The 72,089-nt window shown below is 37.3% G+C and overlaps 1 long non-coding RNA gene across 1 annotated transcript; it reads left to right on the forward strand.

The window, feature by feature from the left end:
• The first annotated feature begins 23,744 nt into the window (after positions 1 to 23,744).
• LOC119544437 lies at positions 23,745 to 32,947 on the forward strand. The gene is made up of 3 exons (XR_005218838.1): positions 23,745 to 24,268; positions 25,160 to 25,276; positions 32,627 to 32,947. It is a non-coding gene; the product is annotated as an uncharacterized LOC119544437 (long non-coding RNA).
• Positions 32,948 to 72,089: the final 39,142 nt, after the last annotated feature.

Consider the following 72,089-nt stretch of genomic DNA (forward strand, 5'->3'; position numbering starts at 1 on the left):
CTTAAAAGATTCCTGGAAAGAAACTAAGGATTGAAGAGAATGCTAATAATTCAAGCCAAAGAAGTTTTAACAAACATAAAAAAATCCTTTGCATAATTGGTGAATGATAAGGAGAGTATCGTTCTTCATTTGTTATATTATGGAGTAGTGTTCTTCATTCTCAACAATTCATTTCTCCGTCACATTAAAAAATCTTCCCCCACCCCCTGAACTTCAGTATGAAGTGGGGAGGAACAGATAGTCTGCCTTTGTGGCCCGGGACAGTGAGGTTGTGTCCCCTGAGCCTGGGAACCTGAGAAGCTCTGTGATCAGGATGGGGCAGTTGCACTAGGGATCCCAGAAACTGACCCCGGGAGAACCCATGTATTGAGAGGCCTCTTGGGGGGCCAACAAGGACTGATATTAACTAGGGATTGGATGGATGCTCATCCCTGCCAACCCCTCCTTCCTGCCTCAGTACTTTATAACTCTCCTCCCCCTTTAGAAACAGCTGAGGGATGAAGGGAGAGAAACCTTGGATTGACTGAGAGTAAACTTCAGCTACCCTGTGGAATAGGGGGCTTACACGAGTAGGTACAGTCATTTCTAGAAAAATAGGCATTTTTACACATCTGAGTCTGTGACCTGAAAATCATACCAACTCTATTATGCACAAAGCAGTTTCAGTTCCTCTTCATCTCTCTGTTTCTAGAGGAGTGGTTCCCAAACTTGTCTGCACATTGTTATCACCTGAGGAGCTTAAAAAAGTATTAATGTCTGTGTCCACCCCCATAGGTTGAGATTTTAATTGATCTGGAATGTGACCTGGGCTTTGGAATTTTTAAAAGATCCCCAGGTGATCCTAATATACAGATGAGTATGGGAACCACTGTTCTAGAACATTTCTAGTGGTCTATCAATACGTAAATAAAATGACTCATTTCTGTGACTTTTCAAACAAGACCATCTACTCCTGATAAGGACTCTTGAACAGCAAAATTCCAACTACATTTTTGAAATTATAACTTACTTTCCTATTATGTGACAATTATGGTCCTCAAACAAACAAAAGCCAAAAACAACCCTGTAGAAACAATTTTTTCTACATAGTCTTATAATCAATAGCTGTATGCAAAGTACAGTCTCGTTCCCACCTAAATTGCATTAAATATAATTGTTTTGTGAATTATATATACATAGATGAAAGTGTGAATGTATGTGTGTGTGTACATAAATAGTTATTGGGCAGAGAAATATTAAAATATCTTTCGTTCACCTTGGTCCACATCATTTTCTGAGGCAGGGTGGCCTTTCCCAGTATTCTCTGTAAGTAGAATCTAAGCAAAGTAATGATGAAAAAAATCTCTTCCATGTCCAGACTAAACCCTTGTATTATTTTTAAGGTTATATCCACATCCAAGCAAGAAACTCTCCTTTCCCTTACCACTCACCCAATCCAATTAATTCTGCTTCTTGAATGGTCCTTGAAACCTCCTGCTTCTTCCCACTGCTCTAATTCAGACTCGACTCTCTTACCTCTACTACATTAGTTTCCTGTTTTCCCTGCACTCACCTGACCTGTTCTCTTCTAATCCTTTCTTCACAAAACCGCTAGAGTGATCGTCCTAATATATCAATGTGATCATTCCACTGGCTGATAATGCAGATTTCCATAGCTTTCCAGATGAAATCTAAACTACTTAACCTGCTGTGCCAGTTTGAATGTATTGTGTCCCCCAAATGCCATTATCTTTGTGGTCTTGTGGGACAGACGTTTTGGTGCTGGTTAGATTTGCTTGGAATGTGCCCCACCCAGCTGTGGGTGGTGACTTTGGTGGGATACTCCCATGGAGGTGTGATCCCACCCATTCAGGGTGGGCCTTGATCAGTGGCGCCATATAAAATATGCTGACTCAAGAGACTGAACGGAGTGCAGCTGTGAGTGATGTTTTGAAGAAGAGCAAGCTTGCTAGAGAGGAATGTCCTGGGAGAAAGCCATTTTGAAACCAGAACTTTGAGCAGACGCCAGCCACGTGCCTTCCCAGCTAACAGAGGTTTTCCGGACGCCATCGGCCATCCTCCAGTGAAGGTACCCGATTACTGATGTGTTACTTTGGATACTTTATGGCCTTAAGACTGTAACTGTGTAGTGAAATAAACCCTCATTTTATAAAAGCTTATCCATCTCTGGTGTTTTGCATTCTGCAGCATTAGCAAACTAAAACACCTGCTCTAGGAAAAGTTCCTTCATATTCTAACCACTGTTTCTGTGGCCAAACTCCAGTCATTCACCCAATCCCTACCTAAGATGCAGCCATAGAACTTGAAGGTTTTCAGAAGCACCAAGCCAAGTGGGTAAGTTTGGCTTACTCTTATGCAAGGAGACTTAATTTAGGAATATGTTTGTGATTCTCACATTCCAGATTGCTGAACGCATCATAGCACCTGGAGCTTCTTCTATCATAACACAAAGCATTCTCCAATCTAGTCTTTGTTCATTTGCCTGCATTCCCCACAGAAATGTAAGCTCCATGAGGGCAGGGACTTGTCATCATTGTTCAACATTATTCTCTAGCACCCAGCACATGAATGGCATGTAGAGGATTCAGGATAAATATTACTGTATGAATGAAGGAATGACATAGAGGCCTTTGCCCCTTTTCCAACTCTTTATGACTGACTCCCAGCTCCTCTTGAACTAGAAAGCTCTCTGATTAAAAGCGGATGAGTCATAAAACATGGCTCCAGAAGCAACCATGTGAGAAAACAGATGCACATATGCTCTTCAGCTGAACTTATTGACACCACCAATTTGGAGTTCACGATCAAATGCCAAGTCTGTTGTCATAATCTGCTTAAAGTTCTGGGGAAGAACATTTATACTCTTTCATTTCTGGAATTAGTCAAGACCATATTATGTAGCGTGAATGATGAGCTACATATTGATGAACCTTTTTTTTGGTTAGTTTAGTTCATATTTATGGGTTTACATTTCTGTATTCTCTACATTTGTCTGCCCAGGATATTTCACTGGGCTACAACTATAAATTATTTATTCTTCATTCATTGCCAGGACTTGGTTGATCACAAGAGCAATTTTTTTTGGTTCAAAAATTACCAAGCACAAAGCAAAATGTGCCTAAAGTACTGTACTTTTCTGTAACATTTTAATCTAAATGTAGAATGTGATAGGAGAATAAATTTCAAAAGCTTTTTTTTTTGAGATTTTTTTTTTTAATAAACCATTTAGGTCCATAAATTTTATCTCTGATTGCATTTATGAACATAAATATGCATTCATATTTTAAAATTTTGACAGTGGACTTTATACAAATACACCTGAATAGTACTTAGCACTACAAACATGGAGCCCACATCATATACAGCAGCTAATAAACTGCAAAATAAACATAGTTGGCAAGAGAAAAAAGGAAAGCAAACAGGCTTCTCCAGTTTCTTTTTTCCTTTTTTTAAAATAAATCTGTTTGCTATTTTTGAAATCTCATCAACTTCCCCCAGTTTCTTGATGAATCTTTAATGGCATCAGCAATACAGTCTAAGCAGCAATGAAGAAAAGTGGATTTTGTAAACTAGAAAACACTTTTCTATTCTTTAAACTTTTATCTTTTGGTATTTACATTTGACGTGATGTTGACATGAAAAAGTAGTAACATATGGAGTGGCAGTTGTAAGATACTTATATATTAAGGCGAGTCTCTAAAAGTGAATAATCCGGTACTCAGGCAAGATGGTAGCATAGAGAGGAGTGGAAGCTAAGTAGTCCCCCTGGAACAACTACAAAAAAACAGAAACAACTAGTAAATAATCCAGAATAACTGAGGGGGGACAAACGAGACCATCCACTCATCATACACCAACCTGAATTGGGAGGAATGCCCAAGAACACAGCATAAAATCTGTAAGTAAAACCTGCGGAACCAAGTCATGAGACCCCCTCCCCCATAGCCCGAGCTGCAAAGCCTCGTGGTGCCAGAGAGAAGCTCTCTCCCAACAAGCGAATATAGCTCAGCTGAGCTCCAACTGGGGTTTTAAGTAGCGAGTGTGAACTGCTCACTACAGGTCCGCAGCCCCAAAAAACAGACAGAGGCTTTGGGTGACGACTGACCTGGGAGAGCTGGAGGGTCGCCTTGGACTGGGTCTGAAGGGGACTATCTGTTTCTTTTTTGGCTCAGTGGAGAAAACCCCAGTCATTTTCAGTTTCCAGGGCTGTGACTCTGGGAAGGGTGGAGACAGCACAAGCAGAGAGAGAGACCATTGAAATGCTAATGACCTCCACCTGGGGGGTCTGTCTTCTCTAAGAGGAAAGGGGTGGGGCCCTTTCCATTCAGAACCAGACCCCAGAGCCTGGGGGAACACGGCCATACCTCCTCACACCAGTCAAGAATTATAGGCTAACAGGCGTCACCTGCTGGGCAGAAAAGCACAGTGACCCGAGGCATCAAAGGCTGGAGCAATTTTCTAAGACACACCCACAGGGAAACCAGATACTGAATATTTCTTCCCTCTGGGACCTGAGCCTGTTCTGGTCTGGGAAAACCTGATTTGGATAACCAAGGAAACCATGCCTAGACAACAGAAAATTACAACCTACACTAAGAAAAACAAAGTTATGGCCCAGTCAAAGGAACAAACGTACACTTCAACTGAGATACAGGAATTTAAACAACTAATGCTAAATCAATTCAAAAAGTTTAGAGAAGATATTGCAAAAGAGATAGAGGCTGTAAAGGAAACACTGGACATATATAAGGCAGAAATCAAAAGTTCAAAAAAACAACTAGTAGAATCTATGGAAATGAAAGGCACAACACAAGAGATGAAAGACACAATGGAAACATACAACAGCAGATCTCAAGGGGCAGAAGAAAACACTCAGGAACTGGAGAACAAAACACCTGAAAGCCTACACGCAAAGGAGCAGATGGAGAAAAGAATGAAAAAATATGAGCAACGTCTCCGGGAACTCAAGGATGAAACAAAGTACAATAATGTACGTATCATTGGTGTCCCAGAAGGAGAAGAGAAGGGAAAGGGGGCAGAAGCAATAACAGAGGAAATAATTAATGAAAATTTCCCATGTCTTATGAAAGACATAAAATTACAGATCCAAGAAGTGCAGCGTACTCCAAACAGAAGAGATATGAAGAGGCCTACGCCAAGACACTTAATAATCAGATTATCAAATGTCAAAGACAAAGAGAGAATCCTGAAAGCAGCAAGAGAAAAGCGATCCATTACATACAAAGGAAGCTTAATAAGACTATGTGCGGATCTCTCAGCAGAAACCATGGAGGCAAGAAGGAAGTGGTGTGATATATTTAAGATACTGAAAGAGAAAAACCACCAACCAAGAATCCTGTATCCAGCAAAGCTGTCCTTCAAATATGAGGGAGAGCTCAAAATATTTTCTGACAAACAGACAATGAGAGACTTTGAACAAGACACCTGTCCTACAGGAAATACTAAAGGGAGCACTACAGGGTGATAGTAGACAGGAGTGCGTGGTTTGGAACACAATTTGGGGAGATGGTAGGACAACAATGTAAGTACACTGAACAAAGGTAACTATGAATACGGTTGAGAGAGGAAGATGGGGAGCATGTGAGACACCACAAGAAAGGAGGAAAGATAACGACTGGGACTGTGTAACTTGGTGAAATCTAGAGTATTCAACAATTGTGATAAAATGTACAAATATGTTCTTTTACGAGGGAGAACAAGCAAATGTCAACCTTGCAAGGTGTTAAAAATGGGGAGGCATTGGGGGAGGGATGCAATCAGCATAAACTAGAGACTGTAACTAACAGAATCATTGTATTATGCTTCCTTTAATGTAACAAAGGTGATATACCAAGGTGAATGCAGATAAGAGGGGGGGATAGGGGAGGCATGTTAGACACTTGACATTGGTGGTATTGTCTGATTCTTTATTCTACTTTGATTTAAGGTTATTTTTCCTTTTGCTGCTTCCTAGCTGTCATTTTTTTTCCTCTTTCTTTTGCCTTTCTACCTTCTTTGACTCTCCCTCCTGCCTTGTGGAAGAAATGTAGATGCTCTTATATAGATAGTGGTGAAGGTGGTGAACACATAAATGTATGACTATGCAGAAAACCATCGATTATTTACTTGAGATGGAATGTATAGTGAGTGAACAAAACCATATTAAAAAAAAATGGGTTGATGACAAAACCTCGAGGGCAATATACTGAGTGAAATAAGCCAGACACATTAGGACAATTATTTCAGGGTCTCACTGATAGGAACTAATTATAATTAGTTTCATAGACATGAAATATAAGGTACCAAGATATAGGACGAGGCTTAAGAATGGGGAGTGGTTGCTTAGTATGAGCAGAATGTTCAATTAGGATGAACTTAAATGTTTGGAAATGAACAGGGGTGTTGGTAGCAAGATGTGAGAATAACTAACGGTGCCGAATGGTGTGTGAATGAGGTGGAAAGGGGAAGCTCAGAGTCATATATGTCACCAGAAGGAAAGTTGGAGGTCAAAAGATGGGAATGTATAAAACTGAATCCTATGGTGGGCAATGTCCATGATCAACTGTACAAATACTAGAAATCGCTTCCATGAACCATAACAAATGTACGACAATACAATTAGAAGTTAATAATAGAGGGGCATATAGGGAAGAACTATATACCTATTACAAACTATATACTACAGTGAGTAGTATTTCAACATTTTCTCATAAACACTAACAAATGTACTGTATCAATACTAGGAGTCAACAATTGAGGGGGGTTGGTTAGGGATAGGGGAGGATTAGAGTTTCCTTTTCTTTTTTTCTTTTTTCATCTTTCACTTTATTTCTTGTCTGGAGTAATGAAAAGTTTCTAAAAATTGAACAAAAATTAAGTGTGATGGATGCACAGCTGTATGAGGGTACCCAGGGGCAAGTGATTGTACACGTTGGATCTTTGGATAATTGTATGGTATCTGAACAATGTCAATAAAAATGAAAGAAAAAAAAAGAGAAAAAAAAAGAAAAAAAATCAGAATGGGTTGATTTACAATAAAATAGTCAACTTAAAATCAGCCCTTTTATTTAGAACCAAGGAAGCCAACAGTTCCCGTTTAAAGAGCAGAATTGGTTAATTGATATTTTGCCTATATTTGATGGCACAGAAATATAAAAGTCACACAACTTCCATTGAGAGCCTCCTCTCCCTCCAGAATAGAGTTCATATAATTGCTTCTTAGGCTTTTTAAAATCATATTATATTTTGAAATATATCTGCAACTGCTGTGATAATGAGAACACTTTTAAAACAATTCTTATGGAAAACAAAATATCTTAAAATAATTTTGTGGTATGTTAGACTGCTTATGGAAACTTAGCAAAGGTGAAAAGTAATGTACAAGAATTATAGTCCCTTGTTTATAGCAACCACCCAAATAAAATATTTTCCCTACTTAAAAAAAAAAAAAAAAAAGTGAATAATCTAGTCACCATTAATCTTTTAAAGGGAATCACATGTTTTCTGGACCCCCAAATCCTAATTCTTGGTTCAGAACACACTATCATCATTGGGTTAATCATGGTCCTCTTTTATTTATTTATTTTAATAATCTGAAGATAGCCATGAGCTTACAACCTAACTGGATAGTTACATGTGTTTTAAATTCCCTATGTCCTTTATCCCCACCCATTTTTTTTCTCCCTTAGAGGTAAACACAATCCCAAATTTTGTATTTATTATTCTTTTTTAAAATAGTTTTATCACATACACATAAACACAAAGACATGCTTATACCTAAACAATACTGTGTTTGGTTTCATTTGTTTAGTTTTGCTTGTTTAGTTGTGCTTGTTTAGTTTTGCTTTATTCACTGAAAATTTAAACCGAGTTTCATCCATGTTTTTGTATCTGTAATTTATTTACTGCTTTATAATAAATGGTGAAAATTTATCACAACTTACTTATCCATTCTCTGTCAATGGACATTTGAGATTTTCAAATCTTTTGCTATTCGGAACTGTGATGCGGGTTGTGTCTTACTTGTGTCCCTGGTACACATATGAAAATATTTACCTTACATATATACCTTAGAAGGCAATTGCTAGGCCATAAGATATGCAAATGTTCAACTCTACAAGACTTAAAACTTTACTCATTATTTTTAAAAAACTGATTGAGACAACTTAAACTTTCTCATACTTGCTATTGTCAGTCTCCATAATTTTTGCCAGAAATTTTGAAAAATGCTATTGCACAGTGATCTGATATCAATTTTCCAGATTTTGCATGAGATCTATCAACTTCATTTGTTTATTGGCCAGGTGCATTTTCTTTTGTATACCTATTCATGTCTTTTGCCAATTTTTCTCTTGGGTTTTGATTTTTTCTTATTAATCTGTATGAGTTTTTATATATTTTTAATAATAATCACCTTTAGTTATATGTGTTACAAGTACCTTCTCCCAGTTTGTGGCTTGTCTTGTCATTTTCTTTGAGGTATCTTTTAATTTTTAATATGGTCAATTTTATCTACATCTTTATGAATTAAGTCATTTTACATACACATGCACACACATGAAAAGATGGTATTTGGCATTTATATACGTGTGTGTATATATATATTTATATATGGCATATATACATATAAATACACATGTATATGTATGTATTTTTCCAAATATAGTTTCATAATTTCAAATCCCATGATGCCCAAAACAAGTTATTTTGGGGATGGAGGATACCACAGTATGTATACTATGGTATATATATGTATACTATGCCAGCTATTTTTTGAATTGAGAATTGTTAAAAGAAAAATTGCATCTTAGCATTAAATAAATATTGCACTCCACATTTATTTCCTTTTTACATGCAAAGCTCCAAATTTAAAGAACCATCTGATAATCTGATATTTTCTTATTTACCCAAGGCCAACAAATTATACATATGCTCATCCTTTCTTGACATGTACTATCTCTTGATCCTTATTTTACATATATTTATAGGCAGATAACTAATGATGAATTCAAAATGTAAGAAAATGCTATTTGGCCCTCTTTTGTATCTCATGAGTCATAAAATAAAGCCATAGGAGTCACTGCATAAATACATGCCATGACATAAAATCATAGCATTGCTCAGTGGTGCCAGGCACTATTCTAAGCTCCTCCTAGGGATCAGTGCATATAGTTCTCCCAATATCCCTATGAAGTAGGCACCGCTATTCCCATTTTACACATGATAAAATTGGGTCAGAGGTCAGGCAACTTGTTTCAGTTCTTCTAGAAAAAAGTGGAGCTAGAATCTGAACTCAAGCTGTCCAGGCATGCTTGAAAAGAAAAGGTGGTGCTATTCAAAATACGTGAGACAGCTGGTGTAAATTGGCACAGTATCGGGCAAACCATGATGTGTGGCCTCCTAGCCATGCAACATACAGAAAGTAAAAATCTCTCAAGGATTTTTAACACTTTGAAAATAGTAGACCTAATCTGTACCTTGTGGGTCTTCACATGTTTTAATATTTGGAAATTTACAGTTATTTCCTTTCCATTTAGCCTTGCACGGTCATTCACTCATTTAGGCATTGGCAAAGGGTAAGACTCAGGACCTGGAGCATTGCCAATGTGGACCTTAAAAATCCTTGCTCCGTAGCCTCTTTGTGAGTCAGTCAGAGAACTGTCTGTTTTAAATCTGTGTGTGTCAAAGAATTTGGTTGTCACAGTGTCCTCTCTTTTAGGTAGAAACAAATGCTACATATCCAAACCTTCACTGGGTATAAGATAAAGGAAAGAATTATGCCACTATTTTTGTGTAAAGATAAATCACTGTAAGGTTTCTCTTTCCTTGTCTACCTTACATATTTGGGTTCATTTTGGTCAGAGCTTTGAAACCAGAATTATTTTAAAATCAAGTAAAAGAGGGGAATCAACGGAGTCTTCTGGGGTGGGAGAGTCTATCTCCACTTGCAGCAAAATGTCCTTTTCAGAGACATTTGCTCATCAAACTGTCAGCAGCAGCTAAAACTTCCCCTCATCATTCAGTGTCGGCAATGGTTGCCACATGCTATTGTTTGTGGGTGAAGAATCACAACTGTGGATAGTAAAGACAAAGAATAGTGTTGCATGAAAGTAACACATTCTTACTGGGATCGGTCCTGATTCCAGTGCTATTCATTTAGAAAGAAACGATAAAAATTAAGAAGGAAAAAATTAAAATGTTTCTTTCCATGTATTTAATAGATTTCTTGATTTTTCTTTTTGATTAACTGCTTTTATTCATTCAGTAGTATTAACCTCATTGGGTAAAGCATCTGCACGTATTAGAAAAATCTGAACATTGCATTGTAATGACATATATGAATGACTCTGAGGCATTCCTTTATTGAGTTGATGCAGAAGCCAGTACATTTGGTTTAACATTTAACTTCATTTTCCTTAGCCTTTTATAGAAATAGAAAATCTTAAATCAAGCCACATTTAATAACCCCCTTGTATCTCAGGTTCTTAGACATAACAGGTGTTTACTAAGTGTTGAAGGAACAAGAGTCATTGATTATTTTTATTCTCTAAAGTGATCCTTATTTTATAACATTTTTCTAAACATTGGCATGTTTGAAATTCAAACAGGAAAAGAATGTGGCTGCTTGGCTGTAGAAAGATTTAGGTAGAGTTTATCTTAAAGCAACTTTTTACCTAATGATTGAGGTTTACTAACAGATAATCTATTTAATCTGTTATCAATAACATTAAAATAAATAATTTGGGAAGCAGAACCACTACCCCTGTGTCTTCATTTCCAATGGAGCCTTGAGTATCCAGGATGGTATTCCAAAACTTTCATGAAGATTATGAATTAAAATTCTATTTGATTATTCACTGAGTTTTCCAAGAAATTTTGTAGCAATCCCTTTTATTTTGTGTGTAATTCAATTGAAATTCCATTTAATTTAGGTATACTTTGGAATTTTAAGAGCTGTACAAGTCAGGTAAAAAGCCACATTTATTAAACCCAGGAGATCACTACAATACTCAGACATAGAATTAATTTCTCAAAACACAGAAAAAAAGAGATAGAACTCCCTTTAGCTTATGTCAGCTATCAAAAAACAGGGATATATTGTTCTCCACTAAGTTGCTTCACTGCTAGCAGGTTTCAGTTAACATTATTATGATAGTGAATGACCCCAAGGAGGGCTCCTGGTTCAGTTAAATCTCCTTCCTAATAACCTACAGCTGTGCCAACACCATCAGCTGTGGGAGTTTCCAAAAGGCACGTCAAAAGTATTGGTATGTCACTCCATATGGTTCTTATGGGTTTCCTTTGACGACTTATAATATTCCATCGGTCCAGCTGTCAACGGCTGCTTCCTCAGCCAGATAGATGACTTGAAAAGCTACTCACCGTCTTTAATTGCTTTTCATGGATGCTAGTGAAAAGGTGGAGCTCTTTGTTTGCAGGGGATAACAAATGAAGAGGAGTTCATTTTAAATTAAAGCAGCCGAGGTTCTGAATAGGGCAATCCCCCCAAACTGCGGTAAACTTTTGTTTCTGTAGGGTCCACATGGTTGTTGGAGGAGAAGTTTTATTGCTTAAATTGCATGAAAATGTAATCACACAATTGAAAAGGAGGCCCCAAATGCACACTGGGCACAAGCTGAAGGAGTGATCTTATTTTGTTGGCTTGGAATGGAGGTATTTAAAATTGAAGCTTGTTTCCTGAGGAAAGGCAATGAACATAAAGAGGTAACAGCAGTTTTACTGTAAAACTTTAATTTGGGAAGAATTAGTGGGGTCATTTTATGTTCTTTATTTAAGCAAATAAAGGCAATACTGAAAAATAGAAGAATACATGCAAAACAATATACAAACTAAATAGAGTTTAAGGGGATAAAGGAGTAACTATGGAAAGCCTAATCCTGTGAAGAAGATAAAGTTTTATTTTTCTAATATTTTATATTGTTGCTAAATCTTAATTTAAAAACGGTCTTATAGAGCCTTAACAATTTATTGCCTAAATTGTCATAGGAGAATAATGTGTTGATAGATATACGTTACCCCATCATTGAATTTTCGACATTTGCCTTTGCTTTTCTTAATTAGAAAATCGTTTTGTTTTAAGACGCTCAGGAGAAAGGAGAGTTTCTAGGGAAGATAGTTTAGCTCAGATTGCTTAGTATCTTTAGCCTGCCCTTATACTATTGAATTTCTCCATGCTTCTGTTTACTTGCTTTTATAGAGGGCAGAAAAATACAAAACTAATTCCAGAATATGAGGAAGGTCTTTATACATATTTATAAAAATGTATCCAGTAGTTCTAAGGTCTGTGCAAGTAATGCTAAAACAAAAATGAATAATAATGATTATTCCTATTTCATTAGGAATTAGTGTCTGTGAAATATGTCTAAAGCTTTAAAATCAATTAAAGTGTATTTTTATAGAATCTTAAAGCTGAAGACTAAGAAACATTAGTAGAACCTCATTTACTAAAAATTAATGGGCCCTGATGCAGTTGGAATTCCACAAAGAGAGGTATCAGTGTATAATCTTCAGCTCTTTAATTATAGCCACTTTGTTTTAATGTTCTCTCACTTTTCTGAGGGTTGGTTCAGTTACAGTGTGATCCCCATATATTACTTCAACTTAGCACTTTGTCTTTCCTTATATTTTTCATGTCTTCATTACAGATAAGAGGTAATACATAATTTTCTGAGAAACTTTTCTATTGTATCTTAAAAATAGATCTCAATATTGGTTTGTCATTTTTTTTTTTAATATGTTATGTAATTGTTCTTAAAATGCAGCCTTTAAGCTGGGGAGTTTGTGGGAAGGAGATGCTTTTTGCACTTACTAAACTGTTTTCCACAATGTGTTGACTTATGTCAAATAAATCTTAGAAAGCAGGGTGTAAGAACTGCCAGAATCAAGATGGAAGAGTAAACATCTGAAATTTGATAATCAAGGGAGTTTACTGACAATCAGGTACTTAAGTGTAAAATATAGAGATGATATATGTGATAAAGTAATCCCTTCCTTCAATTCTTTAAGCAGAATTTTATTGTCAAGCTTTTTCTGTAGTTTTCTTTCATAAAATATTGAAAAGGAAGAGAGAAAGAAGGATAGGAAGGACAAAACACAAGATGAAACTCAGAAAAAATCTAGAACAATCACGTGTTATTTTTTGATACATAGTAGTATTGGGTCTTTTTTATCTGCAGTTGGAAAAAAATCATGGCAGAATTGAGACCACCCTCTCACACTCAGATGTACACTAACATTTGCTAATGGAAGCTGTGCAGTCAAGAAGCACCTCACTATTTAAATACACTGATAGTGGGTTTGGTTATAAAAATGAGGCCTTCTGGGAAAACCAAGCATGGTGTGATGAGACAATAAAAAGTAAACAGGAATTTGGGGAGTTCAGGGCAGCAGGAAATCTAGTCATTGATGAAAGGACTAAAGACATTTAAAGAAAAGGGCTGATATTTTAACTTCAGATACCTGTTGAGTTCTGGGCTGATGTGCATCTTCCTTCACTGTCGCAGACCTCCTATGAAGGGACCTCCTATGAAGGCTGCTCTACAAGTTCTCTTGTAGAGTAGTAATTTGGGGGAGTAAAGAGCTTAGGATGTTGGCAAGAGTGATGTATGGCAAGGGCTGTCAGGGAGAATAAAGACGTAGCAGGAGTACATTTTAGAGAAGGAGCTGCCAGGTCAATGGCTCAGGAATGAACTGAGACCAGCTCCCCAGAAAGATATTAAGGAAGATGCCTGTTGGAGATTGCCCCTGGGGGCTGCAATAGTAGTTGGGATAAAAGATGACACCTGGGTCCCCTACCTGCACAAAGTCTTTATCTTGTTTGGCATATTATAATGCCTCTATTTGGGCAAAAGGGTGGGAGGTGGGGGACACAGTACTGAAGAAAAAAGTGCTAAGCAATGTCTTGGTTTACTGGGGCTGTTGTAACAAAGTACCACAAACTGGATGACTTAAAATAGCAGCAATTTATTGTCTCAGTTTTGGAGGATAGAAGTCCAAAATCAAGGTGTCAGCAGAGCCATGCTTCCTCTGAAGCCTGCAGGGTTCTGATGATGGCATGACTCAGTCTGTATGGCTGTCACAGGGCCCTCTTTGTGTCCAGTTCTCCTCTTCTTATAAGGATTCCAGTGAATATATTGGATTAGGACACACCTAATCTAGTTTGACCTCATCTTCAACATCTTCAAAGATCCTATTTCCAAATAGGATCACATTCACGGGACAGGGAGTTATCACTTAAACATATCTTTTTGGAGGACACAATTCAATCTATAATAGGCATATAATAGAAATGGAATAAAGTTGTTTGTTGTGAGTGGAAAGAAAACGTAAGAGGCAAACTTGAGGGGAGATGGATAAGGATAAAATAAGTAAATATAACCATTCCATGAACATATTTTTTTAGTTTTCAATTTTTCTTGAAAGCAACATAGTAATTGTATTAGGAGGACATAAAAATGGACATATTTTAAGCTAATGATTACAGATATATGAAGAGATAAAGAGTTTTGAAGAAAACAGGCTTTTTAAAAGTCTAAACTGTGACATAAGGAAATCTCATAGCTCACTCAGCTAGAAGGGAGATAATAGAGTGTCCAGGCATTTCTTAATTGGAAATTTCTTTTTCTCAGCCCAAAAAGAAACTTTCCATCTGTTCTAGCATCTGCTTACTGTAGTTCAAGAATTTTCCCAATTTAACAAGTAGGTGTGACAATCGTGACAACTGGAAATTTTTATAAGAACAAAGGACACACAAAAAAGAGGTAATGTGGTCAGAAATTGGTTTTATATGCACACAAAATTATCTATACATGAAATTAGAATAATTAATCACAGTAATTTTGTACTTCTTTTTGAAAAAAAGAAGCTTTGAATTGATGCAGTATTGGCATAGTCTTATTTTTTTCTAATCCATTTATCATAAGAAGAGCAGAAAAAAGTTTGCCTATTCGAAGGTCATAGTAGGGTTTAGGAAATGTGACTTCTAGCTATGTTTGTAGGGTTAAACCCCTTGTGTGGCTTAGGGAAATCTGCCTTGTTTCTCTTTGACTCAGTTTGTTCACTGGTAAAATGGAATTTTAAATTCTTACCTACATCAAACACCCCGGAAGGCTGCGGAAGAAAACACACTAGAAACACAGTCTATGAATGCATATGAAGACCATTATCTTTTGAGACTTCCACCATCTCTTATGCTTACTTTGGTAGCTCTGGGCTCTTATTATTTATAATTTCTTGCTATTTTCATTGGGGAAAAAAACAACAGCATGATTTTTTTAAAATTGAGAGATTATGAATATGAGTTAAGTATGTAAACTTTCCTTTCCATCTTTAAAAATCTTTTTAACTGTTTATTTATTAAAATATTTTTGGTTTTGGTTTGTCTTTCTAGTTATACAATGTCTCCAGTGTTTTATCATGCTGAAAAGTGTCAGGGACCCAGGGAAGCAAAAAATTAAAAAAAAAATTCTGCCATCATTCTTTCATATTTAGAAATTGAGAAAATCAAAAATATCTGTCATGTGCCCAAAGCAAATGCTTCCTGCCTTTCTGACACTAACATATCTTCTAATTCTACTTTTATGTGAAGTGATTTTTTTTGTAGACTCACAGTACCCATTGTCTCCATTTAGTCATCAGGGGTGGCTCAGGGCACCCTGAGGGTTCTGTTACTGGACCTGTACTGGAAAAGAACCAGTCAATTAGTCTTCAGACCATGACAAGAACTCATGAGTCTGTAAATTTCTTGGTCTCTGATCACTCAGAGTTATTCTACATAAAAAAGGTCTTCTTTTGATTTAACTGGAATTCTGTGAGTTTTGGGAATGAGAAGAGATATGGTAAAGGCTGAGATATCATGGCATTCTGTTGCCAACTTGCCTAATGGCATATAGATTCAATGATAATTAGGAGTTAGTATTACCTTTAATTATTAGGTTGAAGTGCAAGTGCTCTTTTACATGCTCCTGAAGAAGCAAAAAAGTAGGAGATCCTTTTAGGTTCTAAGTGCTGTCCATATTTTGTTGACTTGCTAGAATATTAGTATTTGCTATTCTCTCTCTTTACATGTATATGTGTAAAATATTAAGGATATTAATGGAGTCAAAAGTGGAGAAAGAAAAATCACATGTGTTATCAGTAAAGAGATGAGCAGATGCTTAATTGCTATTTAATTAGAAAAACACAAATTAAGACTGCAATGAGATGAGATGCCATTTTTACACACAATAGACTGGCAAAAATTAAGCAGTCTAACAATACCAAGTGTTGGTTAAGATGCAGATCAACTGGATTTCTTATACTTTGCTGGTAGAAACATAAATGGGTTCAACTACTTTAGAAAATAACATGGCATTGTAAATTAGAACATTTGTATACTTGTTGACTCAGTAATTCTACCACATAAGTATATACTGTCATGTGTACCAGAAAGCATGTACACATTGTTCATCATAACCTCATACTGGAAACAACCCAGTTGCAGTTCTTCAGTGAATCAATGATAGTGTGTCATGAACCAAAGATAATGACTCTGTGCAAGATAAAAGACTAAATAAAATAATAGGCAACAAGAGCATTAACAAAGCCCCTAACACATAAAATGTGTGTAATAATTTGTTGAATAGATGAATGACAACAATCATTCATTTCTGGATATTATATGACTCTTTAGGTATTGATGAATGTTTAAGCAATCTTTCCTGGCTAACTAGTGTTAACAAACACTCCATTTGCAATTATCTTCTCATCACTTAATAATTCTATAATACATTCACTTATATTTTGCTGTGTAAATGGTACTAAAACTTTTGCATCCTGCCCATCTTGTAACTAGAATCAGTTTCTAAGCTTCTGGAAGACAAGGACCATGTTTACAATTTCCTTCTTCTTTTCTTACAGAATTACATAAAGTGGGCAACCAGAACTGCTTAAGACTCGGTAGTGAGACAAAAATAAATTTGAATTTTACTCTTTAAGAAAACTCTATTTTGAAAAGAACAAATTATGGTCAAAAGGCAGACAGTCTTTTCTCCAGGCTAAATACTCAATGACTTCATAAGAAAAGTTTAATATATAAATAATCAAATTGTGGCAATTATCTTTGCGTGTAGGAATATGTTTGAAACAAATATGAGGAAATTCATCACGCAGTAATTTTAGGATGTAATGGAATTCTTAGCACACAAGGCATCAGTGATAGAAAAACACTGTATATCTGATATACATCCAATTAAAAACATGCTAACCAATGTGCTATCTCATTATCTTGCTGAGAAAAACGGAATTCACAAAGTTGTTGATATTTCAGTTCTAAGAGGTTATTTTTGTTGTTGTTTAATCAAGTACTAATCAGGAGAGATGCTCTCTAAAACAGGAGAGCCAATTTATCTGACATCAAACTACCAGGCAGTTAGCCTTAGATGATTATTCTTAGAACCAATTCTTATTTCCAATTAAACTGCACTTCCTGTTGTTATAATGGTTACAGTAGGCAAAAATTTAAACAGAAAAATAAAATGTGTTTCCCCTCTCCTTCCCTTCTACCCACTATATGGCAAATTTAAACTTTCTGGTAAACCAATCAGTTCAAATGTATCATATGAAAAACTTTTGTTAGACAGCAATAGAAATCCCAATCCAAAATAACTCAACCAAAAAGGCAGTTCGCTGTTTCATTAATGGAGTACTCTGTATCTAACATGTCCATGTTTATTGCTAGCTCTACTCCCCCTGGATTGGCTTCAGACTAACAATACCAAGTGTTGGTGAGGATGTGGATCTTTATTAGTAGTTACACATCTCATTCAACAAGAAAGGGAGCTTCTCTCCTCCAAAAGTAGAGCAAAAACTTGGTTTTCATTGGCTGACATTGAGTCATGGACCCAAACCTGAACCACTCACTGTGTCCTAACAAACAGAATTACTTTAGGGCTGAGACATACACTTACCTCCAAAGACGTGAGTTGGAGGAGTCAGTTGCCTCCACATACATAGATAGTGTCTGGACAAAATTTAGAGTACTGTTACCAAGGTAATTCTATACTAAATGGTCTAATTATCCATTATATCATGACTTTCAAATCAGGCCACTTTTTTTTTTTTTTTGTATTTTTAATGATTATGAGCTGTATGTTTTCTCTGTATAGAGGTGTAGAGGGATACCTGTTGGTGAAAGAAGCTGTAAGCTGCTTTTCTGCAAGGTGACCACAAAGAGTCAATTTGGAGCAGATTTTCTTAATTGAGGGAGAAGTCACTTGAGTGACCTTTCTTCCTATACAGATAGAAAGAAGTAGCAACCCTTGGCTCAGAAAAGGGTGTGTGTATCAGGATATTTTGGGGCTTGATAAACTTTACTCCATGGGTCTTTTGGTAGCAAACCTGGAGAAAAGTCCAGTAAATTTACATTAAACGGAAGAATTCTAGGAGGAAATAGAATCTGAGTCCATCTTATCAGAATATCTGATAGGGTGAGATGATTTCAAATAAAGTCACCATTACCTCTGCAGCTGATGCTGCATCATTGGGGAGAGCAAAAGGGTTCAAAGGAATGTACTGGACTAGTTCAGTTAAATGCAGTGAATTCGTATGGCCATGAAGAAGAAATGGCAGCTAAATGTTGGGAACATGTATGAGACTGATCAAACATCTTAAGTTCCCTCTCTCCCTCCCTCCTTCCCTCCCTTCCAATTATCCAGCTAAAGATGAGTAAATGAGAAACAGAAATGGACCCTTTCTTCGAACTGGCTAGGCTTCCCCAGATTTTGTGGGTTTCAAGAGGTAGCCATTGGGCTTCCTTTTAAATTGGTCCTGTGGGCTAGTAAGTGATTGATTTGAATATTAAAAATATTTGTGAACTTAATTATCTCTCAAACTGGTGAAGCAAGGCACATTGATTTTACCTGATTAATTAAATTTAAAAAAAAAAGCTTAAACAGCCATTCCTAAGAATTCTGTATCTTCTTCTCCTGCTTTCCACCCTCTGATCCTGATCAGAGGAAAAACAAAATTATCTTTAAAAAAAAATGGCTACCAGACCATCAAATGTGGGCTTGGCTGGTAATAACATATCTGAAGAAACAATGAGACAATTGGAAGCAGGAGGAGTAACAGGTCAGCAGTTGAAGCAGAGAGAAATGAGGACCAGAGTGTCAAGCTTTGGCACTTCCCGTCTCTGTAGAGGGACTGCTGGCTCATGGACCTGTCAGACATCTTGGCAGGAATATCTCAGTTCTCAGTTATGCTCCCTTAGCCAGATGCCATTGAACAATCAAATCAAATAATTAACTCTCTTCGTTTTCAGATTCCATGCTCATGAAACAAACTTCTAATTATAATTTGGCTTTCCCACAGGGAAAGAATTTGCTGAATTGAGAATATATTCAGCTGTAATCCTTGGTGATGGAGGATGGCAACATCAAACTGGGCTTTGAAAACACCGCTTTAAAAATTAATATGAAAAAAATACATTGGAAAATATGAAAGTAACATCATTCTAACTCAAACTAAAAAGGGTGGTTGAAGAACATCAGTGTTCTCGTTAAGATAGTAATGATAGCAAAAATTTTGTTTGATTTTTATTCTTTTTTTTGGGAGACCTAACATACCAAGTAAGGTGTTGGTGATATAGCAATGAATTAGAGATAGTCATGTTCTCTCCATTCATGGAGCTTTTGACCTGCAGGAGGAAAATAGATTATATAATGGTAGTTAAATAACTAACTATAATTATTTAGTAACAAAGGTTTAAGAAAAAAAGCATGGGTGGCATGACTTCCTAGTCTAATGGGTCAGAAATGCTTGCTAGAGGAAATAACAGGTTACGGGGGATGTGAAACTTGAGGAAGGAGGAGGAATTAATAGTGGCAGAGGGCAGAAGGGAAGAGTTCTAGATTGAGTCAATTGAGGTTCTTGGCTATAAACAATAGAAACCAATTGGTTAACATCAGTAGATTAAAAACAAATCATTGAAAGAATATTTGGCATGCAGTAGACTCAACGGGAAGACTGGGGAAACAGAACTGAGAAATGAGAGAGAATCAAGATGTAAGGCAAAGGGAAATGCATTTGAGCAAACATCAAAATAATTGTTTGCTTGTGATGCTGTTACAGCAGCTGTCCCCACTTGACATTTGTGCTGAGCTTCTAAATATTCTCTTAACTATCACTGTGCTCTTGTTTCACTTCTTTGTGTTTTAAAGTCCTAGCAGTTGTATATGATTGGCTGAATACGGAAGCCAGCCTCCAAAATGGCTACGATCACTGTGTCCTCGCTTCACCCTCTCAAGTTTCCAAATTCCAATAGAAACATCTGATTGGCCAAGCCTCCTTCATGCATCCAATTCCTGTATGCCAGCTAAATGCACTTCCTGAGTTGTATGGCAGGAAACTTTTTTTTTTAACTTTCATATAGGTACTTTATTATGAACCTGACTTCATATACAAAGTTAGAAAGGCAATTACATTTAAAATTACCTCATTAAAAAGTTTGTCATATTATAGATATGCACTATACGAGCTTCTAGAAGGTAACAGATAAGAGATATTACAACCCATCTTTGAACAGATACAGGAACACCATTACTGAAACTGGCTCCCAGACCAGTGTGTGCCACCTGCTCTCATTTCTGAAGGAAAAGAGGAAGTAAGGAAGCAGGCATTGTTGATACAGTAATTATTGGATGGTTGTATATTTCACATTTCATACCATTGTGTAGTCCCTTTCCTTATTATATTAGGGTTGATTTGGGTGACCAGTAGAATACAGCAGAAGTGATGCTATGTGACTTTGGAGGCTAGGTCATGAAAGACATTGTCATTTCTGCCTTTCTCTCTCTTGATCACTTGCTCTGGAGGAAGCCAGATGCTGTGATGTGAGGAAACTCAAGCAGCCCTATGGAGAGGCTCACAGGGTAAGGAAATGAGGCTGCCTGCCAACTGTTAGCATCAACCTGCCATCATGGGAGTGAGCCGTCTTGGAGGTGGATCCGCCAGCCGTAGGCAAGTCTTCAGATGACTATAGCTGATGTCTTCACTTAACCCCTGGAGAGACTCTGAACCAGAATGGCCCAGCTAAGCTTCTCCTGAATTCTTGTCCCATAGAAATTGTGTAAGACAATAAATGTTTACTTTCATTTGAAGCTGCTAAGTTTTGGGGTAATTTGCTATGCAGCAATAGATAATGAATGTACACACCCAACTTCTGTCTGCTAGGAGAAGAGAGGGGTCCTCTCGTTTTAGATAACAAAATTAACTCAAAAAGGTTTTGCGATAGTTAATTTTATGTCCAACTTGGCTAGGCTATGGTGCCCAGTTGTTTGGTCGAACAGTAGACTAGATGTTGCTGTGAAGTTATTTTGTAGATGTGATTAACCTCTACAACACTTGAGTTTTAGTTAAGGAGATTACCCTCAATAATATAGGTGGGACTCATCAAATCAGGTAAAGGCCTTAAGGGAAAACACAGCTTTCTTAAAGAAGAAGAAATTCTGCTTTAAGACTATAACATCATTAGTTTCCCATCTTTAATTTTTTTTCAAAACAATTTTATTTAACAAACCCTTGCATGGCTCTACAAATATTGACTCATTTAATCCTCATGGCAGCCCTATGAAGTAGGCACTTATTAGTATCCCATTTTGCAGATAATTTTTTTATCTGAGTTAATTTCCTTATCTGTAAAACAAGAGGACATCTCTCCCTTCCTGGCAGATAGGAATGGAATATATTTATTAATTATCAATTGCTGCATAATAAGTTGCCCCAAAACTTAGCAGCTTAAAACAAAATTAAGTATTTATTATCTCATTCACAGATAATAAACTGAGGCAAAGAGAAGTGAAGTAACTTGCCCAAGTGCCAAGTTGGGATTTGAACTCTCTAAATGAGTTCTCCATGTTGCATCTCAATTAATCCAGGCAGAGATTTTACAAGTCACACTTTTCTTAACTTTGTTTACTGTACATATTTTGGTTAAAGTGATTTACATAGGTTCTAAAATATGTTTTAAAAGAAATTTGGTTAAATTATCTTGGTCTCCATTGGAACTGATAAACTGAAAGACCCATTCTCAATTTCCTGGACTATTTGAAAATTTTCACTTTTAGCCTGAATGTTTGCCTGGGATGTGTTGAGCTGTAAGTAATCTCTGTCACTGTGTCCTTGTTTCACCCTCTCAAGTTTCCAAATTCCAGCAGAAGCATCTGATTGGCCAAGCCTCCTTCATGCACCCAATTCCCATATGCCAGCTAAATGCACTTCCTAAACTGTATGGCAGGAAACTGTCAAGTAATGACTTAAATGGAGGGGGAACCTCAGTGCAAAGACTTACCCTTTTCTGTTGACATAACTCAGATCTTGCCTTGTATGGAGATCCTCATTCCCTAGAACACATCCAATTTTACAATATGTTCATGAGCAGTTTAAATGTTACTAAAAATGTTATGCACAGAAGGTAGGATTCCCATTGCACACAGCCCAGTCGAAACTTAGCAAAATTCTCCAATAGATAACTTAGTGTTTATCCTCAAAATTCTTCTCCCTGCCACTAGCCTCAAGTTTCATTTTTTCCTCCCTCACACAGACCCTGAAAATACCCTCTATTGTCTTGAGGCTTTCAACTCTGTGGAAACTCCACTTAGCAAAACAAGTACCCTATATTCAGTGGTTCAGCAACCATCTATTACCAACTCTACTTGCTACAGCTAACATTGGTATGGGATAGGGCCTTGTGTAAGAAAGCAGGGATTTGAGGATACTGTGGATTAACTCAAGGCTGCCTACTTTGCTTTAGAGACACTCAAATTCAATGAAAAATAAATATCCAAACAAAAAACAAAAACTGACAAGAATACCTGCAATAGCTAAACTAAATATTTCTGTGGCCTGCATTTGGTTGACTTGCTGCTCCTTCATTGTCCCACATTCTACCCTAAGTGACATTTCAAAATATGCATCCATGAAATACAAGACTCTTTGAAGCAGGAATTCTAAGACTAAGAAAATTGCAGCATATAATGGCATGAGTCATGGTGAAATAGACAGTTGCTTGAATACTTCACTAATTATTTCAGGATTTGCAGGTAGGAAATCACAACAGTTTGACTTCGAACCATATCTGAAAACCAACTCTAAATTTTATTGTATAATTAAAATGAGAACCTACATCTTTATTCTGAACTTGTCTTCCCAATACTACAGGACAAGCTAACTCAGTTTTCTGCTCTAGGACTATGGATGAGATCTGACCAAGTCACAGGTGATGATAGGCTTAAATTAAAATCAGGCATATAAGCACAGTGTGGTACTGACCTGGCATTTTGGCAATTTTCTAATTTTGTTAATTAGAACACTGTCCTTGTTTGGGTCACTTTGGGGCCAAAATGTATCTATTTCAGATTTATGTGTAAGAAAGTAACTAAATATTGTTGGGAAGGGGTACATCCAACTTGTTCTATTTTTCTCAAGTATTAGGTTTTCAGATAGGGATTTTGTAGTATCTTTATGTGTGTCTTCAGAAAATGCTATAACCAAATAGTTTTAATGCACTTAGAGCTAAACATTGACATGTGATGGACAATCTGCTAAATGCTAATACAATTTATCGTTTTTAAAATTTATAAACACAACATATTGTATGCACTTAATGCTAATCTACTTTAGACATTCATTTGGTTTGACCTATGACTGCAATATATTATGTTCTATGAGATATTATCTTGTCATTTGGAAACACGATTACAATTAATGCGACACACATGACTTTAAACTACTACTTCAACTAGAGATGTGTGAGTAATGAATTAGCGACAGCTTTGAATCCTCTGCTTATAATTTAAAGTACCAGCCTTTAGTTGATGTCTGATTGTGATATACTAAATAAGTCCTAGGATCAAAGAACCACATACTGTTTTTGATACTAGACCTATCATTGATAGTTTCCCATTTAATTTACCTAACACTAGGATAATGTATCCAAATTCATGTAATAAAAACAAGCACAAGAGAGACCATTCATATATTAATGTTGATAATAAAATAAAATCATAGCCAGAGTCCATGTAAACTAGATGCACAAAACTGTTATCTTTTTTTTTCTGCACTCCACTTTTAGGAAAGAAAAAAGATGATATTGGAAAAGGTGAACTGACACCAGGGATTAATCCAAAAGTATCTTTCAGAAAAGAGCTCAGTAAGAAAAAGTCCAATTTCTTGTGTTTCCCACACCTCCTCTCAACACTGACTTTGCTAGACTGTAAGTTCTGGGAAGGCACATAATAGACACACAATAATGTTTGTTGAATGATGTCTTTGACAATTAATGATAAACATAGTAATAGATTCCTGCAAATCCTGAAGAATGACATTAAATTATGGTTGCTATTCTCTATTTGCTATGACTAGATGGACAATGATATGTACTATTAGTGAGCTTTTACTGTGCCCTGGGCACAGTTCTAAAGCATATTAAAAGTATAAACTCATCTTTTATTTATTAGTTCATATTCATATAATTTATCATACGTTTATACATAACATACTTAATATTATGCAGTACATATATAATATATATTATGTAATTTGTATGTAGTTCTTAAGAGCAGCATTGTATTTTAAATTTCTTCAGTATTTTCCACTGTGTACCTGGGAAAATACTATTCCCATAGTTGTAAATCAGTAAAGATTTGTTGAATGAAAATTAGAGTGTTCTTTTTCAACTTTCACATTTTATTTCATAGTGCACTTTAAGAAAAATAGTCCTGTGGGGCTAATAGAACTATGAATAACTCAAACCAATGGCAAACATATCAATAATTTGAGAAGCATAGCTTTCCCTCTAGTTTATTTAAATGCTGTAGATTTGCTGGATTCAATCAATCAATAATTTAAATGCATGGTACTAGGCTGGGGTGGGAGATAAATAAACTTCAACACATTCATAGTCTAACTGAAGAACCCAGGCTAGCATTCATGAACATGAGAACTATTAAATGCTGAATCATACAGCTCATGAGTGCAGAGCAAACAGGTATCAGAAAAGGGAGCAAAATAAGAGTAGTTAGGAACAGAGGCTATCAAGTCAGATAGGTGGGGTTTGAATCTGAAGTTACCTAACTGATCTGAGCTGCTTATATCTCTAAAACAGGGCTATTACTCCCCTTATGGAATTGTGACAGATCAACAAGGCTTATACCTCGGGCACTGAGGACATTGCCTTACACAACGTAAACAACCAATTGGATTAATCAACAAAAGCTCCAAGGTGAAGTAAAGTTTTATTTCGGCCATAGAGGATTAGACTCAGGGGAAAAGAGGGAGGCAAGGGCAGTGTAGGCAGGGGAGGAGCATAAGAAGTAGCCAGCAAGCTGGAGAACTGCCTGGGTGGGCAAAAGTGAGCGAGTCTGCTAGACCAGAGTGGAAGGAGAAAGCTGGAAGCAGTGGGAAGTTAAATTTGTTTAGTAAAGTGAGTTCAGAAATTTGTGAGCCTTGAGGGCATGCCACAGATGTTTGAACTGGAAAGGACATGCAGGGTGGATCATCCTCAATTTCTCCACTCTCTGTAACACTCTGAACTTTAAGTCTTGAACAGCCCGTTATTGCAACTGGAGTACTCTTTTCCTTGCTTTTTCTCCCAGCACTTGGCACATTTTCTTTATATTATGGGTACTAAGTATATGATCTTTTATATAAATTAATGAGCTTGGATGCTGACAGTCCCTCCACTTTGCTTTGTGTTGTACAGGGCATATGTGTCTGTGTCTGTGTGTCTGTGTACATATACATATCTGTATATGAATATGTATCTATCTGTAAAAGATAGGAGTATATGCTTGATAAAGATGACCAATTCATCCTTAGGAATCTTAGACTGAAAGTTCTATAGAAGTGTAATGTAAATTGGATTCTATATGGAGTATCTATATTTTTTGACCCTCATTATGGCATTAAAGTCTTTGATATAACTTGGAGCGTATTCTTCTAAGGATGTATTTTGAAATGTTAGATTTTAATAATAGAATTATAACACATAGTGGTTTGGCATTGCTACATCGGAACATTTTTCTGAAGTTTTAAATAAGAAAATTTATGTTTGGCAATTTAAATTTCAACTTATTGAACTTATTATGAAGTTTAACAAATTAAAACCATCATTTGTCAGTAATTAGAACTATAAAATGACTCAATATGATACATTATGAAAAAAGAAAATAGGATATTTTCCAAAATACAACTTAATTTTAAGTGAAATTAACTTATTAGCTACCTGCTAGATGTCTTCTTGTTCCCTTGCCTAAAGAGTTAGGAATGATCAGTTTTTATTGAGCTTGACTATTGTACTCCAAGGAAAATGTTTTTGAAAAAATCAAATTGTTATGCACTGTTTAAGAAACAGCTTTATGAGGACATTTTAGGATTTTCTCAGATGTCCAATTGAAACTGTCTGATTCTTATGTAGATTTTTTCCAACTTATGACATTTGGTTTGTAGAATGGTGGCTAACAGGAAAATGGCTGCCTACCTGAAGCAGAACTATAATTATGATATCATTAGAAATATTTAAATATAAATAACATTCTATATTCTTGTCACTTGTCTGGGTTTTGACAGGAGAAGCCAGTTTTGATGGGATTCCTGTGGCCCCATAGATTTTTATCCTGTTATCCAATTTTCCGCTGCACTGCTCTCCTTCTGTCAAACTGACTGCCAGCCAGCCTTACATTTCCCCGAGAGGAGGAGCAAAGCTTTGTACTATAGTGGACAGAAGAAGGAGAACAAAAAACTGATTTTTTCCCCCTCCAAGTGCTGTACTCCCTCTTTCTAATGGAAAATTCCATTGTCTGAAGGCTTCAGAGAATAGGGGGAAAGGGGACAGGAAAGACCTGAAGCTTTCATTCAATTGTGCAAGATAATGTTGCAAAGCAGACTAAAAACAGAAGCTGAGCAGCATATAGATCAGCAGACAGTTTTCCAGGATGCTCAGAGTCACAGGAGTTGCTGAGATGCTGCCAAAATTGGTTTGTGCTGAGTATTCCCTAGCATTGCAAATGTTGGCTTGCTGTTGGGTAAAACAAAAGCATGCTTATCAATCATAATGTAGGGAAAAGAAAAGGAGTATTTCCTTTCGATGGAAGAGGTAACAGTGGATGCTACTTGATTTGGGGGTTTTCTATTAGTATTTGCTTGGGGAACAGGTCTTAGAGCAGGGATCAGGCAGGTAAAAAAACATGAGATTGGACTGAGTGAGAACAATAGGGATGCATGAGAAGTAGAGAGAGATGGGGAGCTCAGGCCCCATCCAAAGGCAAATGACCAAAAAATGAAAACAAAAACAAAGCACTCTCTTTAGGCTACACCTATCTTTAAGCTGAATGTGGCCCACGGACCTTTTGATGAAATCTCTGGATTAGAGAAAGAGTGGTTCCCATGTGCTTGTCAGGGAACCAGTGGTACATGGGGTAACTGAAATGGCAGTTCATTTTAACTATGATCACTTATCAAGACCTTATTTTGTCAGGAACTATATTTTGTCCTTTATTTGTATCACTTAAGCCTTATAAGAATTCTTGAAAAATAAATGAATTAAATGAAAAAACAAGCATAAGGTCCAGCAAATATATTTCTTATTATTTATATCATTATTAAGCCAAGTGGGTTTCTATTGGAACCTGGGAATATATTTAGCATACTATGAGTAAAATTTGGTACTTACCAATGAATTATGCAAAATTGAAAATGTTGAACTGTATAAGAAATTCTCAGTACAAGGTTGTAAATTTATATATAAATTTAACTATGGTTTGTTAAATTTATAACTGTGGTTTGCTGTCAGATGTTACAATTTAAAGTTCCATTCTGACTGTAAAGAAATGTTTTGCTGATTAGATTATTATTTTCTCATAAGTGCACCAGTATTTAAAATACTGGAAATAAATGTGAAAGAACTGTACTACTTCTACTTTTCTGGCAGTGCATTAAAATGGAGGTCATACAACCTTGTTGGTTAGAGATTTCTGTTTTTATCCCTACTTACATAGAAAATGAAAAAGATTAAGCCACATTCTGATACAAGAAGGGGGTTATGATGCCTCACAAAGTTCTGGGCTTTAGGGAGTTGCTTAATAAATGCTTGAATGGATGTTGTATTTACCAATATATGAGTTGGATCCTTTTAAGTCCTTGTATCCAGTTCATGTGTATATATACAGCACTCTTGACTGTATTTTTCTACAATTTTGAGCCCATTTGATCAAATTACATTTTTAATTTATAACAATTTAGAATATTTGATGGATTTAATACCTATGAAGTCATATTTTGAAAAGGGTTAAATACCCGAAACCCCACCTGGCTTGCTTTTTGACTCACATTAATGGGTCTAGACAGGCATGTGTCAGTTTTCTCCTCTGTCTTAAGAGACATGGATATGACACAAATTAAGAAAAAGACACGAGTCATCAATAACAGCATTTGGTTGTACACACTAGTTTTTAACAAAGGTATCTTTCTAACTCAAGTAAGTTAGTAGATCTTTAGTGAGAACTGCTAAACATTCAACTAAAAAAAAATTTATAATCTTTCTTGCTGTCAAGTATATATGTTAATTTTAGCTCCTGAAAGCCAGAAGGAATTCTATTTTAATGTGAAATGAAATAAATACACATATATTCCAGTCTTTACTCTATGAAGTATTCTGTTCACTGGCAGTCTATAGTTCATTAAAAAACATACAGACTGAATTGCCTGCATACCTCAAGACAGAGAAAGGAAAAAAACAAGCTACAAGCTTTGACTCATGCTTTTCCGCCTCTCTTAAAAAGCAGAAGAACTATATAGCAGTAGATCCTGACTTCATTCACAGGGGCAAATTTACCAGGGTTTTTATCATTTTTTAATGAATTAAGATTAACAACAAATGAGCCCGACTGCACAGCGTCAGGATCTCTTGAGATGGAATTTTTCTGCTCTTCACTAGAGTGAATTTTAAAACTAGGAATAAAAAATCCTGAGAAATTACTTCCATGTGTACATTTATATATTTATTAAACAGAGTTGAGGCTGTGGAAGATCTCCCTTAAGATTTGCTGGCTTCCTTTTGTGTCCTGCTTGTATCATTACACTCTTAACTTGCGCCATTTTTCAATTCATGCTTCCAAAAGCATTTTAGTGGAGCCTTTTTCCCTTGCCCGTATGGAGGACATTGACTCTGTTGTTCCAATAACAGTATGAAATATAGTTTGTGGTTGCTTTTGGGGCTAAAAGAAACTTATTAGTTTCCTGTTCCTCCATATGTTGACAGAAAAAAGTTACTGTTGCTCAGGTGTCAAGATGTCTTCTGAATTTCTGACTATTTTTTAGATTTTTACATCAGCACATTTTGTAAATGCAGTAAATTTTGTGGCCAAAGTTGGACTCAAAATAATCAAGCCTTCCATCTCTTTCAAAGACAGACAGGGAAACAAACAAACCATTTTGGGGGAGTAATTTTTACAGATTTCTAAGGAGAGTCCATGCATGCAGTTCTTTTTATATGCCAGGGAATGAAAAGGAATAACACCCTTAGTTAATCTCAAAGGTTAATATTATAAATGAATCAATAACAGAATGAAAAAGGAAAAGAAAATGGAAAATATTTAATGAAAGATTCTAGTTCTCTCTAAAGCCTTGCTTCTCAGTGTGGTCTGCTGACCAAGAGCTTCAGCATCACTTGGGAGTTTGCTCAAAATGCAGACTCTCAGGCTTTACTCCAGCCAGAGGGACCCGGAATCTGCATTTTAACAAGATCCCAGGTGATTTGTATACACCTTCAGGTCTCAGAAGCACATAGCTGATTTCTGTGCAGTCACAAAATTCCAAACTTACCACTAGATGAAGTATCAGTAAAGCATTGAGGTTTACAGAGGCAAACTGCTTTGTAAATACAAGCCTGCATTATTTCTGTTTCAATTTGCAACACAAGTAAATTAACTTATCCAATATGGTCAATTTAATTTTTAATTGCTATTGTAAGCTTAAAAATAAATAAGGTTAGAACTGAAAATACAAAAGTTAAATCAAACCCCAAAGGTCACATTTGAAAATCCAAAATACCTACAAACATGCTATAAAATGTCCATGTATGTTTAAAATCTTTAAAATAATGCATTTAAAAATTACTCCACTTGGGGAAGGATAGTTACTTTTGACTTATTTGAGTGCAAAAATGCCATTGAGAAAGGGAACATATGTTTTTCTGTTCTGAAAATTCAAAGCTGGCTAAATGAATTATACACAAACTTATGAAGATAATTCACCTTCGGGCTGAGTCTTTCTCATCACAGTGGCAGCCTGAGTTCAAGAGTGATTTGAGTGGCATTTGTGACACCTGCAATCGTAGGTTTTAATAAGGGCCATTTTCCCCCTTTCACATTCACAGTTGAACATTATGTCTGAATACTGACGGCAAAAGTGATCACTGATATTTGTTCTATTGTTTGCATGCTTCTTTATCTGATGGTAGAGAAGTGTTTTTCTCGATTGTTTTCATTTCTTTTTTTTTTTACTTTCTTCCATTCTTTTCCTCCTTCTCCACTTTCTTCTTCTTCTTCTTCCTCTCCCCTTCCTCCTCTTTCTTCCCCTCTTCCCTCTCTCCCCCCCCCCATATCCTTTTTCATTCTTATCCAATTAAGTATTTGAGTGCCTATTATGTACATGGTTCAGACTGAGGATATGAAAGAAGCAGATACGACTTTTGTCTTCCAGAATTCTAGAAGTTCCTAATATATTTTCTGGGATAAAACACCATCTCAGCATATGCTACAAGAGTGTTTTTCTTTTTATCATTATATATTCAGGACCAGTTCTGTTTTTACTGGAGTTTCTTTTTATTCCCTCCACACTACCCCTGTTTCTTTGTAAGCAGATCAGTTGCTATGGAAACACATCACTGTTCAGGGTGTGGTGACCACCACAATCTATGTATGACTCAAACATTAGTGCATGAAACTTAAGATCACACATTGCCCTTCTAATACTCTTCGTGCATTGTTTCTAGGCCTACTGTGCCTTTACTGAGATGCTATCATCCTACAAAACAGATTTTTCTTGGTTCAGTACATTTGACATTTTGTTTTAGATCTAAAAATTACCAAAAAATTATGTGAACCACAAACATATTTGTAGCAAGCAAAAAACCTATTATCTAATAACTTGTCTTGTATAATCAGCAAGATATAGTGAAAAGTCATACTGATTTGGCTTCAGAATAAATGAGTAACATCCAATTTCATAACCAAATTTACCAAACTCCATAAATTCTGAAAAAGAAATCCAGAAAAATTCATCTATCATAAAAATATCTTTTAAGTCTATTTTCAGTTCTCTGGTAGGTTGCCTTTGGGGTAAAGGAAGAAATCTTTTAAAAAAAATTTACCCCATTTTACTTCATAGAATGAATGGCTTTTCCAAACTTCCTCATGTACTCTCATTTAAAAGCTATGTTTTGCAACTTTTGTAGGTTTTGTAAGTTTTACCACAATTAAAAATAAATAATTTTTTAAAAGCTGTGTTTTACATTTGGTAGTAGGCATCAATCCTCATTATATTAAAACAAACAGGAAATTGATGTTAGTATATATTTACAAATTGTGTCTCTGCCTAAAAAAAAAAAAAAAAAACTTGAGATTTAGCCTCTGTGCTGTGCTATGAACTATTAGAACTGATTACAGTGGCTATCATAGCCCTTGTGCTAAAATTATGACATAACAATACATTTTATACCACTGAAGCAATGTGCCATGTTCTCCCCCTCACAGAGAATACTTTGAAAAGGAAATTCAAGGATTTATATGGATGTGAGTGGAAGCACAGGCAATGGCAGCATCATTTTTGATTGGCTTCCATCTACCCTCCTGTGGTCCCCTGATTCTTGGGCTGCTCCTTCTCGGCATTTTTCTCTTGGGTCTTCATTTCTGGTCTCTTTCTCTGGTTCCTCACTGTTTACATGTCCATCTTCCTTCTACTAGACTGTAGCTCCTCAAGGGGAAAGAGCACATAACTCATGCTTCTCTCTGCAGTACCCAGAGATGGTACATTAGAGGTGGGCCACATTCTTGGACCAAATATTTGAGGAACCAAATTCTTATTTGTCCTGCCAGAAATCACCAATGATGGGGAAGTGTGGGGATAGGTGCATGCTTTGTGATCCTGAAATCATTCCTCATAGATGATTACATTGTCTGCTTAAGCCTGTGACCTGGATGTGGATATATATAGATATCTTACACCAGGAGGGAAAGTTACACTATGTCTGTAACAGCCCATTTAATTGGCAGTGGTCCAGGGACACTAGGGAAGCTGTGACTCTTGCAGCACTTTTCTTTCCTACTGGCTTCTCCTGTGACTCTTGCAGCACTTTTCTTTCCAACTAGCTTCTCGATAGAACTACTATTAATACTTAAAAACAAAACAAAACAAACATATTTTGATTACAACCAATATTGCTACCATTATCAGTCATCATTTATTAAATACCAAGCCCTATGTGGAGCACCTCAAATATAGCACCTTATTTATTTCTTCCAACAGCCCTAGAAAAAGGACAATATCATTTTCCCCATTTTATACTTTTTTACAGAAAATTGAAGCTCAGAGAGGCTACATCACTTGACCAAATTTACGCAGCTAAGTGGAAGAGCATTCCAAAGCCAGCTGCCCTTCACCATGCAGAGTTGAGCCGTGTGACTTCCTCTACAATACCAGCACAGATCATCACACTAGTCTCCTTTCAGCAGGGACTTAGCACAGTTGAGGGCACAGAGTAGGAACTCACAAAATGTTTTGATCGGTTGTTTCATGTTAGCTCCAGGCACATGAATGGGGATTTAGAACAAAAGGACAATGGGTCCCCTATATATGCTTCTTCATCATCATCATCATCATCATCATCATCATCATGTCTTTATCCACAATTTGCTTTTCAAAGTAAAGTTTGTGTTAGAGAAGGGTGACTTAGCTATAATTTACATTTTACCTGGAGATCAGCGCTCTAAAATCGTTCAGTTATTTTAGTGCAACTTTGGGGAGGCTTCAAACAATCTAAATAAAATCAAAGTAATATATACATATAGCTATAAATATCTAACTATATTTAATTCTCTTGATGAAGAACTGATTCAACCATCCCAGGAATGAAAAATATTATATAACTCAAATAAAGTACCTAAAAAATGGTGATTCCAATGGCTATTGTCCTTTGCAGGTATTACATGTTTATCTGTTAGATGGCTTTCCTGCTCTTTTTCACAATACCAGTATGTGTTTGGAAAATTTGAGACGAGCAGCATTATCTGCTCCCTAGCAGAGTAGGTAGTAAGAAACTGCAGAGCATGTTCCACTGTTATTTGTGCCAAAGGCAGGCCAGTGCCAATGGTGACAAGAGTGATGATGGGGTCGGCTTCCCTGAGGGATCAGCCTGGGCGGTAGAGGCAGCGTCAGTGTGGGGGTGTGGAGGGTGGGGTGGGCTGAGGACTCCTGGGGGGCGGTGCCAATCAGACTTCCGCCGGTCTGGGAGGCTCCCGCATGGTGCTTCGGGCAGCCTTTGCAGCCTCCATAGAAGAACCTAGATTCAAAGCAGGGTTGTTTTTGTTTGTTTGTTTTAGGCATTTCCTTTGAGCACAGGTATTTCCCGTTAATCAGGCTACATAAATTATTTCTTTAAAACATTCTCTTTTAAGGTAGCCTATTTTATCTAGAAGTTGCTGAAATTGAAGATTTCTAGATTAGTTTTAATAAAAAGATGACAGCAGAAGGCAAGGCATGCTAAAACGAGTTAAGTATTCTGAAAAGAAAGGATATTGGTACGATTCAGAAGTAGTTTGTAAAATTTTTATGATTGAGAAACAAATCATGTCATTTCCTAATATATATTTATTTTTGTTTACTACAGCTTTATGACTTAGTCAATATTTATTTCTATGATTTGTGACTGGTTTTCAAAAATATACAATTTAAAAATGAGTGATATGTTGTAAGACTACAACCAAATATTACTCCCTTCTCCATTTTTAATATCTATCCCTGATTCTTAATCACATTTTCTAATATTAGCTACTACCCATGTAACTGACATATTTACAGTATGCATAAATTGTCCAATTCCCCTAGAGTCCTAGCTCTACAAATTTTCTAAGAGCTAATAAAGATTAAACTAGTTCCTTTTTTTTTTTTTTTTTTTAATAAAGGGTTCCTTTCTTACAGGAGTAAAATTCTGAAAAAGATCCAAGCAGTTTCCTCTGATAAGAAATGGCCACAGTTTTTTTCATCTGAAACCATTATGGAAGGCACTGAGGCATGCCAGTTGATCATTCATTATTCACTGCTGAGGTAGATCACTAGAAAGCAGGAGAGGCCATGTGTTCTGCTTCTTCTCATCCCCTAAAGGCACACTCCCTCAACAAGCCTGGCCGCAGTGCCCAGGGCTGGGCTGTCAACTGGAAGTGACAGAAAGTCCTTTGCCCCCAAATATGAACCATGTGCCTTTTTATTCCACTATGACTGCTCCAATCTCTGGAGTCTAGAAATTTCCTTGGTTTCAAGAGTCCTTTTTTTTTAAGAAAAACAATGCAAATCTCTGAGCATGGCTTAATTAGCAGTAGCTCTTTGTTAGGATATAGTTGACAGGACAGTAACATGGTATTTAGGACCGGCGTTATAGGTGGGAGGGTACCTGAAGGGTTGCAAGGGTGGTTAGCGAAAGAGGCTGATTCTGATAATTCTACATTGTATGTCAGTTGATGCTTTCTATGTAGAATGTTGACTCCATGCACAATATAGGGTTTGTCTGTGGCAACAAACTGAGGAGAACTCCTTTATATTTGAAAATGCCTTGGAAATAATTAATTTTATTAAAATTTTCTGAAATGGAAGTGTTATCATACGTGCATAAATCAGACTGCCCAGGGTGATAAAATGGGACCACTAACTAGAAAAACTGTATACCCAAGAGGATTTGTGATTTATTTATGCTGCTCTTTAGAGGGTTTCATGGGCCCTACTACTGTCGTGTCTTTAAGCCAAAACCAAATGTGTTCTTGAAATTACCTGACCAATTTCATCTCAAATGGTTACGTAGGTAACCCTTCTACTATCTTCCACTACCTTCACACCCTGCCCCCCACTTTTGGGGAAGTATACATCTTGAGACTTATCAAAGACGTGTTTTTGCTAAATTTATATATATGATTCTTGAGAGTCAAAAAATTCCTAAACTAGCACTATATATATATATTGATATAGATATAGATATTTTTTTCCTTCTCAAAAGCCCTTGAACTATTGTTCAGGTTCCCCAGAGTAGGGAGTGCAAGAGGTTTAGTAGGGATTAAAAAATCTGTGGGAGCAATGGGCAGGGCATGGAATTGAGGAGAGCAACAAGTCAAATTGTGAAACATGCTCAACAATGCCTTGGCCAATCTCACGGGCAGCTTGGGAGTGAGTACTGCCTGTCAGTGTCCTTCATCAGACCCAAATGGCTGGGCAGCTGTTCCCTGACTGACTCAGTCGCAGACTACAGGCTGCCCCAGGTAGGGTTTGACTGTGTGCAAAGCAGCTCTGCAGCTAAAGCAGCTCCCAGAGGGACTGACTGCTGGAGGCTGCCTGCTGCCTGCACTTCCTGAAGCTGGACAGCAAACTCTTCCCACAGTGGGATCTGAACAGCACGTCTCTGTCTATGGTAGATTTTCTTTTTCTTGACATCTTATTCACCGACCTGATCTCTCTACAAATGGTTGACCATTAACTTTGTGAGTTTCTTAATGATTTTACTATATATGTCACTTTACTTCTTCAAAGTGTCCTAACATAACTTTCACCACATGAGAATAGTGTAAAGATTAAGAGTAGGTACTTGGTTCAAATCTTCTGCCTCTACCGCTTACTAGCTGTTTAACTCCAGGCAGGTTTCTTAACCTCTCTAAACTTCAGCATCCCCATTTATGAGTTGTGTGATTGAATGCATAATGCATGCAAATTCCTTGGCTCAGTGCCTGGCATATTGTATGTGCCCAACAACTGCTAGTCATTACTAATATTTACCACTGTTATTCTATATACTCACTTGATCCAGAACCAGGCGCCTGAGAAATGTTTTAAATGCACTGGTCAATGTTAGAGGAAGAAACCACCTCCCAACTATATTGGCCTATGAGGCATCATGGCATAAGAACAAAAACTCAGTTAAAATAATTAAATAAGTGCAAGGCAAGGTGAGAGAAAACACCATCTGCCAGCAATCCATGAGTCATTTCGGAGGGAGTTGGAAGATAATGAGGGCCATTGCATTCTGGTCATGGATGGTTCCTTCTGCTTGGCTGGTGTTATCACCTTTCTCTGAATAAAAATAGTCCATGCATCCTTTACTACAGCTCAGTAAATACAGATTATGTGAGTAAAAATAAATGGATGCACAATAAAATTTGGGGGGAGATTTGCTGCAATTTATTTTTGTTTCCTAATGTGCCCATGAATTTCAGTACAATCAACAATTTAATCTAAACGGCAAGGCATTTGTGTTTGGGCTGTTTATCATCAGTTTTACACTATTTTCTTAGCAGTCCTGACTGTATGAAATACTTAGTGTCACAAAACGAACTGCAGATTTAAAGACAGTGTAGTGTATTGAATGCAGTGCTATAGAGAGGCTCAGACTTGGGTTTGTCTACCTACTACCATGTAGGATATTACCTGTTCCCTAAGCCTTGGGTTTTTCTTCAACAAAATGGTGATGCTAATAAATCTTGTAATGTTTAAATGAGATAATATGACAGCTGATTAAGATGTTTCTCTTAAACTGCTTTGCAAATACCAGTTTATTATAATTAAAATTAAAAGCTGCTTTCATTGTGAGTCTAAAATGAAACTTTTAACTGTCAGTTCCTAGCCAAGAGAGCTTGGGGAACTTACTTAAACTGTGATGTGTTGCCTTATCTGCAAAATGGAGATAATACTGTATTGACCTCATAGGGTTGTTGTGAGGATACCATGAGATGCTCAGTACAGTGCTAGAACACATTACACAAATAACACAAATAACAGTGCTTATTTGGCTGTTATTGTTACTATTTTACTTCAAAAGCAAATAGGAGTCATTCGAGTTCTGTACTGTTAAAAGCAGTACTTTTTGTGACAATGTATTCTGGAATGGTTTCCTAATATTTTTATTTTAAATCTGGAGTTGTATAGGTCTTAGTTTCCTGGGGCTGCCGTAACTAAGTACCCCAAATTGCTTAAAACAACAGAAATTTGTTGTCTCAGAGCTCTGGAGGTGGGAAGTCTGAAATCAAGGTGTCAGAAGGGCCAGGCTCCTTTGGAAGTCTGTAGGGAAGCATCTGTTCCCTGCCTCTCTCCTGGCTTGCGATGGTGGCTGGCAGTTGTTGGCGTTCCTTGGCTTGTGGCATAACTTAATTTCTTCCTCTGTTGTTACTTGGCCATCTTCTCTCTGTCTGGCAGTCTGTCTGGCTATGTCCCCTCTCCCCTTCTTATAAGGATACCAGTCCATATGGATTAAGGGCCCACCCTACTCTAGGATGACTTAAATTTGACTTGTGTAATTCCATCTGTAACAGCTCTTTTTCCAAATAAGGCCACATTCTGAGGTACTGGGGATTAGGACTTCAACATCTTTTGAGGGGGGACATAATTGAAGCCATAACATATAGTGACATATATTAACTTATAGCTGGGTATTCCAGAGGATAGAGTAACAATGACAAAAACAAAATGAAAACAAAAACAAAAACCAGAAACAAATAGAAGAAGGGAAAAGGCCCTTGAAAAGGGGAGTGTAGGAGAGGAGTTCTAGGTTTTGTTTTATTTTTGAAAATATTTGTATGTTCAAATTGGTTTCAATTTTTAAAAAAGGACACTGATTAAAAAGGTGTGAGTGTTGTGTGTGTGTGTAGATATATATAGAGATATAGATATAGATATATGGATAGATATAGATAGTATAGATATATTGTATAGTGTGTAGGTGTGGTGGTCTGGAGCCTGATTTTGTAGTCCTTCTTCTGTCACAAAAAGCTGTCTATGGACAGTGAACAAATCATTTAATATCTGTGATTCCCCCAAGAAAGATGGCTAGACAAGATCAGTGTTTCTCAAGCTTGGCCACACATTAAATCATTGGGAGGGCTTTTGAAAAAACTGTATCTGGGCTCCACTGAGTCCACCCCAGATTATTTGAATGTTAATCTTGGTGGGGAGCAACTGGTCACCCAGATCACCAGGTGTTTGGGATATATAATTAGGGTGAGGACCATCCAACTGAATGATCACTAAGCTCTCTTCCAACTCTGAAATCTTGTATATCTGTGCATCTCTCTTTACTAAGTCATGCACATGATAAGGACTTTTGAAATTAAAACAGATATAAAGCAGTATTTAGAGAAGGTAAAGGAATTTGATGTAAGCTATTAGCTTCTGAAAAAGAGCAAGTATTTTCTGAACCTCTCTATGAATCATAAGGTCTCTTTTTATGAGATATGTGATGATTAAACTTCAAGTATACAGAGCGTGTATTGGACTCAGCTATCACCTTTTCAATTTTTCTGTTGTTTATGTGAAAAGTTCCATCCTTGAAGAAGCTTGGCTCTATTAGAAGCAAAATATTTAACATAACATTAAAAAATCACATGTAAGGCTTCTTCCCTGCTGATGGGCTATGAGAAAAGAAGAGAAAAAAAACTGGGGAAATGTTTCCAGAGAGAGATTTTCTCACCCATCAATCTTAGCACAGAGCAGCAGCCTGGAAAGAAAGATTTTTGAAATAGAAATATTCAGTGAAAAAACACCAATAATTTCCACTGATATCATTACAATGATGGAAGGAACATATGGCTTAGATTAGGCAAATGACTGCTAGCTATGAGGGTGCATTTGCAGGAGGCATTAATTAGGACTGAGAGTACCTCAACTGCTTGACTTGGGAAACAAATTTGTTTAGTAAGCTTCATGGTTTGCAGATGCCTTTCCCTCTTCCTTTAGCTGTGGTTCCAAATAAAACTGTTTCATCTGTGCGAATCTAAGCCACTTGAGAAGTCACATGATTTTTGTGTTTCACTCCATTCATGTTTGGAAGCAAGTTGACATGACCTTCATATGGTTAAAGTGTCTTTTACCAGCAATGCACACCCAGGTGATAGCCTCATCACTTGACATCAGGATCTGATTTTGATGGGTTCAGGGCTTTGCCTTTAGAGAGACCTCCATTCATTGGAATACTACAACCGAATGGAGATGTGCTGTTTATTTCTGGAGACGCTCTGTGTCGGCGTGTGCTTGAGTGGAGGACACTGCACGTGTCCTCTCTTCTGCTTTTATCAGCTCCGGCTGTTTCCTTTGATCAGTGGCTGATAAAATACCTCTTGAGCTTTGTGGAGCTGATGAAAGCCATATGTCTTTGGAATTTGATTTCTGGTATTACCATAATGTTAATATCTGTCAGTACATTTTAAAACATGAGCATGAGACATTATATACCATGGAATTCTCTGGTGAATACCAGCTAGGGCAGCTGACATGTGGATTATGTTGAACTCTCAAAAGCAAAAACTGTATCACTTTCCTAAGCTAGGAGAGCTGTAACGACTCTCTAGGGACAAATAAACATTTCTTGTGAGGTCACCACTTGCTTAATTGCTAGCCTAGAGCTCTAGAGTCCTTGCTCCCCTAAGTGAACTCATTTTAATAAAAGTAAAATTTTCCAACTGTTTTACTGGTTCTTGGTGAAGAAGGCAAAGGTCACGTGGAAACTGAGGAAGAAATTTTTCACTCATTAAGGCAATATTTGTAGGGTTGAATAGAATAGTGGGTTATGTGAAGAAATAAAATTGGGTGGCAATCAAGAATGAACATTCTGGAACCAGAGTTCCTGGCTTAAATCCTAGTTCTATTCTTGCTAGCTGTAAATACTGGGCAAGTTACTAAACTCTCTGAACCTCAGTTTCATCATCTCTAAAACAGAGATGGTAATAGATTGAATGTGTTACTATGTGTAAAGCGCTTAGTATAGTGTCTGTACATCAAAAGCACTCAATAAGCTGTTGGCCACTGGGGCAGAACCAGATACAGGCAGTGCTGTGAATATCAGGCAGACACCTTTCTTCAGGGTCAGGGTGATTGCATGAGCCTAATGTAAGATACTGCTTCTCTTCCTGAGCCTGGTACCAAATGGTTTTGTGATGCTTAATAAGGAGTGTGAATCCCCCAAAGTACCTAACGGTCCTTGTTTATAAAGTGTGGATTAATTCAATGACACAGCATGTTGGGAGAAAAAAATAAGACCATTCTTTTAAGTACTTTCAGCAACAATGGGAGCATGAAGGCGAGTTCAGAAAGTGATATGTATAATAATTCAATTTGTCAATCAAAACCTCTCAAATAACAATAAAAATGTTACTGAAATAGTTAAATAACTGATTCCCAGAATTTGTCTACATAACTATTTCATTTTAGCCAGTCATTTATTAAAAGCAAAATGCAAAATCATTTACTTTTTTTTTAAATTTTTAACGTACCCCACCTAGTTCCAGAAAGGACCTAAGGCCCCTGAAAAGCAGTTGTTGCAGATGTTCGGAAAATAAGTTAGTAAGCTTTATTTTCTTGTGGCTTTCAGTATCACTACTTGATGCCCAGAATTCAATATTTTTCTTCTGTCAGTTTCATTTAAACATGTATCTTTGTCACATGTGTTATTCATTAAATTCAATAGCAACCAAGTAGGAAACTCTTCTAAGGAAAAGCCACTCATTAGAGGGTTCTGTATTAACTATTCAAATTATTTATTGTAATATTATAAACTCATAATAAATTGACAGCGAAGTGGTCATGTTATCATTGTCCCTGACACCTCCTGGCAGCCCCTTCTTTCTGACCACACCCAGTCTTCAGTTCCTCTGAAGTGTTTGTGGTGTAACTTTTTGTAAAGCCTAATTGAGTTCTAAGATAAGAGGTGGGGTGGGTGGGGAGCTGTTTTCCTTGACACATAATAAGACATTAGTAAATGTTGTGGCGATGATTCTTTCTTATGGAACATAATAAATTTGAAGAAAAGTGAAAGAGTACAGGAGAATTGGGTTATAGGGCTACCATTCAATTAACTGTGGAAACTTGGGCAAGTCACTTTAATTCCTACAGACTCTGCTCATCTATGAAATGAACCGGATGAGCTAGTTCTATCCTCACCTTTCTAACCATCATGTGATGATTTCAAGATACTGTGAATCAGCATAATTGCAGAGACTTTAACAGTTGCATTACAGTCTTAATGGAAAATTTCTTAACATTGCATTTACTTTATCCATATAACGCAAGATCAAATGTCTGGATGTTTTAATGTATTCAGATATCTGACAGATATAACCAAGGTTTTTCATCCTCTTATTCATAATTTTAGTGTCATTTTCTTTTTAGTATGTGTTCTTTGACTTTTATTTACTCTTGGAGGTGTGTGTGTGTATGTATGTTTGTATGCTTTTATTGCAGAACAGGAGAGAATATAATTTATTGAAAAGGAAAATATTCTTGTCAAGCGAGTTTCTAAAAATTAACATGCATTAATTCAAGAAATATTTATTCAGTAATCTAGGAAATATGAATGCAACAATGAATAACACATGGTGCTTGCCCCAAGAAGCGTATGGCCTAGTGGGAGTATAGGAAAGTAAATAGATAATTATAAAACAGCTAGATACAGATGATGATTGGGGAAAGTTCAGAGTCAAAATGCGCACAAATGAAGCACCTAATCCAAACTGCAAATCATTGCAGACTTCCCAGAAGACATGGTATCTAAACAGATGCCTGAGGGATGACTAGGGTTAGTTAGAAAAACGGAATTGTTTCAGGCAGGATAAGGTGCATGCACAAAGGCCTGGGAGTGAGAGAAAACCATATATGTCCAAGAAGGTAATTTACAGTAAGTGTTTGTGGGAAGGAGAGAGGAAGAAGGCAGCGAAGAGAAATGAGCACACAGAGATACTCAAGGAGTTTGGATTTGATCCTGAGGACAATGAAGAACCATTGAAGGGTTTTCCAGAGAGGAATAACATATAATATTAACATTAAAAATATCACTGCCCAGAGTAAAGCAAAATATTTGGAGTGGAGAGATCAATCAAAGCACTGAGACAATAAGCCAGGCTACAGGTAATAGTGGCTGTGGTGGATTGAATTAGGTACCCCAATTTAAGTATGTTCTGGTCTTACTCCACATGCCTGTGAGAGTGAACCTGTTGTGAATGGGATCTCTTGCAGGAGTTGTTTTAGTTAAGATGTGGCTCATCTGAAAGAGGATTGGACTAAATCCAGATTACTTGAGTCCTTTATAAACAGAAGAAATTCAGACATTGAGAGTGAAAGCTATGGGAAAGAGCTGGAATCTGGAAGTCAAAGGAACCCAGAAAAGAAAGGAGAGGACATCTCTACATGACAGGAAAGCCAAGGAACCCAAGGATTTCTGGCCAGTCAGAATGCTACCAACCCCAGAAAGAAGCAAGACTTTTAGATAATGCCTGTATCTGTACTTCTGGCCTCTGAAACCATGAACCAATAAATTCCCATTGTTTAAGCCAACTCATTGGGGTGTTCGTCATAGTAGCTCAAGAAATTTAAGACACTGGCCTAAACTACGGTGGAAATGATATGGGAAAAAGAAAAGAAGATGGATTCAAGAAATTTTAAGCAGGTAGAATCAACGGAGTTTGATGATTGATTCATACAAAAACATTTATAGGATTATTGGTTTGGGCCATTATAGAGTACTGGTATTAGACCTATCCTCCCACTGTCAATAACTATGAAACCTGGGCAAACTATATAAAACCATATTTGCAGACACTGTATAGCAGTCAATGCTGGGCTGAAATCCTTGGGAAAGGAGAAGCACATGAGGTAAGCTCCAGATTCACAGAGGCTTTATCAGAGAGAACATTTTCCAGGCCATGGTGTAGGGAGATACGACTCAGATAGAGAGCATCAGTTTTGTTGGGTGAAGTCTGCAGAAATTAAGAGTTTGGGGCAGCAAAGGTAGCTGGGATTTGAGGTGAAGGCCAAAAAATGGGGAAGCTGCAGGAAAGAAACTCCAGGAATCTGAGTGGAAATTCCCTCAGGTCATTGGTCAACTCTTGGACTCTGCAAGCACAGGGTGAGGCTCCAGGAGGCCTGGAAGTGAACCTCTGCTTGGAGGCTCAGTCCAGGGGAGATGTTGGCTTGCAAGCTCAGCCAGATTAGAGAGGACTTCATGGAACCCCTAGCATTTAATTGAGACCCTGGCTAGGTCAAACTGTGGAGTAAGTACCATGTCTTAGGAGTTAGAACAAAACTGGAATAAAGTACCCCAACAAGAACATAAGCTGAATCTCCAGTAATTTAACTACCTGCCATGACAAAACTCAACTCTCTTTCAAGACAACATAATGCAGTTTCTACAATACAGTATCCACAATGTGCGACTTTCAATCAAACATTACTACACATTCAAAGAAGCAGGAAAACTATCTGGTAATCAAGTGATAAAACAGTGAATAAAAGCAAAACTAAAGATAGATCTGAAAATCTTCATATTTATAGAGAGCTTACTATGTACAGAGATACTGTTTCAGCTGTGAACAAGACAGAAAAATAAGAATCCTAATTTGTGGAACTCTTGAAAGAGAAGACAAACAATAAAGGGTTTAGTATGTTTGATGGTTAAAAAAACAAAAAGCATAGAGAAAGAGAGTGTTGGGATGGGCTTTTAAGTAGAAGGCTAGAAAAAAATTGAGTGTTTGGGACTGACAGACAGAAATTAAATGATGTTCTAAGTATGTGATTTTTATATTGCCTTAAGATAAGCAGTATGAGAGGAGTAGCAGAATTGCAGAATTTGTAGGAAGATATTTTAGGAACTTGAGCTTGAGATGCCTGTGAGACTTTAACTGGAATTTGACAGGCAATTGGAGACATGAATTTGGAGAAGAAAAGATATCTATTCCAGAGATATGAATTTGGAAGTGATCAGCATATGATAAAAAACATGAGTGGGTTAAATTACTAACAGATAGGTATAAAATGAGGAGGGAAGAACCCCAGAGTACTTAGAATTTAAGATGAAGACATGAGACACAGAAGTAAATCAAAGAGACTGGGAAATAGCTGGAGAGATGAGACAATCCAGTAGAACATGTTGTCATGGAAATCAAGTGTTTTAGCAGGAGGAAGTCAGCCTTACCAAATGCTGAGGAATCATATAAGCACTAAAACGTTTTCTTGGGTTTAAAAACAAATAGTTTGGGTTTGTTTTTCGAAGCGTTCCTGAGGTGGAGAACGGTGGCCAGACGGAACGACTGTGGGGCTGAGGGACTGGCGGTCGGTGGGCGGAAGGGCGCCGAGGCGGGCTCGGCCGAGCCGCGGAGCGCCGGGGATGCAGCGGGCCACCCTGCTCATGCCACAGCGCCCTGCTGCGGACAGAGCAAGAGCCGGAGCCTGGGAAGGCGGCGGGGGGCCCCCGAGTGCAGCCCGCGCTCCCCGTGCGGAGCCAGGCCCGCTGCCTTCCCCGCCGCCTGTGCCCCAGCGTGCAGCCCGGGCTGCGGAGGTGACAGTCCTGGGCCTGAGCTACTGCTGCCGCTGCCACCACCATGGATGAACAGGGGCATTGGACTCAATCGTGAAGGATCTAGTGGCGCTCCAGATGAGCTGACGTCCCTGCTACCTGTATATGATACCATGCAGTACGAGGAGATGGGTCTCCCAAATAGGCAGAGTGATGTCAGGATTAAGTTTGAGTACAACGGAGGGAGGTGAATCATACCATTCAGCCGGCATGTGAGATATGAAGATGTGCAGCATAAGGTGGCAAAAGTATTTGAACAGCCTCTCAAGCTACAGTATGTGAACAACAAGCCCTCTATCCTGCTGTAAAACTAAGATGATCTTGATAAAGCTGTTGACATTTGGACAGAAGCTCAAGCATGAAAAACCTTAGGACATTGTTGCTGTCTCAGGACAGAAACCATAGCAGTTCCTCTCCCCAATCTGGGGTGTCCAGGCAGATGCAGATCAAGGCATCCCAGTCGGCAGGGGATATAAATACCACCCCTCCACCCCACCCCCCCATCAGCCCAGAAACAGCAACTCTGTCAAATGCCAGCCTCAAGGCATATACCCAGGATGGAGATCTCAGGATTTTTCCTTGGAGAAACTAAGTGACTTGAGGAGGGGAAGAGCATGATCCACAGAACAGACATCTGGAAGTTCCCAAATGAAAAGGTTAGCTCACTGCTGGACTAATCACAAGGAAGTCCACCAGTCTATAAGCCCTGCCAGAGCACACAGAGCTTCAAATGGCCTTTACCCTGTGGACTGCTGGTTATTTCGCAAATGCCCTCAATACAAGAGTCCAGGACCAAAGCAAACAACAGCAGAAAAGAAACTGAGGAAACAGAGACAGTACTGGGAGAAGAATACATCAGAAATAACCAGAGTCTTAGAGAAACAACAGGAAAAAAACTGTATCCACAAAACAAGAACAGGATGTGGTTACAAAGGAAAAATCAGAAAACATGATCAAACTGAAATTCAAAAGACAACAAAAAGGTTGGAAGATAGTGTTGAGGAAGTCTTCTAGAAAGTACAAAAAAAAAAAAAAAGACAAAGAGATGACCAGTAGAAAAGAAAAGATAGGTTTCTGAATGAGCAAATGATGGGGAAGAAACCCCTTAAACAGGACTTGAGTCTCTAGTTTGAAAGGGATCACCAAATACATCATTGAAAAGTTTCAGAACATCAGGAACAAAGATCTCAAGGGTTTACAGAGTCCACATACAGGAATAAGAATGACATCAAACTTCTCAACAAAAGCTAGAAGACAAAGGAGATTTTCAAACTTCTGAGAGAAAAATTTTTCACCAAGAATTCTATTCCCAGACAAATATTCTCTCAAGAGTTTGGGTAAAATGAAGATGTTTTCAGATTTAAAAAAATAGTTCGGTAATAACTGGTGAGAATTATTATAGCTAGAGTGTGTGGACAGAAATCAGATTGCAGTGGGATGAAGGGACCAAGAATAGCCAAAATAATCTTGAAAAAGAATAAAATTGGAAGCCTCACACTTCCTGATTTCAAAACTTACTATAAGGCTACAAGAATTAAGACTGTGTGGTACTGATGTAAGGATAGACGTACAGGTCAATAGAATAGAATTGAGAACCAAGAAATTAACCTGTGCATTTATGATCAATTGATGTTCCACAAAGGTAACAGACAATTCAATGGGGAAAAATAGGGTTTTTTTTTTTCAACAAAAGGTGCTGGGAATGCTATCCACATACAGAAGAATGAATTTAGACTCCTGTCTCAGCCAATACACAAAAATGAACTCAAAATGGATCTTAGCTAAATGTCAGAGCTAAAACTATAGCACTCTTAGAAGAAAATAGAGTAGTTAATATTCATGACTTCGAGTTATTCAAAACCTCCTTCAATCTAACACCAAAAGCACAAGCAACAAAAGGAAAAAAATAGGTAACTTGGACTTTGTCAAAATTAGAAACTTTTGTGCTTCAAAGGATATCAACAAAGTCAAAAGACAGCCCTCAGAATGGGAGAAATTTTTTTTCAAACTCTATATATCTGAAAGGGATTTGTATCTAAGAAAAACCAAAGAACCCAATTAAAAATTAGGCAAAAGATCTGAATAGACGTATCTCCAAAAAAGGTAAAAAAAAAAGAAGAAAAAAAAAAACAAAAGGCTACTAAGCCCATGAAAAGATGCACAATATTATTGGCCATCAAGAATATGCAAATCAAAACCAAACTGAGATACTACTTCACACCCACTAGGAAGGCTATACATTTAAAAAATGGAAAATGAAAGTATTGGTGAGGATGTAGAGAAATTAGAACTCTCCTACAGTGCTGGTAGGGATGTAAAATGAGGCCACTCTTTGGAAAATAGTCTGGCAGTTCCTGAAAAGTTTAAACATAGAGTTACCATATGACCCAGCAATAGGTAGATGCTCAAGAGAAATGGACAAATATGTCCATACAAAAACTTGTACACAAATGTTCATAGCAGCATTGTTCATAATAGCCCCCAAGTAAAACCAACCCAAATGCCCATCAGATCATGAATGGGATAAATAACATGTGGTAAAGCCATACAATGGAGCATTGTTTGGCCATAAAAAGGAATGAAGTACTGATTCATGCTACAACATAAATGAAACTTAAATACGTTATGCTAAGTAAAGGAAGCCAGATCAAAAGGCCACATATTGTCTGTTTCCATTTTTTAGGAACTGTCCAGAATAGGCAAATACATAGTGACAAAAAGAGACTAATGATTACCTTGGGCTGTGGGTTTGTGAAATGGGGATTGATTGCAAATGGGTATGGGGTTTCTTCTTGAGGTGATGAAACTGTTCTAAAAGTGATTGTGGTGATGGTTGCATACTTAGAAATGGGTGAATTATAGCTCAATTAAGATGTTATATTTTTAAAAACTAAGAGAGAATAAAAGAAAGAATCCTAAAGAGTGTTCTTCATTTTGTTTTGCTGAAGTCCAGGCACCAAAATCTGAATACCAAGAGTTAGGTTGAGACCACCAGATTTAGGAACATAGAGAATGAATGGGTTGATGATGGATGGATGTACTGACAAACAGACAGACAGACAGAGTTTTTCACTAGAGAATATGAGATGGCCAAAAATTTTGTAGTGCATGCTTGAATGCACACTCAGAAGAAATTTAAACAGTTTACTGTATATTCTTGATTATAGTAAATTATAACTGTCATGTTTTCGTTTCTGTTATCAGACTAAAACTAGTGATAGCCGTTCGCCAGTGGAATAGTTCTTGTGCTGAGCTTGTCTGAACTCACTCCTTGTCAGAACTAGAACTTCACTTTTTGCTTCTGAGCCCTTATTACTGAACTCAGTGTTCTTAGTCTGCTGGTTGACCTTGGGAATGGCCATGCACTGCTCATGCTCTGTTTGGGAGTCTCTTTGCAAGGTGTTCAGTCTTGGCAGCTGAACTCTTTCTGCTTTCTGAAGGTGTCCTCTTGTTGGGAGAATACATGAATTTCAAACTGAGATTATATTATAAAAATCTCAAGGAATTATGAAAATTTTTTGTTTTGTGATTAAATACAGATTTATTGATTTGAGAACACAGAGGTTTAATCAATTCATGTTCAATATCAGATGGATTACATAAAGAATAATTAGACTCATTTAGACTCACAAGAGTAAATTATCTTTTTTCCATCCTCTTGATCCTTTGTAAAATAATTTCATATGATATTGTGTAGAGTACGTGGTGCATGGCATCTTTATTTCCAGGATTCCTCAGCAGCACTCTTGAGGCACAGAAGATACTGTTCTGACACTTGTAAACTGATATTCAGACAACATTATTGCCAAACCTTGCATGCCAGGCTATAGCTCATATATCGATATATCTATATAAATCTATATAAATCTATATATCTATATAAAGCTATATCTCAGATTCTTCCTCATTTAACTTGTTATAGATTTTTTTCTTTCAAAATATTAAAAGAAAAACTTGTGGCAATTTTTCTTACCTTATTTAACATTTGTTCAAGTAAAGTTTTAGCTTAGGTAAATTTACAGACATCTCAAATTAAAAGAAATTAATAAAATTAGCAATCACTGTATTTTACATTGGAATGTAAAATTTCATTTTAAGTAGACATATTTTTTGTTATCTAATAGTCAAACTCTCCTTTGTGTTTACATACATCGTTTCTTAAACAGGGAAAGTCATTTAAAAATGTGTATTACAATCTGGCTTAACTACTGAACTCAAATTGTAATAATTAATATTTTTGTCAATAATTAACACTTACAAAGCTTTTAAATGACTTCTATGCAAATAGGGCTTCCTCTATTAATTTATATGTATGAACTATGTGTAAATATTTGGGTTATTCATTCATTATATTCTTCATTATCTTCCTCATTCAATTTTTAAATAAAAATATTAATTCAAGGTGACCCTGATTAAATTTCCAGAAATAAAGTGATTTAAAAATTAGATTTCTGAGAAATTGTGCCATGATCTCCCAAGACAAAATAAAAGGAAATGTTGAATTGCAAATGTTTTGCCAATGAAAATGAAATGTAACAAAAACCCTGCACCCACCAAATATATTAAAATTGAATGTATGTGTTGGAAGTAAAGTAGTTATGTTAGGTTAGTTGTCTTTTTCTTACTCCCTTGTTATGGTCTCTTTGAAATGTTCTTTTATTGTGTGGTTTTTTTTTTTTTTTTTTTTGATTTTTTATACAGTTGATTTAAAAAAAAAAAGTTAAAAAAAAAAAAGGAAAAAATATGCATATCCCCCTTGAGGAGCTGGTGGAGAATGCAGGGGTATTGGCCTGCCTCACCTTAATGGTTGCTAATGTGCTCATAGACATAGGGGAATGGTGGTTTGATGGGTTGAGCCCTCTACCACAGGACTTGTCCTTGGGAAGACTGTTGCTGCAAAGGAGAGGCTAGGCCTCCCTATAATTGTGCCTAAGAGCCTCCTCCCAAATGCCTCTTTGTTGCCCAGATGTGGCCCTGTCTCTCTAGCTAAGCCAACTTGAAAGGTGAAATCACTGCCCTCCCCACTACGTGGGATCAGACACCCAGGGGAGTGAATCTCCCTGGCAACGTGGAATATGACTCCCAGGGAGGAATGTAGACCCGGCATCGTGGGATGGAGAACATCTTCTTGACCAAAAGAGGGAAATGAAAGGAAATGAAATAAGCTTCCGTGACAGAGAGATTCCAAAATGAGCCGAGAGATCACTCTGGTGGGCACTCTTACGCACAACTTAGACAACCCTTTTTAGGTTCTAATGAATTGTGGTAGCTGGTGGTGGATACCTGAAACTATCAAACTACAACCCAGAACCCATGAATCTTGAAGACGATTGTATGAAAATGTAGCTTATGAGGGGTGACAATGGGATTGGGAAAGTCATAAGGACCATACTCCCCTTTGTCTAGTTTATGGATGGATGAGTAGAAACAAACAGACAAAGGCACCCAGTGTTCTTTTTTATTTTAATTGCTCTTTTTCACTTTAATTATTATTCTTGTTATTTTTGTGTGTGTGGTAATGAAGGTGTCAGGGATTGATTTAGGTGATGAATGTACAACTACGTAATGGTACTGTGAACAATTGAATGTACGATTTGTTTTGTATGACTGCGTGGTATGTGAATATATCTCAATAAAATGAATATAAAAAAATTGAATGTATGAACTTGCCTCTGACAAGTTAGAAGGGAATTAAATATAAAATATTTTATTAACTGCATTTTGCTTTGAAAAGTTAAAAATATTTACCTAAACAAAATATAAATTTTTCCAAGAACCAACTGATATTTAAGACATTCAAATTTTCAGACTAATTTAGGAATTTTTCCAAGTATTAATGCTTTCAGCAGACTCAGTTTGTTATTCACCTTGACATCTTTGCATTAAAAAACACCTGGTTGTCCTAAAGCCTCTTTCAATTTATGAACGAATATGGATCATCAAAAAGATAAGCCATTTCAACAAATAATTTTGAAGGACTAATTATTGTTTTATTATACTGCTAGTGCTCAAAGCGATCATATGCCATGTTAAGCTACCTTGGTCCGATATACTTGAAAACAACCAAGAGAATTTAGTGGGAATAATGGCACTATTTGATGTTGCTTGAGGAAGTGTATTGAATAGGATAACCTGCAGTGCTCTTCAAACTCAGGGGGAAAGATTATTCTTAGCTAGGGTATGAAACCAGGTACTGATCTGTGTTAAATGATTGGTTCCAAAAGTCTGAAAACATCTTGAAATATAATATCATTTAGTATGTGATTTATGTTTAGTAAAGTTCATCTTTTAAATATGAAAGTGATAAATTATTTGGGAATTAAAGTGAATGGAAGTCAAATTTACACTTCAATAGGCTAAAAATACTTCCTAGAGATGAACAATTCATACTTTTTCACATCAATATCCCTTCTGAGGAAACTTTTACAATTGGCATGGTGTAATGTGATGTTTGGGTTTGAGGTTAGAAGCCTAGAACTTTTCTTTATGTGGATGGAGGCAGAAGGAGAGAAACAAATATCTTTTATACCCTGTTACCTAGTAGTTGCTTAAATGGTCTGAAATGATGGTCATACCTCCCCATTGGTCAAACATGCCATCCAAGCTTCCCAATGGCATGGAAAGCGACTTAGTGACTCCTGACCCCCGAAGCCAGATCGAATCCTTGTACAATGCCTTAGAACATGGCTGCTTAGTGTCCTCCAAAAGGACTGAAACTTTTATACAAAGTCTGCTGGATTATCATTTTCCTCTGTTGCTTAGAATAGGGAACCTGAGTGCTGTCACCTCAAGTAGCAGTTCCCACTGGTCTCTAGATTTTCCTGGGTTTCTGGCAAGATGCACTAAAGAGAATGCAAGCTGTTTATCACTTTTCTGTGGACACAAAGAAACTAATCCTCTTAGGTTTTGGTGGGCCCAAGACAGTGAGCCTACTCACTAGTCATCCAGTCAGGCATCATCAGGGACAAAGAAAACAGAACTTGTTCTTGTGATGTAAAGCCAAACCTTTAGTTCTTAGATAGCTCCTAATTTAATTGGTGGATTTGCTTAAGCGTAAAATTAATATAATGCTTGGTATATGAGAAAACCCAAAATTATTGAATGAGTCAATGAACATAGCAAAATTTTGTTTGGAAAAAATAGTTTAATGGTGAAATCTTGAGGATGACAAAGAGGAACTTTAATACCTCTAAGTCCAACATAAATTGAAACTAGGTTTAAGTGCAGTCTTCCTTAGTGAGTTAAAAACTCAACGGTTTAAAAAAGATTCATGGAGAAGTAGTTCAGGAAACAAAAGGTCTGGGTTCTAGTCTTGACACAGCTCATAATTAGCTTTGTGACTCATGATCTCTCTAGGCCTTCAGCTGGTTCTTCAACTGTAAAATGACAGATGTGTGTTATGTTAACTTTCAAGTCCCTTTTATTGTAAATGTCATAATTCCATAAATCTCTCTGAGGACCTTTTCCAATTGATCATTCTTGAGCATATCACCAATCGCTGTGGATTTCCAATGCAATGATATTTATAAAAGGACACAACAAGTCTGTTAGTTACATTACTAATGGGGTAAAAAAAAAAAAACTAGTCACTGGTGTTTTCTTTTCCCAGTAGACCTGCAGAAGAAAACTTAGCACAGCTCATGGTGTTCACAGTCGATAAATGAATGCTAAAATCCCCATTTACATTGTTGTTTGAGAGTGAAGGAAGGAAGGCCTCACTGCTGAATTGTATCATGAACAGAAGTTCTCTCATTTGCATTCATTGCTTTGCCTGCATAGGAACTTGATTGTTTGCCAACAATTTAATGTCCTGAGAAAGCTACAGGTCATGTTACAGCCCAGCATTTAGTAGCATTGTGTCACAATCTGATTTGATCTATTTTGTTATCAGTTTTGGGGAACAACATAAGCTCCATAATAAAAACTAATGACATGACACCTCTTTATGTTCAACTCCAAACATATTTCTTTTATAGAAAATTCTGTGATTTTTCTCCTCCATATCCATCCAATGAAGATATTAATATGAGCTGATAAATAATAGATCATTGCAATTGTGAATTTTGTCAAAGGACAAAAGAAAATGTGTTCATTTTGGATAAGGCATGAGTTACAAAGAGTCTGCTTTTATTAAATATCATGGGAAAAAATTAAATATCAGCAAGGTCATCCATAACTGGAATTAAGATTATTTTTCCTAAAATAAACTGGTTCTTTTTCTTTTGAAAATTCAGTATTTGCTCATTACCAAGACATCAAAAAAAAAAAATATATTGACAAAAGAGCGTTTAAAATAAAACTCCCACTCACACAAGGTCAATTGTACTTTGGTATGTATTCTTCAATACAGGTTTTTACAAACACCATGTGCCGAATCCCTTTTTACCCCCAACACACATATACAAATATACCTGTAAACCACATTTTAAAGCTGAGTCTTCTGTGACATCAAAGTAAGGTGATATTTTCTCTAATATTAAAATTATGACACTTCCAAGTCCCCACATGCCCACAGTTACAGAACTCTGGTTCCCTCGCCCCTTGGTGTCTTACATGCTTTTGCGATGAATTCCAGTTTCTGATTCAAGTCAGAGGACTCCTCTGGTATGTGTAACCTTGATGCAGAGGCTGGACAACCTTCAGCATGCCCCGATGGCCTTGCAGTGTGACAGAGGAGGAGCCTTCCTTGGGTGTTAAGTTCAGCCATGGATACCTCTCTTCCAAACTGGAGAGCCCCAGAGTTAGAGCTCTCAGTAATCAGTTTTTACAGTCCATACACAAGTTCTGTGTAGTTTGGTGTTATTCTGCCAAAGAACACTCCCAGCACTCAGGTGACTGGATTAGGTATTAGTTCTACACAGTTCTTAAAACCAACTCACCTCTGAAGACCTAGGCTGAGTGCTGAACGAGGATTCCCAGTCCAGACTCGTAGGGCATGGCCTGCTCACTGCTTAGGGATTTTTCTCTGGATTCCAGTTGTTCTTTCCTCTAATCAGGCCTCAGCCAGGGCCCCTCCAGTTCATGAGACCTGTTTTAATATGTCTGAATGTCAAAAGGGAATGAGCTTTGATCTTGGTCCTTTTTCTTGCAGAAATTATCTTGGTTACTGTGTAAACTTGTCAAGGTTACTACTTGACTTTTCTGATCAAGAGCACCTAAGAGACAGGGCCTTGCCATGCCTAAAAATACCCAATTACCATTCTTTTGTCTGAAAATTGAATAGGGACTTGCCTTGTGGTGATCTTTCTGCTAGGAAGGGTCTACAGCATAATCATTAAATATGCAGCCTTTGGATCCAGGTGATGCATATTTAGAGCTCTGCTCTGTCATTTAGCAGCTGATGCCCTTGTGAAATTTATGCACCAGCTGTGTACCTTAGTGTCCCCATCAATAAAACTGGCTGATAATAATCACTCCTTTCTCATATGTAGTTGGGAGAATTAAGTACATTAATACACATTAAATACTTGTGACTGGTACATAGTGAGTGATCAATTAATGTGACCCAATAGTTACTTCAGTTATTCTAATAGTTGAAAGAGTTCCAAAAGTAGTTCTTTTCAAACTGTGAGATGGGGTATATAGGAACTCTGAAGTTTCTGTATGATTTTTCTGTAAACCTATAACTACTCTAATAAAAAATTAAATAATATAAAGGTGGTTCTTTCCAGAACAATCTTTATCACTAAAAATAAAAAAAAAAAAAATGCTAGCAAATTTTAAATTCACTTCTCTATTATAGATAAAAATGAACTAAAGTCTTAATGCATTGGTACCTTCTTTTTTTTTGCATTACCTGAATCTATATCTGTATGATTTTAAATCTTTTTTCTTTTAATTAAGTATATACTGTTTTATAACTTGCTCCCATCCAACAAAATATTGTGGCTCTCTTCTTGTCAATAGCTATACATCCAGGATATTGTAACCTGTATTAGTCTATTTATAGGAACCTATGAGAACTTGAAAGAAGTCTGACAGGTAGGTGGCCATATGCCTCCTTAATAATTTCCTTGGGACAAATTCCTGAAAAGGAATTGCTATCAATGGCATGCACTATTTAAAAGCTTTGTAAAATATACTGCTAAATTATTCCCCAGAAGCATTTACCAGTTTATGCCAGAGGTCAGCTTCTCTGCACCTTTGCCAACAAAGAGCATTTTAAACAATTACATCTTTAATAGTTTGCTAGACAAAAAAAAAATGCATGTTGCTTTAATATATGTTCCTTTATTAAATATTAGAACAGTTGAATTTTTTTTTATTATGATCAGTGTTGGGGATTGAATCATGTCCCCCACAAAAAGTATGTTCATGTCCCAACCCCTGGTCCTGTGGGTGTGAGCCCATTCGTAAATAGGACCTTTGAAGATGCTATCTATTAGTTAAGGTGAGTCCACACTGAATGAGGGTAGGCATTAGTCCAATATGGCTGAAGTCCTTATAAACAAATGAAATTGGACATAGAAGAGAAACCATAGGAAGCAGGACCAAGGATCACTGGCAGCCAGTCCCAGAATACCACACTCTTTGGGGAGAAGACATTGCCTTGCTGACACCTCCATTTCTAGCCTCAAAATATATGAGCCCATATATTCCTGCTGTTTAAGCCAACCCATTGCATGGAATTTGTTTCAGCAGCTATGAAACTAAGACAGTAGGCTTATAATTTCTTCTTTTGTGAATTACCTTACTTTCTTAGCCTATTTTTTTTATTGTTTTAAAAAAGCAGTTTGTATATCTGGGATACTTATAAATTTCCTTATTTCTATCCAAAAACAAAATAACTTATTTTGCTATAACTGGTTTAATCTTTCTTTTGAACCCCCACTCCTGGAAGAAGGCATTGGTGGTGGTAGTGGTTTTCGCTATTTAATCGACTTAAGAAAATTTAGTATCAAGTAAATGCTCAGACTTGAAGATACAGCTTCCTTCTCCCTGCCCTATTACCAAGGTGCTTTCTGACAGGGTTTGTGTGTGGGGGGCATGGAAGGGCATGGTGTGTATATGATCCCACAGAGTGAGGGGATAGCTTGATAAAGGGTACAAAGGTACTTGTATAATCCTCTACAAAGTTTGTCTGCCTGGTTCTTGTATTCCCTGCTGTAATCTACTAAAGTTGAAACTGGTGAAATTCCTGATCTGCTCTCTTGGCTTGCTCAGGGCCTCAAGTCCCCTTTGGCTGCCTCAGCTGACTTCCGCTGGAGTCTTGTTCCCTCTTCATCTAGCTACTGGCTTAGTCTCTCCACTCTTCAGTTTCTGAAACACTTCAGCCTCAAACAAGAGCCAACAGATGTCTGATAGAATTAACTGGGGCCCCTTCTCTTCTAACCCACTTCTGGTGGCCATTTCTGCTCATTCATCCCTCTTTCAGAGTTTCAAATTGGAAGCGGGGCATAAGCCTCTTCTACTTGTGGCTTTTCTCTCCACCTCTCTAAAACCCCATTCCTACCTGGGATTTTGGTTCAGAAGGGAAAATCTAAGACACATATCTGATCCTTTACATCCCACATTTCTCTTTTCAACACTCTACTAGGTTAGAATCAGCAGTGCTGCTGCTTTTTCTTTCTGTCGGGTTAGAACTCTCTTTGGGTCATGTAATTCTGTTTTTTGGGGGCAGCAAGTTTGAAGGTATGGAAGAAACCCTCTGAGCTGAATCTTGGTGATTAGAATGGACACCTCAGGGCAACTCCAAACCAGAGATTACTTGAGGCAAAAATGCATCGTTTTGATATACCCCAGATGTTTCATGTTTTATGAATATATATATATACATATATTTACATACATGCAAGAATTGATATCTATTATATATGTTGCAAATGATGTGTATCCATCCCCCATTTTTTTTTAATTCAGTTTTATTGAAATATATTCATAAACCATACAGTCATCCATGGTATACAATCAACTGTTCACAGTATGATCATATAGTTATGCGTTCATCACCACAATCTATTTCTGAACATTTTCCTTACATCAGAAAGAATCAGAATAAGAATAAAAAATAAAAGTGAAAAGAGAATACCCAAACCATCCCCCCATCCCACCCTATTTGTCATTTAGTTTTTACTCCCATTTTTCTACTGATTTTTTTTCAATTTTTTAACTTTGTTTATCAAAAAATTAAAAACAAACAGGCAAACAACAACCAAAAAAACCCCACAACATTTCAAACAAAGCAATGGATTAAGGAAAACAAATAACCTAAAATAACTACTTTGCTTCCAATATGTTCCTACCATACCCCAAGAAAATTAATGAACCATGTCCAAACAGAGGAGTAAGAAAAACAAATAATCTAAAATAACTACATTGCTTCCAACATGTTCCTACCATACCCCAAGAAAATTAACAACCCCTAAGAAAACAAAGGAATAAGAGAAAAAAAAAACCTAAAATAACTCTATTGCTTCCAACATGATCTTACTATATCCAAGAAAGTTTACAAACCATAATCATTCCTGAGCATTCCCATAACATTGAGATTACCCTCCATAGTTTATCTGTTCTTATTAGATTATCATTCCCCCTCCACTAACTGGTATCTCTAGGTCCCCTACATTCTACAGTATAATACATTGTACATTTTTCACAGAATTCACATTAGTGGTAACATACAATATCTCTCTTTTTGTGCCTGGCTTATTTTCCTCAGCATTATGTCCTTTTTTTTTTTTTTTTAATCTTCATTTTATTGAGATATAGTCATATACCACACAGTCATACAAAACAAATCGTACTTTCGATTGTTCACAGTACCATTACATAGTTGTACATTCATCACCCAAATCAATCCCTGACACCTTCATTAGCACACACACAAGAATAACAAGAATAATAATTAGAGTGAAAAAGAGCAATTGAAGTAAAAAAGAACACTGGGTACCTTTGTCTGTTTGTTTCCTTCCCCTATTTTTCTACTCATCCATCCATAAACTAGACGAAGTGGAGTGTGGTCTTTATGGCTTTCCCAATCCCCTTGTCACCCCTCATAAGCTACATTTTTATACAACTGTCTTAGAGATTCATGGGTTCTGGGTTGTAGTTTGATAGTTTCAGGTATCCACCACCAGCTACCCCAATTCTTTAGAACCTAAAAAGGGTTGTCTAAAGTGTGCGTAAGAGTGCCCACCAGAGTGACCTCTCGGCACCTTTTGGATTCTCTCTGCCACTGAAGCTTATTTCATTTCCTTTCACATCCCCCTTTTGGTCAAGAAGATGTTCTCCGTCCCACGATGCCAGGTCTACATTCCTCCCCGGGAGTCATATTCCACGTTGCCAGGGAGATTCACTCCCCTGGGTGTCTGATCCCACGTAGGGGGGAGGGCAGTGATTTCACCTTTCAAGTTGGCTTAGCTAGAGAGACAGGGCCACATCTGAGCAACAAAGAGGCATTCGGGAGGAGGCTCTTAGGCACAACCATAGGTAGGCCTAGCCTCTCCTTTGCAGCAACCGTCTTCCCAAGGGTAAAACCTGTGGTAGAGGGGCCAACCCATCAAACCACCAGTCCCCTATGTCTGTGGTGATGTTAGCAACCATGGAGGTGGGGTAGGCGAATACCCCTGCATTCTCCATAGGCTCCTCAAGGGGGCACTACATCTTTTTTTTTTTCCTTGTTTTTTTTTTTTTTTTTTTTTTAACTTTCCCTTCTTTTTTAAATCAACTGTATGAAAAAAAAGTTAAAAAGAAAACAAACATACAATAAAAGAACATTTCAAAGAGACCATAACAAGGGAGTAAGAAAAAGACAACTAACCTAAGATATCTGCTTAACTTCCAACATGTTCCTACTTTACCCCAAGAAAGTTACCTAATATAGCAACATTCCTGTGAACTTGTTCCTACTATATCCATCAGAAATTAACAGACCATAGTCATTCCTGGGCATCCCCAGAACGTTAAATAGCTTATCTGTTCTTCTTGGATTATTGTTCCCCCTTCCTTAATTGCTCTCTATTGCTAGTTCCCCTACATTCTACACTATAAGCCATTTGTTTTACATTTTTCAAAGTTCACATTAGTGGTAGCATATAATATTTCTCTTTTTGTGCCTGGCTTATTTCACTTAGCATTATGTCCTCAAGGTTCATCCATGTTGTCATATGTTTCACGAGATCGTTCCTTCTTACTGCCGCATAGTATTCCATCGTGTGTATATACCACATTTTATTTATCCACTCATCTGTTGAAGGACATTTGGGTTGTTTCCATCTTTTGGCAATTGTGAATAATGCTGCTATGAACATTGGCGTGCAGATATCTGTTCGTGTCACTGCTTTCCGATCTTCCGGGTATATACCGAGAAGTGCAATCGCTGGATCGAATGGTAACTCTGTATCTAGTTTTCTAAGGAACTGCCAGACTGACTTCCAGAGTGGCTGAACCATTATACACTCCCACCAACAGTGAATAAGAGTCCCAATTTCTCCACATCCCCTCCAGCATTTGTAGTTTCCTGTTTGTTTAATGGCAGCCATTCTAACCGGTGTTAGACGGTATCTCATTGTGGTCTTAATTTGCATCTCTCTAATAGCTAGTGAAGCTGAACATTTTTTCATGTGTTTCTTGGTGATTTGTATTTCCTCTTCAGAGAACTGTCTTTTCATATCTTTTGCCCATTTTATAATTGGGCCAACTGTACTATTGTCATTGAGTTGTAGGATTTCTTTATATATGCAAGATATCAGTCTTTTGTCAGATATATGGTTTCCAAAAATTTTTTCCCATTGAGTTGGCTGCCTCTTTACCTTTTTGAGAAATTCGTTTGATGTACAGAAACTTCTAAGCTTGAGGAGTTCCCATTTATCTATTTTTTCTTTTGTAGCTTGTGCTTTAGGTGTAAAGTCTAGGAAGTGGCCACCTAATACAAGGTCTTGAAGATGTTTCCCTACATTATCTTCTAGGAGTTCTATGGTACTTTCTTTTATATGGAGATCTTTGATCCATTTTAAGTTAATTTTTGTGTAGGGGGTGAGGTAGGGGTCCTCTTTCATTCTTTTGGATATGGATATCCAACTCTCCCAGCCCCATTTGTTGAAAAGACCATTATGACTCAGTTCAGTGACTTTGGGGGCCTTATCAAAGATCAGTCGGCCATAGATCTGACGGTCTATCTCCGAATTCTCAATTCGATTCCATTGATCTATATGTCTATCTTTGTGCCAGTACCATGCTGTTTTGGCAACTGTAGCTTTATAATAAGCTTCAAAGTCAGGGAGTGTAAGTCCTCCCACTTCGTTTTTCTTTTTTAGAGTGTCTTTAGCAATTCGAGGCATCTTCCCTTTCCAAATAAATTTGATAACTAGCTTTTCCAAGTCTGCAAAGTAGGTTGTTGGAATTTTGATTGGGATTGCATTGAATCTGTAGATGAGTTTGGGTAGAATTGACATCTTAATGACATTTAGTCTTCCTATCCATGAACATGGAATATTTTTCCATCTTTTAAGGTCCCCTTCTATTTCTTTTAGTAGAGTTATGTAGTTTTCTTTGTATAGGTCTTTTACATCTTTGGTTAAGTTTATTCCTAGGTACTTGATTTTTTTAGTTGCTATTGAAAATGGTATCTTTTTCTTGAGTGTCTCTTCAGTTTGTTCATTTCTAGCATATAGAAACATTACTGACTTATGTGCATTAACCTTGTATCCCGCTACTTTGCTAAATTTGTTTATCAGCTCTAGTAGCTGTATCGTCGATTTCTCAGGGTTTTCTAGATATAAGATCATATCATCTGCAAACAATGACAGTTTTACTTCTTCTTTTCCAATTTGGATGCCTTTTATTTCTTTGTCTTGCCGGATTGCCCTGGCTAGCACTTCTAGCACAATGTTGAATAACAGTGGTGATAGCGGGCATCCTTGTCTTGTTCCTGATCTTAGAGGGAAGGCTTTCAGTCTCTCACCATTGAGTACTATGCTGGCTGTGGGTTTTTCATATATGCTCTTTATCATGTTGAGGAAGTTTCCTTCAATTCCTACCTTTTGAAGTGTTTTTATCAAAAAGGGATGTTGGATTTTGTCAAATGCTTTTTCAGCATCTATTGAGATGATCAATTGATTTTTCCCTTTTGACTTGTTAATGTGTTGTAATACATTGATTGATTTTCTTATGTTGAACCATCCTTGCATGCCTGGAATAAACCCCACTTGGTCATGGTGTATGATTTTTTTAATGTGTCTTTGGATTCGATTTGCAAGTATTTTGTTGAGGATTTTTGCATCTATATTCATTAGGGAGATTGGCCAGTAGTTTTCCTTTTTTGTAACATCTTTGCCTGGTTTTGGTATTAGATTGATGTTAGCTTCATAAAATGAGTTAGGTAGTGTTCCATTTTCTTCAATGTTTTGAAAGAGTTTGAGTAAGATTGGTGTCAGTTCTTTCTGGAAAGTTTGGTAGAATTCCCCTGTGAAGCCATCTGGCCCTGGGCATTTATTTGTGGGAAGATTTTTGATGACTGATTGGATCTCTTTGCTTGTGATGGGTTGGTTGAGGTCTTCTATTTCTTCTCTGGTCAGTCTAGGTTGTTCATATGTTTCCAGGAAATTGTCCATTTCCTCTACATTATCCAGTTTGTTGCCATACAGTTGTTCATAGTATCCTCTTATAATTTTTTTAATTTCTTCAGGATCTGCAGTTATGTCACCTTTTTCATTCATTATTTTGTTTATATGGGTCTTCTCTCTTTTTGATTTTGTCAGTCTAGCTAGGGGCTTGTCAATCTTGTTGATCTTCTCAAAGAACCAACTTTTGGTGATATTTATCCTCTCTATTGTTTTTTTGTTCTCTATGTCATTTATTTCTGCTTTAATCCTTGTTATTTCTTTTCTTGTATTTGGTTTAGGATTGGTTTGCTGTTCATTTTCTAGCTTCTTCAGTTGATCCATTAGTTCTTTGATTTTGGCTCTTTCTTCCTTTTTAATATATGCGTTTAGTGCTATAAATTTCCCCCTTAGCACTGCTTTTGCTGCATCCCATAGGTTTTGGTATGTTGTGTTCTCATTTTCATTCGTGTCTATATATTTAGCAATTTCTCTTGCTATTTCTTCTTTAACCCACTGATTGTTTAGGAGTGTGTTGTTTAACCTCCAGGTATTTGTGAATTTTCTAAGTCTCTGATGGTTATTGACTTCTAATTGTATTCCATTGTGGTCAGAGAATGTGCTTTGAATAATTTCAATCTTTTTAAATTTATTGAGGCTTGTTTTATGTCCCAGCATATGATCTATTCTGGAGAAAGTTCCATGAGCACTAGAAAAGTATGTGTATCCTGGTGATTTGGGATGTAATGTCCTGTATATGTCTGTTAAATCTAATTCATTTATCAGATTGTTTAGGTTTTCAATTTCCTTATTGGTCTTCTGTCTGGTTGATCTATATATAGGAGAGAGTGACGTGTTGAAGTCTCCCACAATTATTGTGGAAACATCAATTGCTTCCTTTAGTTTTGCCAGTGTTTCTCTCATGTATTTTGTGGCACCTTGGTTGGGTGCATAGACATTTACGATTGTTATTTCTTCTTGCTGAATTGCCCCTTTTATTAGTACGTAGTGGCCTTCTTTGTCTCTCAAAACTTCCCTGCAGTTGAAGTCTATTTTATCTGAGATTAATATTGCTACACCTGCTTTCTTTTGGCTGTAGCTTGCATGAAATATTTTTTTCCATCCTTTCACTTTCAGTTTCTTTGTGTCCCTGTGTCTAAGATGAGTCTCTTGTATGCAACATATTGATGGTTCATTTTTTTTAATCCATTCTGCGAATCTATATCTTTTAATTGGGGAGTTTAATCCATTTACATTCAACGTTATAACCGTGAAGGCATTTCTTGAATCAGCCATCTTATCCTTTGGTTTATGTTTGTCATATTTTTCCCCTCTGTCTATTAATATCCTTTAATGTACCCATACCGAATCTCTTTAGTACTGTACCTTTCTCCAAGTCTCTCTGTCCTTTCTTTGTTTCTCTGTCTGTAGGGCTCCCTTGAGTATCTCCAGTAGGGCAGGTCTCTTGTTAGCAAATTCTCTCAGCATTTGTTTGTCTGTGAAAAATTTAAGCTCTCCCTCAAATTTGAAGGAGAGCTTTGCTGGATAAAGTATTCTTGGCTGGAAATTTTTCTCACTCAGAACTTTAAATATATCGTGCCACTGCCTTCTCGCCTCCATGGTGGCTGCTGAGTAGTCACTACTTAGTCTTATGCTGTTTCCTTTGTATGTGGTGAATTGCTTTTCTCTTGCTGCTTTCAGAACTTGCTCCTTCTCTTCTGTGTTTGACAGTGTGATCAGTATATGTCTCGGAGTGGGTTTATTTGGATTTATTCTATTTGGAGTTCGCTGAGCATTTATGATTTGTGTATTTATGTTGTTTAGAAGATTTGGGAAGTTTTCCCCAACAATTTCTTTGAATACTCTTCCTAGACCTTTACCCTTTTCTTCCCCTTCTGGGGCACCAATGAGTCTTATATTTGGACGTTTCATATTATCTATCATATCCCTGAGGTCCATTTCAATTTTTTCAATTTTTTTCCCCATTCTTTCTTTTATGCTTTCATTTTCCATTCTGTCATCTTCGAGGTCACTGATTCGTTGTTCAAGTTCCTCTAGTCTTGTACTATGAGTGTCCAGAATCTTTTTAATTTGGTCAGCAGTTTCTTTAATTTCCATAAGATCATCCATTTTTTTATTTAGTCTTGCAATGTCTTCTTTATGCTCTTCTAGGGTCTTCTTGATTTCCTTTATCTCCCGTACTATGGTCTCATTGTTCATCTTTAGTTCTTTGAGTAGTTGCTCTAGGTGCTGTGTCTCTTCTGGTCTTTTGATTTGGGTGCTTGGGCTTGGGTTATCCATATCGTCTGTTTTTTTCCTATGCTTTATAATTTTCTGTTGTTTTTGGCCTCGTGGCATTTGCTGAACTTGATAGGGTTCTTTTAGGATTTGTAGACCAATTGAAGTCCTTATCTCTAATTTGTCAGATCTACAGCTTCGTGGAGTACACTTTCTCTAACTAACCAGCAGGTGGCATCCACGAGCCACCTGCTCTCCACAAGCCAGTTCTCCCCTGCTTAGCCTTTTTGGTGAGTGGGGGAGTGAGTCTTGTGGGGTCCAATTGGTGTACCAAGCTTGCGTGTGTAGTTGGTGTTGCCTGCCCTGTATATGGGGCGTGTTTCTGGGCAGTCAGGGAGGGGGGGGGGTGGCTCTAACAATCAAATCTCCCTGGTGATCCTAGAGTTTTAAAGCTGCTGCAATAGTCTAATCCTTCAGTTCAGTCCTGCCACAGTTTGTCTCTGCCACTGACCCACAAGTCCTTGGTATTGGCGTATGGCTCCTGAGACTTGCAAGTGGGCCCCTCTTCCAGGCCGTGCACCCTGGGTCCTCTGTTGAGGGATGACTGTGCTATGTTACAGGTGAGTGCTGTCCCCCCAGGGCAGTTCTGGGCTGCTGGGCTGTGTAGGGAGGCTCCCAGTCTGTTGAAATGATGGCTGAATGGGGCTTTGTTAATTCACACTGCTCTACCTTCCCAACTCTGGGACAATCAGCTGAGGTTGCAGGGAAGGCTAATGTCCACGCCCAGTTTTGTGCTGTGTGCCTGTTATTTGAAGCACTTCCCACACTGGGTTGTCTGGGGCAGTTCTCGGCTATGGTGCTGGCGATGGGCAGGAGTGTTTCCTGTCCACCAGGATGATGGCTGTGAGCGGACACCCCCCTTTTCTTGGGAAGTTGTGGTGTTTAGTGAATTTTCTCAGCCACTGGATTATTGCGTTTTGTCTCAGAGCTCTCCTAGTTCTGCTCTTGACTTGACCTGCCCAAATAGCAATTCTTTGAAGCTTTCTGTATTGGGCTTCTTAGAGTAATTGTTTTAGAAAAAGAAAAAAGGATTAAAAAACAAACAAACAAACAAACAAACAAACAAAAACGGGCCCTCCTCAGAGATCTAATGGGTTATTGAAATGCTAAGAGAGAAAGCAACCAGGGCCATTAAGGAAAGGTCCACAGGGCAGAGAGATCAGCTTTTCTTCAGGATTTGCATATGCGCCTCAGGGCCCTTCCCCTTTCTATGTTCACCAGAACTCCAAAAATCCTCCGCTTTTATTTTGGAGTTTTTCGTGTTGTTTTTTTTCTATGCCTGTCTCCTCTCTGCTGGGCTGGCTGCTCTCAGATTCTCTGGTGTCTGGTTTCAGTCTATCTATGGTTGGAGTTTGAATCAGTAGAATGAGTTTCCAATAAGGGCTGCCACTGCAGTTCTCCCTTCTCCTTCCCGGAGCTGACAGCCCCTCCTCCCCCAGGACTGAGCCTGGCAGGGAGGGGCACGGGTCCCCTGGCCGCAAAAACTTGCAGATTTCGCTGATCTCAGCAGTTCCACGTTTTCATGAGTGTTGTATGAAGTATGCCCAAAGTCAGATTGCTCTGTGGTGTCCAGTCCACGCAGTTCCTGGCTTTCTACCTACTTTCCTGGAGGAGTAACTAAAACATACAGCTCACCAGTCTGCCATCTTGCCCTGCCTCCCCCCATTTTTGTTTTTAAAAAAATTGTTGTGTTTCTTGACATAGAGAAGTTTTATATTTTTAAAACTATCAAATGTTTCAACCAAACACTTTACAGTTTTTGAATTATCATAGCTTATAAAGTCTTTTCCTCAAGGGTTATTCACACCTATTTTCTTCAAATATTTTTACAGCTTTTAAAACATACTGTACATGGAGGCATTTGGTGTAAAATGTGGTGTAGCAATCTAACTTTCTCTCTCCGTATATATATAAATAATCATTTCTTAGGCTCACCATATTTTATTCACTAATCCTATATACATAAAATCAGTTCTTGGGCTCACCATATTTTATTGACTAATCCATTTTTTTCTCATCAATTTGAGATGTTGTATCGTGTATTAAATTCTCATTTGCTTGTCTTTTTTCCATGGTTTCTACCTCATTCCAAAGAAATACCTTTCTATTATTTTACTAGTTCAACAATATGTTTTAAATGTCCAGTGTTGTAATATTTTAATATCTCTTCAGGATATTTCCCTCTCACTGCTTTCATTTTTCAGCATTTATGGAACTTTTCATGAGTTTTCTCTCATATGAATTCTAGAATAGGTCTGTTTCCCCCTAATTTGATTGGAACACATTGGAATTTAAAACTAAATGAAGAGAACTTTAAAAAATCCAACTACAAAGTCATTTTTAAATACAGTTTGTTGGTACTCAATACTGTAGGACATGAATATATAACATCTCTACCCACACCATCATCCTGTTAAAACTAAAGTGCATTTTAAAAATTGCAAAGTAGAATGTCTAGGTAACACAAGCCAGGAAAAATGCCTGTGAAACAAACAAGACTTCTATCTGAATAAGTAATGTGAATTTTTGTTTGCATATGTATGGATTCTAGGATTTCCTTCTCTAGACTTCAGAGTCATGGTTTTCAGTTATAAGAATGATTAAATTCCCAGCCTGACTTTTTTCCAGCGATTTTTAATGACTGAACAAATACTTACTGAACAATTACTGATAAATACTTGCAGTTGATTACCAGTTTTATCTTCCTCCTTCTTTTTCCTCGCATAGCTTAGGTTTTGATCATATTAAAATTTCTCTATGTGCCTGTAAATTATAGGTTTTTTCAGTCAATTTTTATAATTCTTTTAGGCCTAAATTTATATAGATAGCCCCATATTAACCAATGGATTCATTTTTTCCTATTAGCTATTGGGGATTGTAAGGGGGTAGTTCTTTCAGTTAAAAAATACATATATATGTGTGTGTATATGTGTGTGTGTGTATGTGTATGTGTATGTATATATATAGTATGTCTGTGTGCATGTGTGTGAGTATGTATGTCCTTTGAACTTAAATCTTTTCCCTTTATGACCTTCTGCTCCATGAAGGGTCAGGGTCATAACATTGGCTACTTTTGTCACTCTTATCCTTCATACCCTCCAAACACACTGGGCTGAATGAATTCAGGGAGAAAGGGGAGGGGCCGATGATTTGGCTAATGTGTTGTAAAGTCATCCATAGGACCATAGAAATTTATAATCGTTCAGCTTTGAGCTCACAAATGAAGGATCCAGCTGCTTGATACATGTACCCCCTACTGCTTGTCTTAGTTTGCCAGGGTTGCTGTAACAAATCCCACAGACTGATTGGCTTAAACAACAGGAATTACTATCTCACAGTTTTGAAGGCTAAGAAACCAAATCAGGGTGTCAGCAGCAGGCCATGCTTTCTCTGAAATCTTTTGTGTTTTGTTGGTGGCTTGCTGGGAATCTACAATTAAATTTCTGCTTCCGTCACATGGCCATCTGTCACATTCTGTCTACTTCTCACTCCTACTACTGTGTCCAAATTCCCCCTGCTTACAAGGACTCCAGTCTTATTGGATTAAGACACATGCTGATTCAGTTTGGCCTCATCTTTATAGGATCTTTGAAGAGCCTATGTACAAATGAGTACACATCCACAGGAATGAGGGTTAGGACTTGAATATGTGTTTGTGAGGGACATGATTCAATTTGTAACACTGCTCTAGGTGTTTCCCCCGGCTTAATACTGGCAAATAAAGGGGCAAACAAGCCTGATCAGGAGGGGAGAAAAAACGGTGAATGCCAAAGTATAACTTCACCCAAAGAGAATCAAAATTAGTTTGCCATCTCTAGGTGCTATCAGTTGCAAGTGAATGTTACAGATTTTCACTGATCTATAAGGATTTCTGTGACTTTTTCATATTAAAGATTTTCTACAGTAATCCCTAGAATATTGAATTTTACCCCAGAAAGGCCATAATAAAGAAAACATGATTCTATATCTCATACAGGTAGTTATAGTCTGTGCTTTTTGCACCTTAATTTAGTTTTAATAAAAGAATTTTGTTAAAAATTTTAACTTATGGAAATGAATCAGCAAAAAAATTAGATTATTTGGTACTATCATAAATGCCCACATTTATCAGAGATGTTCAGAAAAAGATCTGGGAACTGTTTTGGAAGCTCTTATTAGCTGATATAAATTAACAGAATATTTTTGAATAATATTAAACTGTTCAAGTTCATATTTTCTTTCTTGATTGTTTTGTAGAGGTCTCATAAATATCAACAGCTGGCTTGCTTATCCTTTGGGAAGCTCTTATAGATATCATTAAGACCAAAGTACAGTATTTTAACGGTGTTGAGTGTCAGAAGAGCAGTTACCCGGCCACAGGACACTCGGAGCAAGATTGAGCAAATCCCAACCTATCCCATGAACCTCCATCCCAAGGCCCTGCTTGTTTCCAAAGTAGCTCATGGGATCTGTACAGGCCGGAATGATCCTCCCCAAGGAGTTTAATTTGTTATGAGATAGTCTCTAGTCCAAAGAGACTCTAGGAGCCTAATACATATCTGATATTCAGGGGATATATAAAGACCGAATAATTGAGAGGGCAATTAGAGGTAGCATTATCTTTGTCTTGGATTTTTCTAACCCATATTCAATTTTTTGTATGCATGCCTCCTTCTTCTGATTTGACTCATTCTTTCAGGAATCCCAAAGATTCTATATAGGCCAGTACCAAATCCTAAATCTAGATTCACAGGATGGTACAATTACCTTTAGAACTCCTAAAAATTCTGTAAATGGGAGTGTGAGGACTCAAAAATCAAATGTATTGTTTACTATCATATCTGTTGCAGGGACCGTCTTTCAGAAAGGCAAACCATAAGCATTCTAATTTGAGATATTCAGAATGATTGAAAGAGACATTTTACATGTTGGGAAGAAGTGATCACGCTGTCAAGAATGTATATTTTCACTGATGGTGTGGATCTTGAAAGGCAACCTTAATTTCAGCTGTCATATGCAATGGGAGAACAACTGAAACTTTTGATCAGGAACTAACAAAGCAAATAGCACTAGGGTTGATTAATCTTTAATCATGCATTATGATTAAAGTAGTGTTCAAACACAGGATGGCTGGGAGCTGGGAAATCTTAGAGGATGACAAGTTCAGGTGAGCATCACAAAATATCCAGATGAAGTTTATGTGGGTTCAAGGGTGTCAGGATGTTGAAAGTAGAGATAAATGATAAATGCAGGGGCCATTATAAAGAGTAACTATTAGTAGCAACTAATTGCTTATAATCACAATTATGAGGATGGATTTAAACTCTGCTATGAGATTTTGAACAAGGATAATTACGATAGCCAAAATGCTACTGAAAAATATAGTCTACACTGGAAGGGTTCCGGCTTTGGGGGAAAATGGTGATTTAAGGCAAATAACTCAGGGAAGGATTCCATATTAAGATGCTTTCAAATATTAACATAGTGGGTTAACTCTCTGATTACTCACCACTGTGGCACTCTGAGAAGTCACAGGTTAGAAGGAGAAGGATACCATCAAGTGATTCCATCAAAATCTGATGACACTCTGATTTCGCTGGGACCCTGAAAGGAAGCACTAAAATAGGATATGGATGCAGAATGAGAGGTAGGAAATACAGGAAAACAAAGAGCCTTCTTTGCCCTCATGGCAAGGGAAAACCTGTCCAATAGCATTTGAATTAAAGGGTTGTACAGTATATCAGTCAAGGTCCAGGCAGGAAAAGAGAAGCCAATGTGAATATTTCAAACAGGAGGAATTGAAGCAAACACAGAAACTAACAGCGGGAAGCCACCCCACCCTAGGGCTGGAGGGATACAGAGGAGGTGGTGTTCCCTGAACCCAGAAGTGGTGCTTTGCAAGGAGAGCTGCGACTACAGAGTGGGGAGCTGTCTCCTGGGAGCTCACATGGGAGACTCAGTCGATGCTAAAGATGCCACCTGAGGCAGAGAGAGAAGGACAGAGATGCCCTGGGCATACCCCTTGCCCTGCCCTCCAATTTTCCATCAGTGCCACCCATGGATGAAGCCTCCTAGACACCAGAGGACATGGGTGACTGGGAAATGTGGTTCCCTGTGATACAGAGCAGAGCAGGGTGGGATGAGGTTGGATAGAGCAAAAAGAGGTACATGCAGCCCATCTGCCATGCATTACCTAATATAGAGTATTTTAAGGTTTTTGAAGGCTCGCCTCCCAAGAAACTTTTGGAACATAAACATGAGTAAATACATTACAATTTCTTTCTCTGTAAATGCAATCCAAATGATATTGCAAATACTATTGAAAGCAGAGTAATGTTCACCTAAAACAGGAGCACATGAGTTTTCAGCTCTCAGCCAAGCCTTCAGTTCACCCTTCCCCCCCCATTCTTTCACCTTGTCAACATCACCATGTGCTTCTTATTTAGTTATCACAAAGCAGAGCATCTGCAAAAAATAAGAGTTCTACCATTTTAAGTAGAACAGATGAAAGTTTTCTGTGATAAAAGTGGTTCTTAAAGATAATTGTAACCCTCCCTTCTGTTCTCCCACTCACTGCCTTTAGTTTAGAAGTAATTAGCACTGAACTTTATTTTGTATTCTGCAAATGATTTGTAATCCTGCGGCTAGAGGACTGAAAGTGACTCATTTTTTGCTGCTCTTCTTTGCCTTTCTTTGGGTGTCTTGGAAAGTCATTTATTCTAACAGGGACTGTGCTTAATTACATAGAAATAAATACCAAGGTTCCAATGACAGAGAATAGGAGATGCAAACTGGAGTACCATGATGCGCAAAATAGAGGAATTAATATTTTCTGTGTTAATCATTCCAGTTTCTTTTGTAGCATCATGAGACTGAGTCTAGTGTTTTGTTGAAAATGATAATATTTATTGATTACTCACTATTTGCCAGGTAAAATTTTAAATGCTTTAGATGCATTACTTCATTGTATCTTCAAAACAAACCTCTGAGGGAGACACTATACGACCCCCACATTACAAGTGAAGTGAACCAAGGTGCCAAGGTCACATAGCTGGTACGTGGCAGGGAGACCATTTGAACCTTGCAGCTTGTCCCAAGAAGTCACACAATAAAACCATCATGCTATGCAGCCAACTTTCTCAGATGGTGTCAGACACAGAGGACTATTACACATACCCCACAGACTTCACTGAGAAGGGTTGTGCTGGTGTCAGGAGGAGGTGAGTTATGAGGCCCTACTAACACTCTGTTGACAAATGTACTTGAATGGACTTGTGTTCAAATAGGGGCCAGGAGAGAGTAGTGTTCAAGCACAGGGGGTCTAGCCCTGGCTTCAAAGGCCTTTCACTTAGATTTTGGACTTTAGTTACTTCATCTATAAAATGGGAATAATAAGATGACACCACTCATAGGGCAGTTCTAAGAATTAATTGAAAAAATATAAGTAAAGCACTTATCGCATAGTAGGAAGAGGACTCCATACAAAGTTATTAGTATTGTTAGTTTCATTGTCAAACGGATGATGGGATCAATTTGGGACCCAGATTATCCCCTACCTATTTTACTACAGTAAATTCTAATTAACTGCTGATCTCACTCCCTAAATCTATCTTGTCATGTGGGTGTCCAATGGTTAATGAGCCATTCCAAAGACTAAAGCATTGAACTATGGTTTAATTCTTAATTCTCTGTCATTATTTAACAGCAAAATAAATAGGAATCCATTCTCCACCAAAGACCTCTTTTAAGCCTACTGAAACAGTAAACAAGTCTCTTGCAGGTTTCAAGGCTCTCTCCAATATGACTCCAAAATATATTCTAATGGTATAGTATCTCCTTTTGGCCTCCTCTTTGTATTTTAAATTCCCTGAGCATCCCAAACTACCTAAGGTTCACCAGACTTGTCCCATGTTTCTGTCCCACCAGTCCTGTGTTGTTCTTGCTTCCCCTCTACCTAGAATATCTCACCCTGCAAACTTATCAAAATCTTCCTCTTCATAAGTCCATCACATCAATATATTCCCTGAAGCCTTTTATTATCTATTGCAATGAATGTGATCTCCCTCTGATCTCTGAACTCCACAGAATTGTTTATATCTCACCTAAGGCGGGTATCACTTATCACCTTGGATTATATATTGCTTAGCCTTCCTTCTTAAACTAAAGACATTGGAACTGATTTAACATCTGGGATGTCACTGCAGCAATTTTCATTGTGCCTTGTATAGAATGATAATTCAAAAATTATTTGTAGAATTAAATTTAATACAGAGAAATTTTTGACAAATACAATTTGCACATCAGTCCCATCTATCTCTTGCCCCACTCCTTAGCTCATATGTATTCTGGTGGGAGATTTTCTTCACTGGCTTCAAATTGTCCAGGTAAACATGGTGCATTGCAGAGGACTTCACTATAAAGAGAGCTTCAGTGGAAAATGGATTCCGATCCATTTAGCTGTTAAGTAAGAGCAAGAGAGTTTTGAATTTAAACTCAACCTACTACATCCTTTAGAATGGCTCTTTAATTGATAATTAAGCATATGCATGCCAATATAAACCTCTTTAGTGAGCTGAGAAATATGCCACCAAACACTGTTTGCTTTTCCCAGTCACCATTGAGGATAAGTGTAATTT

The sequence above is a fragment of the Choloepus didactylus genome, chromosome 9 (genome assembly GCF_015220235.1).
Source record: "Choloepus didactylus isolate mChoDid1 chromosome 9, mChoDid1.pri, whole genome shotgun sequence".
Taxonomy (NCBI): Eukaryota; Metazoa; Chordata; class Mammalia; order Pilosa; family Megalonychidae; genus Choloepus; species Choloepus didactylus.